We start from the raw sequence: 63867 nt of genomic DNA on the forward strand, positions 1-63867 counted from the left end.
CTGGGAATAAGTTACGTCACCTATATGTTTCTTTGCTATCAGCTGATTGGTCAAACTTCAGTCTGAGATCTTGAATCCAGAACATAACCTGCCCCGGAGCAGGTTAGCCGTGCAGCGTAAGATACCATGGCGACGAACACCGATTAAAGCCAAGCTACTTTCATAGTACCTAAAACCCAGGGTTGGCGGAAACTAAACTGAAACATAGCTGGCTAGCCACCTAAACCGGCTTCATGGTACAGGCCCCAGGAATTCATCTTGAAGGAGAGGAAATGTGAAAGAATAGTGTTACAAACTCTACCTATTAATTTAAATGTTTTAGATTTCATATTTTAGCCAAATCTCAAAGATTCAATCATTAGGAAGTTATCCCACACTTATCTTACCATTTTAGTTAATTAAACCAAAACCAAGTTCTCTATGTATGTTGAACCTGCAAGACCCTACTCCAAAACAATTATTTCAAAACAATTACTCCAAAAACATTCCACTCAAAAGCTTTAAAAGCAGCAAACAAGCTTAGGGTGACCTCAAACACCAAACACTGACAGCTGTTGCCCTTTAGGGTGTCAGATAGTTCATTAAGGTCAGTTTGGTTCAGGTGAAGCATGTGAATCAGGTCTCCACCCTCAGAAGACTTGCAGCTTTGATGGATAGCATGAGTTCCAAAAGCAATTAATATCAATTCCATGAGTTTTTGAGGATTTTTATATATTAAGCAGCAAAAAAAAAAAAAAAAAAAAAAAAAAAAAAATTATATATATATATATATATATATATATTTGAATGTATTGGCGTATTAGACAGGTTTCTGATGGATCATGTGACGCTGAAGACTGGAGTAATGATGTTAAAATTTAGCTTTGCATAACGGGAATAAATAAAAGTTTTAAATATGTTCATATAGAAACATTTTTACAATTATTCTACAATATTACTCTTTTTAATGTATTATTGATTATATAAAGGCAGCCTTTAACAGTTACATAAACAGAAATTAATGTTTTAATTTTAATAACTGAGGTCTATCATGCTTTAGAAACTTAAAACATAAATGCTCTTAAATACTACAGAATCATCTAATGTTGAATATAATTACAGATACTATGCACTTCATATAAAACATTAGCAGTCTATATGATTTCATCAGTTTTAAACTGTGTTTTGGATAGAAACATAATTGATTACAGCAAACTTCAACCATGATCAAACACGAGATGACACAATGTACAAGAGAAATAAATCAATAAAATAAGCTCATACAGTCAATTCAAGATATATTTATTATAGCATTGTATACAATACAGATTGTTTCAAAGCAGCATTACAGAGATAAACAGGAAAATATGATCAATCATGCAATCAATCAAATTCTGCTTACACGGTTTACACAGAGATGATAATGGTGTTGTTCTCATGTAAATGAACGGCCAAAACACATAAAAAGTTTCCTGATTTTAGAGAGAATGCATGTTTAGAGAAACTACATAAGTATTAAAAGTTCAGGTACATTTTATAATGAATGGCACAGGTGATTGTATCAATGAAAGCTGAGTGGTGTGTTGCTGGAGTCTGTTTTAGGAGATTTAAATAAACATTAATAGGATTGTTCACAAAAATTAAAAGAGTCAATCATTTACACATCATGTAATTACAAATCTGTTTGAATTTCATAGAACAAATTAATCTTAAGGTTATCTTGTTAAATGTTATTTTGTCATTGGTTTTTAGATGATGCTTCTTAATGATACATCACCCAGGTTAATTCACTTAATATTTGAATAATTTACCATACCAATAAAATGTATATCTACCAGGGGCCTGTTTCAGAAAGGAGGTTAAGTGAAAACTCTGAGAATGTTAACCCTGAAATGAGGGAAACTCTGGGTTTTCTGTTTCAGAATGGGAGGTATGTTAAACCTGAGAAAGCAGAGTAAGTCAAGCCCGTTTCTGAAAGAGAGGTAACTTATACTCAGAGTCAGTTACCATGGCTCCTGTCTGCCGTGAGTGTTTTTGCTTCGGTGCTGTAAGCTCCGTCTTAGTCTCGTATTTCCTTGTTTTGAACCAGAATTTACTACAATTTCTAGTTGTTTATACTACTCAGAGGTGGAAAGAGTACTGAAAATTTGTACTCAAGTACAAGTACCGTTACATTGCTGAAATAATACTCAATTACAAGTAAAAGTACTGGTGTCAAAAAAGTAATTAAGTAAAAGTACAAATTACTCTTCTCAAAAACTACTCGGAGTACTAGTTACTAATTACTTTTTAGCTGGCGATAGTTAATGCATTACCAATAAAACCAAATCATAGATTTATGTAGAAAATAGCTACTTTTAACACATTTTTACCTTATTGTCGAAGGACATTAATTAGTGGATACTGGAATTTCTAACTTCATTATGACACCTTGAAATATGTCAATATTCAGTAGGCCTAGCCTATAATTTTTAATACCATCGGGAAAACTACTACATACTAAATATTTTAATATCTACATTTTTGTCCATCCATTTTGTCAAGGCAATCATTATTTTCAAGCATTGAAAAGCACAACACTCATTGTAACAGTAATCTATTTGAATGGAAAAGTTTAATTCAAGTCTTCTGAAGAGACACGTCCACTTTATAAGGAGAGATTTTAATTCAGGCTTTTGTTTACATATTTAAACATTGATCAATAACCATTACAATAATCTAATATTTACTCACTCAGTGTATTTGTCTTTACAATAGGGTAACGTGAACTGTTGCAATAGCTCACACACAGCACGAGGAAGCTTGATTTCAATTCAAACTGAATTTAATTTGCAAAAAGACTAGATTTTTCATAACTTTTGACAGCGTTTAATTCAAGAGCATGGAGAGATTGGAGCTGGACGTCATTTGAGTCTGCAGTGAGAACCACTTGGAGAGATTCGCGATTACACATGATATGACACACAGTCCGAGAGCGCACACTCAATATCCGAGTCCAGTTCATTCGTACGTAGCCTACATTTGAGAGCTCGCGTCCAGTTTTCTGCGATTACATGAATGTGCCCTCGCGTTATAATATTGTTCGTGACATTTGCCATTAAAATATGCCATAGAAACTTGCAGGTATTAATAAAATTATGCGTAATAGGCCTACCTGCAATCCCGCGCTGAGGGGAGGCGGGTGTGTCAAACTCGCTGTCGTTGAGATGAGAGAATGAGAACACGCAGCTGGTATCGTATTGGTGTATAGGCCAAAATGAGTATTGACAGATATTTCAGTATTGATATGTATCAAAATATAGATATTTTGACAGTAGCCTACTACTATGTAGTTTGTTGTTCCAAACTTTCAGTCCAGCCATTAATCACTCTGAGCTCCTCGCCTCCTTCATGATCAGCTCTTCAAAACCTGCTGCGACTGCGGCGGCTTTCATTCAATCCAAATATCAGGGGTTTTATTGGTCCGTTTACGATCGAATATTTTTATTGGCTACCGAAATGCCATTCAAAGATTTGAATATCAATTCAAATTGTACTCAGTAACGAAATGTGATTTTACAAGTAGCGAAGTAGATTACTTAGCTTAATATGTACTTGAGTACAAGTAAAATTACAGATTTAAAAATATACTCAAAAAAGTACAAGTACCCAAAAAAACGACTTAATTACAGTAACGTGAGTAGTTGTAATTCGTTACTTCCACCTCTGATACTACTACTAAATACGGCTTGCCCAACATCGCTGGCTTCCGTTGCTACTAGCACAACACGGTAGTAATTCGCTAGCCTGCTAACGCGCCACCCGTGCGCTCAGCTATTTTTATTTATTTATTTGTCTCTCGCGCGCTCGCGCCTTTGAGTTCATAAAAGCTCAGGTGAGTAAGAATCACTCAACAAACACGGTGAGTAATGTCTTGTCCTGTTATTATCATGCGTCGCGTCTGAATGCGTTGTTGTTTTTGGAGCTCTATCGATTTGATTTATAATTCTTGATTTTTCTCGCTGCCTGCTGTGAGTGTGTTTGCTTCGGAGCTGTAAGCTCCGTCTTAGCCTCGTATTTCCTTGTTTTGAACCATCATTTACTACAATTTCTAGTTGTTTATATTACTACTAAATACAGCTTACCCAACCCTGACGCATAACACGCTAGTAATTCGCTAGCCTGTTAACGCGCCACCCTTGCGCTCAGCTATTTTTATTTATTTATTTTCTCTCGCGCCTTTGAGTTCATAAAAGCTCAGGTGAATAAGAAACACTCAACAAACACGGTGAATAATGTCTTGTCCTGTCATTATCATGCGTTGCGTCTGAATGCGTTGTTGTTTTTGGAGCTCTATCGATTTGATTTATAATTCTTGATTTTTCTCTTTAAACCCGCTTACAACGAACATTTTCTACTCTTCCTCACTGAGAAGCACTACTGCTCAAACCTCATTGTTACAACGCGGACTGTTGAGCAGACGCGTCTCAAGCCTATTAGTGATCCAACGCTGCATACTCTTAAAGGTTACGTCCGTGGATCACGGCTGAACGAGTCTTCTCCACACTCACTTATAAACAAACACTTTTTTTTCGCCTATCGTGCGTCTACTCTACACCCCTACCACTAAAAAACCTCATAGTTACAACGCGGACTGTTGAGCAGACGCGTCTCAAGCCTATTAGTGATCCAACGCTGCATACTCTTAAAGGTTACGTCCGTGGATCACGGCTGAACGCGTCTTCTCCACACTCATTTACAAACAAACTTATAATATAAATTAGTATTAATATTGATAGCATCACTGGTAGCTTCGTTGCTAACTCACTGTCCATCTGTTAAAATGGCGAATATATCAGATGTAAGTAGTCTACCGCTTGGTGCAGGTGAGGACACATTTGAGCTTCACGCACTGCAGTCTGAGCTGGAAGCTGTTGAGAAACAGATCCACAACCTTTTATTGAGACAGGCCGAGCTGAGAGACCGGTGTTTGGCTCTTGAAACATCACGCGCCGATGCACACAAATCAGTGTTTAACGTTACTAACCCGCTGACTCCGACCGCGTCTACTCCGTGCGTTCCTCAGCATCGGTCGCAATCAGCCATGGTCTCGTTCACTCCGGCTCCAACACGCCACCACGAAGCCTGGGTGGTTCCGCAGCGGAAGACGCGAGTCAGGTTTAGACCAAGACTTTCTCCGACCCTCCCGGTTTTCGAGTTATCGACACAAAACCGCTTCCCCCCTCTACGCGAAACAGAACGCGATGCTGTGATCATCGGCGATTCCATCGTTCGGCACGTACACGCTACGTTAGGTACAAGTAAGGTGCAAAGTCACTGCTTCCCTGGTGCTCGTGTTTCTGAAATCGCTGCTCGCGTTCCCGAGATCCTGAACGGTGACGAGCGCGTCGGAACTGTGGTCCTGCACGCGGGAGTGAACGACATCAGGCTGCGCCAGACGGAGATTCTGAAGAAAGACTTCAGGAATCTAATCGATACGGTACGCAGCACATCGCCTGAAACAACGATCATTGTGTCAGGACCGCTTCCCACGTACCGACTAGGGCATGAAAAATTCAGCAGATTATTTGCGCTAAATGAATGGTTAATGTCATGGTGCAATGAGCAGAAACTGCTCTTTGTAAATAATTGGAATCTGTTTTGGGAGCGTCCTAGGTTTTTCCGTTCTGATGGCTTACACCCAAGCAGATTCGGAGCGGATCTTCTGTCAGATAACATCTCCAAAATGTTAAATACCCTTTGACTAGTAACCAAAAGTCCAAATCATAGTCTCTGCTGCACCAATTCAACTGATATAAATACTAGTGTAGAACATTGCATAGAAACCGTGTCTATTCCTCGTTTAGTGAGATCAAATAATAAATCTAATGCAGGATCTAGGAAAAATCTAATTGTTATTAAAACAGAAAATGTTGCTATTAGTAAACAAAAACTATTTCTAAAGCTAGGTCTTCTAAACATTAGATCACTCACACCTAAGGCAGTTATTGTAAATGAAATAGTCACAGATAATAGCTTCGATGTACTTTGCCTTACTGAAACCTGGCTTAAACCAAATGATTATTTCGGTATTAATGAGTCTACTCCTCCTGGATACTGTTATAAGCATGAGCCCCGTCTGATTGGCCGTGGCGGAGGTGTTGCAACCATTTATAAAGATATTCTAAATGTTACTCAGAAAACGGGTTATAAGTTTATTTCATTTGAAGTACTTGTACTAAATGTTACGCTCTTAGATGTTAGAAAAACATCCCTATTATCTCTAGCCTTGGCTACCGTATATAGACCGCCAGGGCCTTACGCTGATTTCCTAAAAGAGTTTGCAGATTTTCTCTCAGACCTATTAGTCAATGTCGATAAAGCATTAATTGTTGGAGATTTTAACATACACGTAGATAATCCAAATGATGCGTTAGGAGCTGCGTTTACAGATTTATTAAATTCATTTGGGGTCAAGCAAAACGTCACCGGACCAACTCATCGTCTTAATCATACACTCGATTTAATTATATCACACGGAACCGATCCAACCGATATAGATATCATTCCACAAAGTGATGAAGTCACTGATCACTACATGGTAACTTGCATATTACGTACTGCTGTAATATGTCATGCGGCGTCGCGTTATCAACCAGGCAGAACAATCCTCCCATCCACCATAGATAATTTCTCAAATTGCTTATCTAATCTGTCTCAGCTGCTGCCTGAACCCAAACAAACAGATGAACTAGAAGAACTAACTAGCACTATGAGCACCATTCTCTCTAGAACATTGGATGTGGTTGCACCTATTAAATTAAAAAAGGTCAGAGAGAAAAATAAAGCACCATGGTATAACAATACTACGCATGTTTTAAAGAGAGAAACCCGTATTTTAGAGCGTAAATGGAAACAAACTAATTTAGAGGTCTTTAGAATCGCGTGGAAAGACAGTATGTCACGTTATAAAAAGGCCCTAAAAGCTGCCAGGGCTGAGCACCTCCGCAAACTAATAGAAAACAACCAAAACAATCCAAGGTTTCTATTTAACACCGTGGCTAGACTAACAAATAAACAGACGTCACCCGAACAAAATATCCCGTTACAGTTCAGTAGTAATGATTTCATGAACTACTTCACTGAGAAAATAGAAAGCATCAGAACCACAATTATAAACGTTCAATCTTCAATCGCGCCTTACAATTCAGCTTCAATTATCACCCCGAAAGAACAATTACAGTGCTTTACAACTATAGAACAAAAAGAGTTAAATAAACTTATCACTTCATCTAAAACAACAACATGTTTATTAGATCCTATACCAACTAAACTACTGAAAGAAGTGTTATCTGTAGTGCAAGAGCCTCTCCTCAATATTATTAACTCGTCTTTATCTTTAGGTCATGTTCCAAGAACATTTAAACTGGCAGTTATAAAACCTCTCATTAAGAAACCACAATTAGATCATAATAATCTAGCAAATTATAGACCCATTTCAAATCTTCCATTTATGTCTAAAATATTAGAAAAAGTGGTGTCCGCTCAACTGGGCTCTTTCTTGCAACAAAATGATATCTATGAAAAGTTTCAGTCTGGATTCAGACCGCATCATAGCACTGAAACTGCGCTCGTTAAAATCACAAATGATTTACTTTTAGCTTCTGACCAAGGCTGTATCTCAATACTAGTTTTACTTGATCTTAGTGCTGCGTTCGATACTATAGATCACACAATACTCTTAGATCGACTACAAAATTATACTGGTGTTCAAGGACAAGCACTAAGCTGGTTCAAATCATACCTATCTGACCGCTACCATTTTGTCTATTTAAATGGAGAAAAATCGATCATAACTCCAGTAAACTATGGAGTGCCGCAGGGATCTGTATTAGGCCCCCTGTTATTTTCAATATATATGATGCCACTTGGAAATATTATAAGGAAACATGGAATTAGTTTCCATTGTTATGCTGATGACACTCAAATATATATTTCATCACGGCCGGATGAAAACGCTACATTTTCCAAATTGACAGAGTGTGTTAAAGATATAAAAGATTGGATGACGCGTAATTTTCTTTTATTAAATCCAGACAAGACAGAGGTAATACTTATCGGTTCAAAAAACCGCCCACAAAACCTCGCACAATACAACTTTAACATCATAGGATGTCCTGTTACTTTATCCTCTACAGTAAAAGACCTGGGTGTTATACTCGATTGCAACCTGTCTTTTGAAAATCATATTTCTTATGTTACAAAAACAGCCTTTTTCCACCTTAGAAACATTGCTAAGCTACGTAATATGCTATCAGTTTCTGATGCAGAAAAGTTAGTTCATGCATTCATGACCTCGAGACTGGATTACTGTAATGCTTTATTAGCTGGTTGTCCTGCATCCTCAATAAACAAGCTACAGTTAGTCCAAAATGCCGCCGCTAGAGTTCTTACGAGATCAAGAAAATATGATCATATAACACCGATTTTATCATCACTGCATTGGTTACCTATAAAGTTCCGTATTAATTACAAGGTATTGCTACTGACTTATAAAGCCCTAAACGGCTTAGCTCCAGTCTATTTAACGGATCTTCTATCGCCCTATAATCCATCGCGCTCTTTGAGATCACTAAATTCAAGGCTTTTGGTCATACCTAGGATATCCAGAACCACCAAAGGAGGGAGAGCATTTTCACATTTGGCTCCAAAACTCTGGAATAGTCTTCCTGATACTGTTCGTTGCTCAGACTCGCTCTCCCAGTTTAAAACTAGATTAAAGTCGCATCTCTTCAGCCAGGCATTCATATAATCCTACAGTTCAAACTACAATCCGGCCTCTATCCAATGCCAGAGGAGAACTGGCCCCCGACTGAGCCTGGGTTCTCCCAAGGTTTTTTTTTCTCCATTAAGGCACCTGATGGAGTTTTAGGACACCATTAGGTCACTTGATGGAGTTTTTCGGTTCCTTGCCACTGTTGCCTTTGGCTTGCTCAGTTGGGGATATTTTGGGGATATTTAATTTAATTTTATCAATCAATAAATTCCTCTTGAAACAAACTTTGTTGTATTATTTTAATTTAATACTGTGAAGCTGCTTTGATGCAATCTGTATTGTGAAAAGCGCTATACAAATAAACTTGACTTGACTTGACTTGACTCTGTGAACCTAACCTGGGCTGCGTTCCAGTCCAAAATTGTCATGCCCTTCACTTGCTAACTTCCCTCCGTCTCGTTCACTCGGATGTACGTCATTGCGAGTGCCCACTACTGGCGGAAACTGCAATGGGCTGAATTGGAACGTCCTAAGCCCTTGATCACTTGGAATCAGCTGTGGAGTTTATTTATTATTTACATTTGTTTTCCCTTTAATAATTTGTTTAATGCAGCATCCAAATGTATATATGGTTTTTGGGTTGTTTTCAATAAAAAAAAAATTGAATTAATATATCATAGAGTTGTTTGTTGTGGTGGTGATTAGACGAGATCTGTGGTGACGTCACAATCGTACTGCATTGTGGGACATATAGGTGCCTGAAGTGTACATATGAAGTAGACTCGCTTCCTCGGTCCAAATCGAGGGAACGAGGGTCTGTCCATCTAAACTTCCCTCGTCCACTTCACGAAGTGGAACGCACTTCAAAATGGCGGCGGGGATTCCCCCTTCTTATACTGTCTATGGATTCCCCCGAGGGGAAGTGCTTAGGGAAGTTCGCGAGTGCGTGTCTAAAAGTGGACTGGAACGCAGCACTGGTCGGGAGCAGGTTTTCTTCGGTAAACCCAGAGTTTTTTTTTTCAGTCTCCTCCCCTTTTTTAAAGAGGAAGTGGTGTTTAAACACCTCATTCATTCTTTCAGTACATTTTTATTAATAAAATTCATCTTTTATTACTAAAAAAATATTGCTATTTTTACTGCTGGTTTTTTTTTTTCTAGTTTTTTTTTTTATAAGATGAAGACTATATAACTCCTTAACTGGAAACTGAAAATACAGTAGTAGATTAAAGTTACATAATGTAGTTCTAAACAAATTCTACAGAATTAAACACTGGCATTTACTGAAAATCACTGAACTGTGTTCATCTGTGCACCAGAAGTTGATGGACCGTCCTCCTGCTGTTCTTCCACACTCTGGGGGCGGGGGGAGAGATACGAATACCCGTTCATACTTAGATTTAAACTTTGATTCTATAGGCTACTCCACATAAAAATGTGAAAAAATCTGAATGTGTAGATTGTTTGATGTGTAGACACATAATATTAACATTACCTCTGTAGGCCTCTCTGTGGCAGCAGAAACTCTTTATCCCCATCGTCCTGTGAAGATGAGCATTTGGTTGAGTGCACTTTATAACACTATTTGTCATAATTTCTGGTGTATTGATAGGCTACTTACAACTGCCTGGGGTTCTGTTGGGACAAGGAGGCTCCAAAAGACAGATATTACCATCAGAATCTGTTGGGACCAACAAAAAACCCAACCCAAAGAAAAAAAAATGGAAATATCAAAAATAGCCTATATAAAAAAAAAAAAACACATATGTAAACCTCTTACATTTTCTGAAGGCCCTTGGATCTTCGGGAGTGACTGGCTCTGAACTCTGAAGTTAATGACATCTTCAACAGTGTAATTAGATTAATGTAATAATGACTATCTTTAGAAAGTATTGGTCTACTTATTACTAAATCCCATATCAACCTCAACCACTTGAACAATACAAGGAGAGACAAGAAACTGCACTTTTAATGCTTTCAAATAAACAATATACAGTTGCATGAATTATTCTTGAATTGACCAAAGTGTGTAGAGGGAGAAGGTTACATAAAAAATATAGCCTACCTTTTAAAAATATATGTTAAATATAGAGAATTGTTCTATAGTCTAATGCAATTACATCAGATTTTACTTTAAATTACAGAAGAATTAAGAGTAATCCCTTTAATTAAATTACAGTATTTAGATTACTTGGTAATTATTTACACCCAACACTGTATAACTAATTAAAATGTAAACTTATGTGTTGACTCAAGCAACTATTTTCTCCCTAGCTAACTCTCTGTCCTTTGCTGCTGGAGCTGATATTTATATATATATATAGGCTATATATATTCATACTCTCCATATGCTTGCAGAAGCTCATCCATTTCTGCTGGTGAGAAATATGAAGACCTCTTTTTGTCTGGCGCTGTTGCCATGGTGACTCATATCTGCGCTCCATTGTTAATGGCTTTTTATAGTTGTGGTGCACGCGCTTAACTCAGAGTCAGTCAACTCAGAGTTGGTTGAACCTCCTTTTTGAAACAAGCCCCTGATGTGTTTATTCAAACTCTGATTTAAAAAAAAAAAAAAATCTGATAAAACATTTAAAACGAACTTTTTTTGACTAATTACTGCCTTGTATTAAAAGGTTTAGAAACTGAATACTCAACTTGCATTAGGATAAAAGAGTTCAAACTCGACAAATACATATAATTGAAATTGTTGAATATCCCCTCACATAATTTATAAAAAAATATATATAGATGGTATAACCATGGTACATATATCATGATTTTTTTTTGGGAAAGACTGACACCTATAATTTGAGGGTTTGAAATTAACTGAATTTGCACTTAATTCCATTTTAAATGGAAAGCCTAGCATCTGGATTGACCGGGTTTGGTTTGGATTCAGGTACCCTGTAGGTCTTGAAGAGCCAGTCTTGACTCCAAGTACTTACAGAATTAAGTTAAAATGCACAAGTCAAAACTATATTTTAACAGTTATGTACAGTCCCAGCACAAAGGGCATCTTATAGACAATATTTCCTGATTCTAGGCTGTGCCATCACTCAGAGAATCTTCCCAGATCACTCCGTTAAGCATTACAAAGTTGCATTTCATAAGTGGAGCTTGTGAGATGAATGAAACTTGCTACCGGACTGAGAACATGACAGACCTTTATTTATCCAAACAGAACATACATTTAAAAATAAATAAAGCGAATAAAAAGGTTTACAGATTAGTTGAATGGAGTATGAAGGAAAGGCAGTGTTTTGACAAGGCAGTCACATGTTGATGCATAGACTAAATAAATGACCATTTAAAGATAAGACCCAAGCCCTTGCGCATGTGCGTATACATAAAGGATAAACCAGTGTAAAACTCCAGACCAGTGATTCCTGCAGGAGGAGAAAAACTGACTAGACAAGAGAATGACAGTCAAAACAAGCACCAGTTACATCTGCTAAATTGAGATCACTTGAATTACTCAAACTAAGAACAGCAACTTATGACAAATTGAGAACCACGTTTAAAAATCCAATTCAGTATTAGCTCCTGTACACTCAATACATTTAATCTACATTACAACTCTAAAAGCTTCAGTGGTTTCATTCTAAAGTGCAAAATTGACAAAATGTCTTGGCAATTGTAGAGTAAAACAATACAGTGTACGTCAGACATGTTTTCAAAAAAAAAAAAAAAAAAAAATTATATATATATATATATATATACACACACACACTCATAAAACAGTAGCTAGTGCACTTTAGTTGATAAGTAACTTGTTAAATATAGTGCTGGACAAGAGATAAATGCATACATTAACTTGTTCCAGTTTAGTTTTTTTAAATGGTGTCCTAGTTAGTTACTTTTCTAATTTGTTAAAATATTACTTGAAAATAATAAAAAGACACTTCATAATGTTGTCCACCCTCCCACTTGAATCCTACCAGAATTCATCACTTGGGAAATCAAATGCAGGGTAAGGTTCAGGGGTATGACACTCAGAAGAGAGGTCTAGAATGTCCATGATTGATGCCATCTGGGTTACAGGATCAGAAGCTGTGGTACCGGCCACCTGTGATGTTATGATCCTGCCATTGACTGGCTGTACACCCCTGAACGTGTCCACCATTAGGGGAGAGTTGGTCGCCTTGTTGATGTAAACCCTGGTGCTGAATAGGTCAATCTAGAATTAGAAAAATAATGCATGAGACCAGAAAAACCAAAACAAAGTTCCATTAATAAACTACCCAAAATCACCCCCATTTGCAACCAAATCCAAGATATTGAAACACCAAAAGTGAGTGAGAGACTTTTGGCTCCCCAAAGAACCTTTCTGTGAACAGTTCTTATGAACCCTTTCTTTACTCAAAAATAAAGGCTTTTGATTGGCATCTGTGGATCCATGAAGAACGCCCCTTTTGAGCTTTTATTTTTAAGAGTGTAGATTTAATGTTCTTAATACTAGAACTGATCAATAAGAGGTTATTTGGGGAACACAAATGGTTATTCTATGACATCACTGTGAAAAACGTAAGGGGTTAGTGAAGATAATTTTAATCTGAAGAACCTTTTTAACATCATAAATTACCTTGCCAAATAACCATGGACCTTAAAGGCTTTTCATGGACCCATGAACGCCAATAAAGAACCTTAATTTTTAGTCTCTAGACTTACCAAATCCTGGCTGACTTTGACCGGGTCTTTAAAGATGGTCCACACAACACCTTCTTTGCAGTTTGGTGTAGTCAAAGAACCCATATAACGGTAATATTTCGTCAAGTCCACTCCAGGAAGCAGATCATCCATAGAGATATCATCAGTGATGCATGCTTTATCATCTGAGAAGCAAGAAGGCCATTAGAAAATATTATTTTAGGGAGGAAGTCACATCTGACAACAGGACATAAATGCACAAAGAATTTCAGTCGTGGAACAAAAGCAACAAGTATGTTCTTGAAGCCTGAGACTTGCCTGCATTGGCGATGTTTTCCAGGTAAGATGTCAAGGTGTTCCAGCTCTCTGGTTTACCAGTGTCATCAGTGGCCTGTTCAAAACAAAAGAAAAAACCTCAATTAAAACATAGTCTCAAACCATTTATTGGTAAGAAACATACCTCAATGAAGAAACCAAGAGCAGCCAATGTAGTTGACCCGTTATGTTCAAACTTATTGACTATGTGCAGCTGAAACAGATGGGCAGGACAAATGATGAGTGATAAAGTACAAGTACAAAAAGTTGTACTAGTCTGTACAATCTTCATACCTCCATAGGGTACTGTTTGCCATCCACAGTGTGTTCAGATCCAGGCATGGCGCTGCCGTTACCCCAGTGTAGATGAAAATGCTTGCTGGCAAACAAGCCTGGCAGATCACCTCCTTCCACATGCATTCTCGTGCGATCAAGTGTAACTTTAACTGAAGAGTAAAGCCAAATTACCACATGCATGTTATCTGTATGTCACTTTGACTTGCAGCTTGTTTAATTGTCATCTATGCATTTGAACATGTACTCACTTGTCTTGCCAGTGTTTTTAATCTGAGTCAAGGTCATTTTATCATCATAGCCAGTGAACTTGAAAGGAGTCAGATTAGCATTAGTCTGGACACTGGTGGTTATGATATCTATTGGAGACTGTTGAGTGCCATTACAGTCTTTTTCTGCAATTATGGGCCATGTGACATCACCTGAGATGCAGAAAGCACATTAAAGCAAAACTCACTGACTTATTCTGTGCCATGAAAGGAGAAGTTATAGAACAATAACCTATTAAAAAGGATGCAAGAAAAACTTACTACATGAAGGCATGTGATAACACCAAGCTGAGAAGAGCCCAGATACAGCAAAATTAACACACTGAATGAGAGTTTTTTTGATAGTAGAAACTTGAAAAACATAATTGATGGCATGAGTTTGGAAACCAAATCACATGATCACATCTTACCCACAGACGTTGGTGCGCTGTATGATACAGACAACAAACAAGCTGCAAGGCAGGTCATAAACCAAGAATTCATCTTGAAGGAGAGGAAATGTGAAAGAATAGTGTTACAAACTCTACCTATTCATTTAAATGTTTTGGATTTCATATTTTAGCCAAATCTCAAAGATTCAATCATTAGGAAGTTATCCCACACTTATCTTACCATTTTAGTTAATTAAACCAAAACCAAGTTCTCTATGTATGTTGAACCTGCAAGACCCTACTCCAAAACAATTACTCCAAAACATTCCACTCAAAAGCTTTAAAAGCAGCAAACAAGCTTAGGGTGACCTCAAACACCAAACACTGACAGCTGTTGCCCTTTAGGGTGTCAGATAGTTCATTAAGGTCAGTTTGGTTCAGGTGAAGCATGTGAATCAGGTCTCCACCCTCAGAAGACTTGCAGCTTTGATGGATAGCATGAGTTCCAAAAGCAATTAATGTCAATTCCATGAGTTTTTGAGGATTTTTATATATTAAGCAGCAAAAAAATAAATAAATAAATAAATAAATAAATAATATATATATATATATATATATATTTGAATGTATTGGCGTATTAGACAGGTTTCTGATGGATCATGTGACGCTGAAGACTGGAGTAATGATGTTAAAATTTAGCTTTGCATAACGGGAATAAATAAAAGTTTTAAATATGTTCATATAGAAACATTTTTACAATTATTTTACAATATTACTCTTTTTAATGTATTATTGATTATATAAAGGCAGCCTTTAACAGTTACATAAACAGTAATTAATGTTTTAATTTTAATAACTGAGGTCTATCATGCTTTAGAAACTTAAAACATAAATCCTCTTAAATACTACAGAATCATCTAATGTTGAATATAATTACAGATACTATGCACTTCATATAAAACATTAGCAGTCTATATGATTTCATCAGTTTTAAACTGTGTTTTGGATAGAAACATAATTGATTACAGCAAACTTCAACCATGATCAAACACGAGATGACACAATGTACAAGAGATATAAATGAATAAAATAAGCTCATACATTCAAGTCAAGATATATTTATTATAGCACTGTATACAATACAGATTGTTTCAAAGCAGCATTACAGAGATAAACAGGAAAATATTATCAATCATGCAATCAATAAAATTCTGCTATAAAGCAGATCTTTAAAAAAGTGTCATTATTCAGCTGAAGTCAGTTCAGTGTTGATTCGGGTTTTGTTAAATAACTGTGTAATGTTCATTAATTATGATATTAGTTGTAAATGCTGTAAGGAGCACTACAGAAGACAATTGTGTCATTATTCACTTCATCACTTCATCAATTCAGTGATTCAGTTCCGTGTCAAATGTTGCACAATTAATCGATTATGAAAAAGTGGAATCCGCTATAAAGCAGCTCTGCAGAAAACAGTGGTGTTAGAACAAAGTTGACAGGAGAAGAACTGCGATGATAGATATAGTGGATGTGGTCGCAGATGAAGGTGCTGCTGCGACGGGCTGTGATGTCACTTTTCTGCCATTCAAGGGCTGAACTCCTCTGAAGTTGTTGGTTATCAACACCGGAACTGAATTGCCCACTGCTTTAGATTTGAGTTTTGTGCTGATGCTGTTGATCTGTTTGGAGGAATAAATTCAATTGATGAATATTGCCATCCAGTAATAGACGAATATGTTTTTTATGAATTACTCTACTATAGAGTTGCCTTGACTTACCACGTCCTGGTTGACTTTGATGGTATCTTTGAACACAGTCCAGTTCACATCTTCAGTGCAGTTGGGTGTGGTAAGAGAGCCTTGGTACCGGTAATATTTAGTCCTGTTCACCCCTTCAAGCAGACTGTCCATTGTGACTTGATTCATGATGTTTGAGGTTGAATTACCTAAATACACAAAAACGTCAAGAGGGTGTAAGGAAACTACTTGGCCATCTTCAGTTTGTTGTTAAATCATATTGATGATGAAGAGAGATTAACTAAATATAGCATGTTTTAATGGTGTGAAGTGCACAAAAGACCCCCCATACAGTTAATAAAAATGTTTAAAGATTCACTCAAAAATGAAAAACCTGTCATCAATGTCGTTCCAAAACATTCTTCGATATATATTATGACAAAATGTTCGTTTTTGTGTAAGCAATCAATAACAAACTATTTCTTTACCTGAATCAGGGATTAATGCCAACAAGCTTGTTAGGTTATCCCATTTATTTGTTAGGTTTTTTGCTCCCTGCTGGATAAATAAAAATATAATACAGTCATGAGCACACAACCAAGCCATACAGTAAATATACTTTAAGGTTTGCCCTTGACTCTGGAAATAATAAATGTGGTCTTACTCACCTCAATGAAGAAACTGAAAACAGCCAATCCTGTGCTGTCTTTAGCAGCAAGAGCAGCTGTCAAATTCCCGTTGTATTTTGAATGGACATTCAGAATTTGCAGCTGAGAAACAGAATCAGACATTTAAAGATAATTCATTTTTGGGATAATGCGGTGCATTTGCAGGGAAAATGAATTAATTCATACCTCCATTGGGTATTGTTTGCCATCCACAGTGTGTTCGGAGCCATTCGAGGAGTTGCCGTTACCCCAGTGGAGCTTGAGTTGTACGGAATTGTACAGACCTGGAAGATCACCTCCTTGCACTGTCATTTTACTACTGTTCAGTTTGACCACCACTGTAAAGACAATGAACATATAAGGCACTGTTTACACCTGGTATCAAGATGCGTTTTGGTCGATCGGATCACAAGTGGACCACTCTAAGTACAGGTATAAATGGGGTATAAAAGTTTTGAGCTTGTCCACTTTCTACCACTTCTAGAGTTAGTTGAAAATGCTTTTGACCAGATTGCTTTCATAGAGTCCACCTACTCTCCGCCTACTGACCTAATGCGCAAACATTATGGGAAGCGCTCTAGCCAGACGGGATTTAAACTTTGTCGGCTAAAGACCCATGTTGGTTTGAAGATGAAAAACGTACCAAGCACAATGTTCTCTCTCTATTCCTGATTTCTAACACACACTCACAGCGTTCGGCTGGTCTTGCGGCTGTCAGAGCAGAAATTAAATCTGCTGCTCACTTTATGTTTTTCAGTTGTCCTCGGGCACGTTCATATGTAAATTGCGTGAGTTTATTTAGTCCATTATCTAATGGACTTGAAAGATCTAAAAAAAAAAAAATATATATATATATATATATATATACATTTACCCGCTCATAGACCCTCCCCTGAAAGAAATCAAGGCAGAAGTGGTTGAAAGTGGACAAAAGAGACGGATTAAAACACCAGGTGTAAACAGGTATGTGTCTCCCTCGTCTACTTGTGATCCGATAGACCAAAACACATCTTAATACTAGGTGAAAACAGGGCATTAGATGCAAGGTTCATACAATACACTGACATTGTGCATCACTGATGCTTGATCTGCACACTACAACCTATTTTACAAATTTAAGTTCCCTCTATGTAGTTTGTAAGTCTCATGGTACAAACAAAACTTTTATCCTTCTGTTTTCTAACAGTTTATCACTTAGATCTCTGTGCTTGCACATACTTTTGTACTTTTCTGAGCAATTCTGAAACTTTTTAAAGTGATACTTCTCATATTATCGTCTTCTAAGGACTGATAACTTTTGTTAGTAGGTGTTCCTCATTTGGAAGCCACTTTGAATAAATCTACCAAATATATGATTTTAGCAACTACAGTACAATTTGTAAAGACAAACAAATCACGTTTTTTTCTGTAACAAATGCAGATAATATCAGCTGCATACCAGGGGGCGGTTGCATAAACTGCTTAGACTAGTCTTACAAGTTAGTCATCTTATTTTCCTTTTTTTTAAGACTGTTCATAACTTTTTAACATCAGTTACATAAAAACATTTGATACCGAAAAGAAAGACTAACCCTCCCTTGACTAACTGCTAGTGGGTCATGCTAGATCTTAAGACACTGTTTTACAACGTAATGGCTGAGTTTATGCAACTGGCCACAGGAATTCCCAGTGCTACTTACCAGAGTCGTCTGTGTTAGCGATTGACAGTAAGGTGGAGTTGTCATTAAAACCAGTGAAGTTAAATGAGGTCAGGTTAGCATTTCCCTGAACACTTGCAGTCACGATATTAACGGGAGATTGCCTGGATCCATTGCAGGATTGTGGAGCAATTTGAGGCCAGGTTGTAAAATCTATTACAAATCAGGGGTAAAAAAACAAACAAGTTTTAAATATAGAAATGTTTATAATAAGATTTATATAAAGTTTTATGCGGATATTAAGTTTTAGTGGCATATTTTATAATATAATAAATAAATCACACTTACTGCATGATGAGACGTGATAGCACCATTCTGTTTAGGATGAAATGACAGCATTAATAAATACAACAAATGAAACGGCAGAATTTTCTATCAAAAGGTTTCAAGAGCCTTTAGTGCCTACTTTAAGAGGATTCATTAAAATAATACATGATATTCATTGAGTAAATGAAGTTGAACTTGAGTTACTCACCCACTGAAGTGTCTTGGCCGTGGACGGAGGGACACAGGAGAGCAGCAAGGAAAGTTACCAGCAAGACAATCATCTAAATCAAACAAGAAATCATTGCAATGGAAATCAATGCTGCTAACAGAATTTAACCTTATTATAAGTGAACTGAATTTGATATGAGAAATGAAATCAATCGGAATAAGATAGTTAAAGTCTTACTGTACCTCTTCGACTTGATTCACCTGTCAGTATTCAGAAAACTAATGAATGGCTTCATTCTCACCTTATATACTCTTCCCAGCTCACCTTTAATACACTCGGATACATTCCGATCAAACGCATGTGATCACATAGCTAGGTGTCATGGATGTCAGTACTTGAATGATCACATTCTTACCTCTCAGCATCACTCCTCTGAGGTCACAATCTCTAACCCTCTTGTGAAAAGCACAGTTCATGATTGTGATTTCCTTTCCAACCTTTAAAATGAGTAAAAATGTTTATTAGCTGTCGACATCCAAAAGTTGGCAAAGTCACCTAAATAAATGGTTGTAAATAGCACTAGTTTAAGTTTATTTGGATTATATCAACAGGTAAACACTTCTGGGTGTTGAATAGCTTTTCATATAAGGTTTCATAAAAACAAGAGTTCATTAGTAATGGAGCAATAACTTCAAACGATAACAGATTTATTGGCACCCCTGGTAAATATAATCAAAGATGGCTGTAAAAATAAATTTGCACTGTTTATCCTTATGATCTTTCATTTAGAAATTTCACAAAAATCTAACCTTTCATTGAAGTAAAAAAATTTAAAGTAGGGGGTTAATCACATTGTGAAATACATGTTTTTCTCCAAAACATGGTGGCCCTAATTATTGGCACCTTTTTATTAAGTACTTTTTGCAACCTCCTTTTGCCAAGATAACAGCTCTGAGTTTTCTCCTATAATGCCTGATGAGTTTGGAGAACACCTGACGAGAGATCAGAGACCATTCCTCCATACAGAATCTCTCCAGATCCTTCAGATTCCCAGATCCATGTTGGCGCTTCTCCTCTTCAGTTCAGCCCACTCATGTTCTATAGGGTTCAGGTCAGGGGATTGGGGTGGTCATGGCAGAAGCTTCATTTTGTGCTCAGTGACACATTTTTGAGTTCATTTTGATGTTTGTTTTGGATCGTTGTCCTGATGGAAGATCCAACCATGGCCCATTATAAGATTTCTAGCAGAGGCAGTCAGGTTTTGATTTTTTAAATCTGTTGGTATTTGCTAGAATCCATGATACCATGTATCTGAACAAAAAAATCAGCCAAGGCTCATTAGAAAAGCGTTCCTGAGGCACAATTTTTGCAAAACAAAAAATACGTTGCGTTGTGCAAGTTTCGCAACAGTTTCAAAATAAAATGTCCAGTGAGTGGTGCTAAAAGCGTGTTTAGTTTTTTTCCGGAACACATGAACGTTAATATGGCAACGTTTTAGTAAGTTTGGAGTTTATATGTATCTCCGCAGTTCTAAATTGAAACTTATGGTGAGTGGCGTTAAAAACGTAATGCTCCATTTTAAAATAACGCACACCTCCACTAAACCCTAAACCTACCCGATAGTGTTAACAAAAGCAAATGTGACATAACAACACAATCTTAATCATGGCATTTTACCTTGTTTTTAAACTCTTGTCTTTGAGCTCTCTTATCGTGACTCGTCTTTCATGGGATTCATGGGATTGTTTTTTAACACAGGGTCATTGGAAAAACTTATCTGTATCATAATTGTGTATGAAAACGATTGAGTGCTTGCTGTTTTACTGCCTCTAGTGTTCATTTCTTTTGGAAACTGCAGTGATTTGTATATATTGTTCAAATGTTGCCACAGATACGGTTTTTTTTGTGTTGAAAAAAATTGGCCCACAACATTTAAGATCCAGCATTATATTTAACCGTTGACATGGTGTACTTTTTATCCCTGTTTGCACCAAAAACATCTGGTTTGCTGCCAAAAAGCTCCTTTTTTTGTTTTGTTTCATCTGACCATAGAACCCGGTCCCTTCTGAAGTTCTAGTCGTGTCTTACAGCTGAATATGCTGGAGTTTGTTTTTGGATGAGCGAGGAGGATTTTTCTTGAAACCCTCCCAAACAACATGTGGTGATGTAGGGTTTGTTTTATTTTTTTAGGCTTTCTGACCCCAAGACTCAACTAATCTCTGCAATTCTCCATCTGTGATCCTTGAAATTTGTGAAGATCAACAATATTTTGTTGTACATCAGGACTACATTCTTAGGTTCTACTCATTGTGATGGATGATTACGGGAATTTGGCCTTTGTGTTTCCTCATTTTTTTACTCCTGTGAAACAAGTCATAGCTAGACAATTTCATGTTCCTAGTCAACCTGGTGTGCTAAAAAAAAAAAGTAAATATTAATGGCAATATATTTCAGAGATATTTTACTCTTACTCTTAAAACGAACTTAGTTTTTTGGCCTGTCAATAATTGTGGCCAACGTGCTTTGGAGAAAAACATTTCATAATGTGGTTTTCCCTCCACTTTCAATTCTTATTCTTCAATGAAAGGTTTTGATTTTTACAGACATCTTTGATCATATTTACCAGGGGTGCCAATAATTCTGACCACTGTGGATAGAGAGAGAGAGAGAGAGAGAGAGAGAGAGAGAGAGGGGGGAGAGAGAGAGAGAGAGAGAGAGAGAGAGAGAGAGAGAGAGAGAGAGAGAGAGAGAGAGAGAGAGAGAGAGAGAGAAAGCTCAATAGCCTGTTTTGCCACAGTGAGTCATCCTCATTCATCATTCTTTATAGGTGACTGTAAAGAGCCTTTCACACAATGTTCAGATGAATGACATCAGTTGATTGGTTTCATAGCTGATTTATATCCTTTTTGTCTGTTGAATTTTTAATTAACCTCTTTAATTTTCATCTTTTGATGTTTCTTTCCTTTTTGTTTTGGCCCCTCTAAGAAGTCAATTTTCAATTCGAACTCATGATAAAACGTCATAATTTTACGTGGTGGCGATTTCACAAGAATTTGTATGCTGTGATTCCCACGGAAACAGAATTTTTAGAAAGATGCCAATGGTTAAAGCTCCTATACTTTAGGTACTTTATATTAAGCCAGCATATATCAATCTAAAGTCACTTTTGACTTTTGTATGAGCTGTACAAGATATCTGAGATACAAAAGTGGTATAGTATGTATTATGACATATGAAAGTATTCATATATAAAGGAGGTTTAATTTATCAAGAAAGGAACCACGTTGTCATTATTACTGTGAACACAATCCTTTAGCAGTAATTACAGTTGCTAATTCGACAACGCAACTAGAATGAACATTTCCTAAAGAAAATGTGAGTGGTGCTTGCAGTGGCAAACTCGCCACTCGGTTGCTAGGGTGTTGTACATAATTGCAAACGAGCCAACAACCATGTCTGTACGATGTTGTGGAGCTGAAATATGGCTTCTATATGTTGCAATAAAGTTGCTAGGTGGCTCTTAACGGTTTCTAGGGTGTGGTTACACAGTTACCATGGTGATATTTAGGGCATTGCTGGCAGTTGCTAGGGTGTTCTGGGTGGTTGCTAGGGTGTTCTGGGTGGTTGCTATGGTTTTGCTGGGTGGTTGCTAGGGTATTTTGGGTGGTTACTAGAGCGTTTCTAGATGGTTGCTCTAGTGTTCAGGGTGGTTGCTATGGTATTTTTGGTGGTTGCTATGGTGTTACTTGGTGGTTGGTAGTTGTCACAGATGGTTACAATGGAGTTTTTATAGATGATTAAAATCTTTAGTAACAAGTGCCTTTAGTACGGCACTCGGCCTGCGGCCTCGTGTCTATGGCCGAATCACAGCCGTGCTAGTATACAGCGATATCGCATGGCTACGAGTGTGATATTGCTCATTTAACATTTAGTTAGTGGTTTGGAGTGGTTGCTAGGGAACTCTTAGTGGTTGCTAAGGTGTGGCTATGAAGATTTTAGGCCATTACTTATGGCTGCTTGATAATATAAATCCTCTGAGTGAGAGAGAGAGGGAGAAACGCAGGGCTGTCAGGCCCTTTGGTGTCTGTGTGTGTGAAAAGTGACAGTTGGATTTGAATTTCTGAAAATTCCACAATGTTAAGTCAATGGGACTTTTTTGGCCACTTTTTCGTCCGCTGTGCGAATATCGTACACCGATCGCTATAGCACACGTCTCCTCAATGAGCCGCACGATTTGACACCTCACTCAAGGGTCTGTGACAAACGGTGCAGGAGGAGTTACGTGCCAAACTCCGGAATAATAATAATAATAAGAAAAAAATGTATTATAATAAGTATGAGCAATAACAATAGTAATGCCTTGCCTTTGGCAAGCACCACTAATTATGTTCCACCTCAGACAAATTAGATGCATGTCACCATCATTTCAATTCGATTCATGTCCAGAGTTATACGGCATGTTCCATGAAACTAACCTTCGGGAAACTTAATCATGAAGAGAAGAAAATGCAGGCTCACCCAAGTCATCATTTATCAGCCTCATACCCTTAAAATACATTATTCCCACTATTAAATACCCATTAGGAACTTTATTTCAACTTTTATAATATTTTCTTAATTTTTATTTTAAAAAAACGGTATACAGCTTTTGCATTTGCGGGTCTGTTCTGTGTGAACAGCCCCTTCCTCTCCTCACCACTGCTTCTGTTATCAGCAGGATCTCTACTGGAATTTTGTCTGGATCAATCAGACAATGGTTATGGAGTTAGTGTTATTAGCCTCTGCCAACAAGGCAGCTATCCGCACTTGGTGCATTAATAAAATATAAATGAATATGATCAACAGCATGAATGTAACATAACCCCATGACAAATCTTAATTTTCTACAGCTGGAACCTCATAGTGACAGCATAGGTGTCATATGCGGCCCTAAAAATATGCACAGAATCTTGTGAGATGAGATGGCTGACACATCACATTAGTGCTAGTTTCGAGGCTGACAGTCTTAAGATTTACTGTAAGAACAGGAAAAAAAGGGCTTCAGGCAAGTGATGTTGGCAGGATGCCACAAGCAGATATTAAAATGCCTGTACTCATGTGATATTGTGTGCAACATTAGTAAGCAGTTCCAGTGCACTACGCGCTCTATAGTCACTGGACTTCAGGTCGGGACTGCTGAAAGCAGAGCTCAAATCAGTCAAAAGCCCTTTTATGTGTTTTTTTCTCTCTCTCATTGTTCTCAATACCTAACTGCGTTCTCACATTTTTTATAATTTTTTGGAAGCTAAGATAAAATCCAGTTGGAATTGTCTGGTGAATTTATTTTCACAAAGTAATTTAAAATTTGACAGAGATAGCGTTATTGCATAAATGTGTATATCGTTTGGGTGAACTAGTTTTTAATGCTATCATAATGTTTTTAAATACTTTTTTATTCGCCAATTTTTTTTATTTTTTACTTTTGTCAAATTGTCAAATTTGTAAGCCCTAACGTTATTTTGAAAACGACTAATTTCCTCTGAGGATTCACACCAAAAGCAAACAAGCTTGTGCTATGATGTAGTTTCAGGATCTACCAGCAGGGTCTAAGAGGAAGCGCTAACCAGTCGATTCCTGACCCGCTGTTCTGGATGAAGTGGGGGAAATCTTTATGGGGTGTTTATCTTAATGAGCACTATAACCACTATCCCTTTTTTTTTTTTTTTTTACTTGATGCCTTTGTTAATGCCATACTTTTGTTTTATATCCTTTTAACTGTTTCCCAGCTTGTCTTGTTTTGTGGGGTTTCTGATTCTTGTTTTTCAAGGGACACTTCCTGTTGAGTTTCTTTCCAACATTCCTCGATCAACAAATAAACTAATACATATCTGTAAGTTTCAGCCAAAGCATAAAATAAGATCTGAAATTCCAAGAATGAGGAAACCTGTTATTTCATGATGACATGAGGGGCTTTTTGGACTGACAAAGAAGATTGGTTGGACTTGAATATGCCCAGAACATATACTTTCATAATAATAAAAATTTTATTGCGTTCATTTCTTTTTTTTTTTTTTTATGTCAGAGTTAGCATTTACAGCAATTGGATTGCTGCCAAATAAAAGACACTAAGTGGCACTTTTGGCACCTATAGCACTAGTGTCAGTGTTAGACGCTTTGGGAGTGAGAATGTGTTTAAACATATAGGACAAAAAAAAAAAAAAAAAATACACAACAACAACACAGAGTATACATTTACACCAAGTGGACATAGGCTTGTGATTCAATGGTCCATTAATATAGACAGCCACCTGATTTTTATTCCTGAATGAATCATATTTTGGTCGATGACTTAATGACTCATTAATCAAAACAATGACTTGCTGCCACCTTCTGGTTACTTTCATAATCCAATTATTGTTTCATTTTGTCACTTATTTCATATTTCTGAATGCAACTTCATATGCAGCTTCTGTGCCACTTCTGCAGTGCAAAGATGACTTTTGCTGATACTTTAATTGGTAACAGTATTTTATTCTAATTTGATTGACTAAATGTAAGAATTTTACATTACAGATGGCATACATATTTAAAAAGGTTAGAAAATACCCATGAAAATCAATTAGAGGGGCCCCTTATGGGGAAATTCATATAAATATACTATTTTTTATCTCTGGCTTTATTTTTCAAAGTGATATTTCAGGGTTTTGATATCTTCTCTCTCTTTTTTTGCCCTTTTTAATGTGTGATGTTGCAAACTGGCGTGTCAAACTAGTCCACCTTCTTCATCAAATCACTACGTCAAATTCACATTTCAATAATGTCAATCACTGAAATAACAGTGCCACTTTGAGGATCAAATAGCATGTATTATATACATGTGTAACATGGCAGAGGGATAATGACATATCATACATTTGTATAAAGTTTTCTCTGAAAAAAACAACAACCTCAAAATAGAATAATAACCAAAACAACAGATGTGCTGTGACAGAAAGGCTATACTGATATGAAATAATGTCATAGGCCTATATATCTTTTCATTTCTGTCATATCATTTCAACTCCATCCCTTGACCAAAACTTGGCATGTCTAAAATAAAAGTTACGACTGCTACATATTTATACTTAAATCACACCTAAAAAGATAGATGTAGATGTTTATTACGATCGTTCTATTATCTATTGAATCCCACAATGATATTTAAAATATATAAAATCATAATTTATTGGGTAGGGAGGTGGCCGTCCCGAACCCGAACCCCTAAATTTTAACCTGTGACAATGATATTGAAAGAATTTTTGCTATTTATTTCCATTGTTGTTTTTAAAAATAACTATTTATTTAATATTTTCTAATCATGAAACTTTATGTTAAAAAAAAGTGTCCCGCATTTTCATGCCACTACTGACACAGTGTACGTTTTAGTCCATTGGCCCAGACTGACCACATTTTTGATCAGGAAATATTCCTGTGTCCCTCTCTCTCTCTCATAGCTACATGGTGAGTAGATAGGCCCCATCATTTTGAGGTAAATGTGTTCAAAAGTCTGAAAATCTGTGTGTAACTTTAAGGAAAATCACTACCAAACACCTTTTTACTCCAATTAAGCAAACTTTTTTGGGTGTTATTTCATAAAATTTTGTTTTAATGTGTGTACAACTGTTCAAAACTTTGCTAGGTAACCATGTACTAATTAGCATCTTTGAGCTAGTATCTAAACTAAAGTATCTAAAATTGTCACTACCGCAAATGTCACGACCGAAACATGTGAAATTTTGGTTGTGACATCATTGTTTTTTGGGTGTTATCCAATAAAAAATATTTTTTGTTTGTGTAGAAATGTTCAGAACTGTGCTAGCTAACCACATGCTGATTAGCATCAATGTATATTCAAACTAATGAATCCTTAACTTTGAAATCAGTATGATAAACTTTATGCCTTTTACAAAGAAAGATTGGATTCAAAATACTGTTAAAATTGCAATGGTTATTGATTTACAGCACATGTGAAAACTTTAAAATAAAATAGTAAAGAATATATTTACATGGTGGTGGTAGATGTAAGCAAAATCTTAAAGGCATACGAATAACGTATGATTTGGCGTAATGATATGACGCAGCACCTGAAAATAGCTCGGTCCCCGGTAACTTCCAGCGTGACCGGGACTAAGTTTGTCTAACCTATTAGACCTATTTTCAGGCGCTGCGTCATATCATTACGCCTGCTGGACTCATGGTACGGCAGCAAAGTTTCTTGATTATTACGCAGGAATGAGAATATAGTTCCTAGCCATATCAGCCTAGAAAATCGCAACTTTACATTTTCCGTCTGTCTTTGTACACGATGTAACTACAGAAGAGTCAAGTTTTAAATAGGAAAAATATCGAAACTCTTTGGTCATTTTTTTGAGAGAGATGCTAATGGTCTTGTCCGATTCAATGATCTATGCTAAGCTATGCTAAAAGAGGTTACCGCCAGACCCGGAGATCGGCTGAATGGATTCGAAAACGGTAAGACTCAACTGTTTAACTCTGGGGGAGTTGTAAAATGAGCCAATTTCCAAAAAAAGTGGAGTATCCCTTTAACAGGTCAATATAAGCGTTCTTATTAAGTTAATTATTATTGTGTTTTCGGTAATGTGTACCTTGGATATTATACAATTTGCATACATACAAAATTTGTGGTAAAAGAAACGATGTTTCAAGATGTTTCTAACTCTGATTTTGAACCAATTCAGAAAGGAAAATGTATAAAATAAAAAAGAAGTAGAATCAATGAATTATGAATCAGTTACTGCCATTGTAAGAATAACATGTAATCATATAATCAATAGAAAAGTAACTGAATCAAATTTCAAGTATTTTAAAATGCAATATAATTTAATTACAAGTAGCCTACTTAATTTTTGGAATCTGATTACCTTATCTAGATTACATGTAATCAATTACCCAGCACTGCAAGCCATTCTTAAATCTGATTGTTTGATGAGAAAGAGATTAGCAATAAATAATCCTAAACAGTATGTGAGATTAAAATAAGTGTGTCCCAAAGCACAGTAGCCTAGGCTATGTTGAAAAGTGTATGCCAGAAGTGGTCTACTTCACCACAGTAGATTTTGTGGATCCGTGGACTGGACACTCTGAGGCCAGAGCCATGGAGAGAGAGAGTTGCGACACTCTTTGATGTCGCCGCTATGGCTGTCACGTGGTTCATGTAAGCCCCAATAGTTCCAAAACGTACGCTGGCTGTCATGTTCTTCTATGGGACAGACAGCAGCGATTGCATTATTGAACGGTAAATATAAAATAAAACACACACCCAAGTACTTTTTCAGCTGTTATTGCATTATTGCATTTTGTTAATGTCAGTTTTGCATTTGGAGATAAGTTTTAAGCTATATTTTTGGAGGGAAAAGCTTAGTGTTCATGTTCGCATGGGTAGTAGCACTGGCTTTAGCGGCTCTAACTTAACTTTTCCATATCATTAATCTGATGATGGACGTCTCATGATATTTATTTTAGCACAACTGGGCTGTATTAGGCTATTGATTCCCGTGATTTTGCTTATAAATTTAGATTCAGCCATTAGCCTACCTTTGTGATCACGCAAAGAGGTCTGCCGTGGCGGTCCGTTCAGAATTCGCTTAGAAGCTAGCTCACTTCTTCTGATGAAAGTGGCCATCCCCCGGGACCACAACGTGAAACATAATCATGTTAAGACTAAGAATATTATTTTAAGATTAAGCCATACACATTATCAAAACTATAACAGATTAAAAACGAATTTAAGCATGGCTGATACAAATGAAGGTTTTCAAATAAAATATTTTTTATTAAACAATAACAGACAACAAAAATGTGTGCTTGTGTGTGTGAACAAGAAAAACAAAAACCAGGGGCAGGTGATCCATGAAACAGACAGGACTGGTGATGGCCATAACAATCCTAAAGGTCCAGCATTGTTCTCACAAGCCGCTTCACTCAAGACAATAATAACATAATGAAAAGTTAGTATATCCCAAAAAATTAAATTAAATAAAAGTTGCTATAAAGGTGGTAGCGATTCATTACCGAACTCTTAGCTGACGAAGTCGCGCTAGCTAACTAACGTTAGCTAGCAGGCAGTGCTTGAAAATTGGTTGAAACAACCAACATAAAATATAAATAATTACGCTGTGCATGTACAAATGAAGACCAGTATAAGCATCGCAAAGGGCCTCTGATACAATATAGACAGTTGACAATTCAAAAGAGGTCGACATTTCGGCAACTTAACTCTGGAACAACTCGACGCGCAGCAATGTAAGTGAATGGTGTCCAACGCCCAAATGACAGTGTTTGGAACTATTCCGATCTTCATATCCCGGAAGTAGGCGGTTAAAAGCGCCGCCATTATTTACAACGGAGGTCTATGGGAGTGTCGCAACTCTCTCTCTCTATGACTCTGTCTGAGGCTAATAGTAGGCTTGTTCGACTTCATACAGCTCTGCGCAGACCGATCGGCGGCTGACTTGAAGCAGTGCATGCCGGTTAGAAATTTTGTCCGACTTGATACAGCGCCGACGCCACGTGACTGTGACATATGCCATCAAAGTACCGCGAGAGCATTTCGAGAGTAGCCGGAGAACTCAGCCAGCGCAGCTTCTCAGGAGCGACTGCACTGGGCTGCAGGAGGGCTGATGACGACACAGCTGTCCCACGATTGGCCGGATTCACCGCATGACAACGATCACGTGTGTTTCGTGTTTATTCGAACACCTTTAGTTACTCTAAAGCTCACAAATCAGTTTTTTATAACAGTAAACACTCTTTTCATGTCGTATGTTATATTGTGTCATGTTTATCAAATTAAAACTGATTAAAAAACGTATAGACTCCACTTCATTAATAGTAGCAATTATGTTGAACTTTATTCTTGTTCAAACAGACGCTGTATGAAGCAGTACATAAAGTAGGCATATTGAATGAAAATGTCTCTGAAACATCTGTGTATTATTTGGCCAATATTACATTTATTTCACTGCAGCTGTGGTAAAGTACGCGAACACCACGTGAGCGGTCACTACGGGAACCAGAAAGTGTCCGACTTCACGTCTCCGTTTGCAGCTCCTCCCCGCCTGCACGCGGCTACTCTCGCCGATCGGTTACATCCAGCCGCAGCCGATGTCGAACACACCTATTGCCAACAACATTGCGCTTTGGAGAAGGAACTACAAACACGAGTAAAAGCCAAGGTGTTTTTAAAAAAAACTACAAAACATGGCGGATATGCGCGACCGACGATGAGAGGTTTAGATAAAGGGTTCAGTGACTAATCAAAGTTTAACCTGATATTAATGTTATCCGTGTTATATTTCATCTGCAATAACAACGTGGACTTTTATAAAGATCCGTTTGGGCATTAACTTTTAAATACATCATTATGCATTAATATGAGGAGAGAACTTTGTCCGCATGAAAGACCCGCGACTGCAGATCAACGTGCTTTTGCATTTCTCTCTGATAAGATAGGAAATTAAACTCACTGGAGCAATGGAGAGGTAATCCGGTATATCTGTGTCTCTTGCCGGCCCCAGCAAACTCCAGCTCTCCATAGGCGTCTGTGGGGTGTTCGGAGGAGTGCTGTGTGCTGTCCCTGTGACTGACCATGGCTGTGCTGAAGTTATCGCCCAGGGCCGCTGAGGGATGTGTGTCTCGCGTGGACCCACACTGACACAGAGCACCATTGCTACAAAACAACAGACGGATCAGAACGAATCTAACAAGACATACTGAATACTCAACAAGTCAGACATCTTACCTGAAAGAGTCCTCCACACATGTTGTGCACACTCTCTTTTAAAGAAATCTGAAACCTCTAAAATCAACAACACATATGCTTACTTTAAATTAATGAGACTGTAGACAGTCACCAACTTACAAGATAAAATTGCTATATTAATGCAATTTGCAATGCAATTTGTAACACTTTATCTGTTCTGTTTTGCGCAAAGGGAGGTTAGAATGAGAATCAATCACAATGCTAAGGTAAAAACGGCTCACTTTACCCCAACTCCTCTTGTAATTCCATCATTACTTTAAGGTGCCTCGTGTGAACACACTGTGGCACACTGTGAACTGACCAAAGCAAAGTTATATATTGTAGAACATCTTTAAATTACTTACATATTTATTTATGTATTTACCATACCCATACGCCCATGCAGATGTTAATACTCAACAGACTTGGTAGATGAACTAGTAAATTACCAAAAACCAATGTTGTGCATTATTGACTGAGATTACTATTTATTAGGCTATAACTATTCATATTTAGATGTATTTACACTGTAATTAGAGTTGTATGAATACGTTTTTTAAAAGTGTTTTAAATAATTTAATATAGAAATATGAATGGTTTGAAATGTAATAAGCCCCATTAGGTGGCGGCAAGTCCTAATAAGAGAGTAAAAGAATCGTTCATTCAGTGATTCGTTCAAACCGGCTGATTCATTCATCCATGAACGAAACACCACTGCGCTGCTCGCTTAGGAACTATTTTCGTATAGGTGAAATAGAGCAAAAAGGTGACATTATGTTTAAATATTTTATTTAATATCATCTTATTGTTAATTGGACTGTTGTATTAAAATTAATAACTATTACATTTGAAATCAAGTTGGTAATGCGGGAAAATAGCACTTTTGCTTGTGTGATAATAGCTTAACTATAGGCTATGATATATAAAGATAAAAAACAAAATCTCATGCAGGGACCATTCATATCTTGAATTTTGCGGGCATTTTATTAATTTTTGGTGCTGTTTGCTATTTTACACCAACGCAGACTGGCTTGCTTCTTAAGCTTAATGGAGAGGCTGGCTCTATATATTTTAATAGTGGTTAATTGAACAGCTTGACAAAGCAGTGAATGCTACTCTGCTAGTTTTGCGTGGTGGCACTTAACTTAGCAATTTAATGCTGAATGTACACAAAAGGTTGATCCAGGGTGACTGTTAACCACTAAAAGCATCTGCTAAATGACAGCTTGCTCCTATTAAGATTACATTGATTTGAAATTTAATTGATTTTAATTTAATTACTGAATTAGAAAATAGAACAAACTAAAGTATTTTTATACAATTTTTTTCATTATATTTTTTACATTACATTTTTACAGCTTATAAAGGCCTGTCACTTTTTACACAAAGAACATCCATGGAACCTTTCAAATGCACAAAAGGTTCTTTAAATTATAAAAAAATTCCACACACACTGACTTTTTTTACTGCTGTGAATAACGTCTATTAAGTCATTCAACTGTGCTCTCAGAAATACAGTTATATTTAGCTACCAAGAGCCTTCAAGTCATCTCTCACCACAGGTGTAATCCACATTCTGAGAGTTGGGTTTGGAGTTCAAAATCGGATCCCTTATCGCACTTAATACCCGTCACTTATTAATCTTCACTTCTGCCTGCTATCGCCCTTGATTGCTGGCTTTCAACGTCATGATAATAATAATAAATATAGCTGCAAGCAGCAATTATCGGGGCCAAGCGCAAGCAGATGACAGCATATGCCAACATGGCTGAAGGTGTCAGACCAACTGCAACAATGAGCAATTAAATACATTTAAAGAGGATTTTAGGCGAAATGGCTGAAAAATCGTATAAAAAGTCATTCAAAATACGATTATCACTTTCGACCAATAGGTGGCGTAGTTACAAAACTGATGTGATGTGGTTAGAGTGAAGTGACAATGACACATACAAAGTTTGGTGTCAATATGTCAAGGCATTGCAGAGATAAAGCCTGAATAGTCCTTTTGGCATCATGCCTCAACTTTGCTGCTATGCTATACGAAAACGGTTTCGTCTATCGACACGAAATCCATAACTTTTAGTTGGCAAAGTCTGGAGATGATACGATTCGATTTTGGTGAAAATCGGACAAACGGTCTAGGAGGAGTTCGAAAAAGTAGGTTTTGACTGAAAATCAAGATGGCGGACAGGAAGTTCAGCCAAATAAGGAAAACTTGGTATCTATGTTCTCGGCTTGACCCAAGGAATCTATTAAGACCAGTGGCATTTCAAAAGCCAGATTTATTCAAAAGTTATTAGCCTTTTTGGAAAATTTGTCATAACAATTGATCACTAGGTGGCGCTGTCTCGAAATAGTTTGGGTACCTTCAGGGGATGGTGCTGATGGCATATTCTGAGTTTCATAATATTACACCAATGCATTTGTTAAGTATATAATTTTAATTCACAAAACTGTATTGAAGTCAATGGGAATTTCATGTTTTGTTCTGTTATAGCGCCACCAAGAGACTCAGTCCCACCATTTTTTTTATGTGTCCTCAGAGTGAGCCCATGCATATGTGTGTCAATTTTGGTCAAAATATCTCAATTCACTTCGGAGTTATAGACATTTATATGAAAAAACATGTAAAAAATGACTGACACATGACTTTGATTGGATTTTACTACCCCTTACTATCAATATTTTCGCATTTGGGCATTGGCATTTAGCTATCGACCTATGTTTCCAAACTTCTGACGGTGGTTTCGTCTCGATCGGACTAGCGGTTTCGAAGATATAGCCAAATGTTTTTTAAGCGCTAAATCACAACGCTACACAAACCGTAAGGCAAAACCTAGAATGTTTGGTATCGTTGGACTCGGCAACGATTCAGGAGTCTAAAGAGATGACTGTTGTGAAAATAAGTCGACCACACCCAAAGTTATAAGCATTTGGGGAAAAAAATTCCCAACTAGGTGGCGCTGTTTCGAAACTTCTCAGGCTCCTTCAGGACATCGTGCTGATGACCCATACTGAGTTTCGTAACAATCCGTTCATGCGTTCATAAAATACAGCATTTTAGCACATAATTCAAAATGGCCGACAGCCAAAATGACTGATCTGGGAAGATTGGATATCAGTCGACTCAGCATGACGCCCTGAATCTAACGAGACCACTTTTATGATTTTTGGACAAACCATTCAGAAGTTATAAGCAAAAACAGCCATTTTTCATATCTCCGGACCAGTAGGTGGCACTGCGCCGAAACGCAGCATGTAGCCTCAAGTCATGCTTGTGATGATATGTACCAAGTTTGGTCTGAATACGACAAAGCGTTGCGGAGATACAGGCTTGTGTCTATTTTCGCAAGCGCTACGTAAAATTTGTTTGCGCTGTATTCGAGAACGGTTTGATGAATCAACACGAATTCCATAACTTTTTGTCGGCATGGTATGAAGATGATCTGATTCAATTTTCGTGGAAATTGGAGCAACGGCCTAGGAGGAGTTCAAAAAAGTAGCTGTTTTGGAAAATTCAAGATGGTGGCCATATTTTATGACGGAAAATTACGTCATAGGGTGCAATCGAACAGTCATGAGCTCACGAATCAGAGGAAAAAGGAATTTTGTTGTTTGACTTTACGGTTAAAAAGTTATTAGCAAAATAAAAGTGAAAATTTGGACAGGTGGTGGCGCTAGAGGGAATGACTTAGAAACACCAAAATTGGTGTATTTAATGTTGGGACTGTCCTCTATCAGAATGTCAAACCAAAACAACTTTCCCGCAATCGGTTCTATGGGCTGCCATAGACTCCCAGTCGGAAGAAGGAAGAATAATAATAATAGGAACGGGAACAGATACAATAGGTGCCTAGCACCTTCGGTGCTTGGCCCCTAATAACAATTCATTACATTTATATAGCGCTTTTCTCAGCACTCAAAGCGCTTTACATAGAAGGGGGGAATCTCCTCACCACCAATGTGCAGCATCCACTTGGATGATGCGACGGCAGCCATATTGCGCCAGAACGCCCACCACACACCAGCTTACTGGTGGAGAGGAGACAGTGATGAAGCCAATCAGTATGAGGATGATTAGGAGGCCATGATGGACAGAGGCCACTGGGCAAATTTGGCCAGGATGCCGGGGTTACACCCCTACTCTTTCGAAAGACATCCTGGGATTTTTAATGACCACAGAGAGTCAGGACCTCGGTTTTACGTCTCATCCGAAGGACGGATGACTGATTGGATGGAGTAGCCTACATGCACAACTGGTTTTGTTTTTGAACCAATTAGCCTCTAAAATTATGAAAACCACCAAACTGACCTCAAACCAGTCCAAAAACAATGACAAAAGAAATAACAAAAAAATATAGCTTACTAGGCCTACCACTGATCTAAGATGAAATATGAAACTAAAACTGCCAGTAGCTTTTTTTTTTTAACTGCCACTAGGTGGTGGTATGTCACTGAGTCATTTATTTAATTGATTTTTTTTTTTTTTTTTTTTTTACAGCTGATTCATTCAGTAGCAAGGCAAGTGAAGGGGTCACCGAATCATTCACTGCGTCCGAAGTCGCGTACTGTCTGACTCTGAGCAGGTACTACATTTGAATTTGAACTTACTTCGCGACCGTTAAAAAAGTATGTTCTATAGTGTGAATATGGGTAGTATGAATGAAATTCAGACGTACTACATCCGCAATGTTGTTACTGTTGCCTGACCTACTGTACCAGCTTCAGTTGTGTCGCTTCACTTCCATTCATAAATCCTCTCCCGTGGCCTCATGGGATAGTAAAGTATCCATCGAACGCACACTTCAGAATCTCGAAGGAAGTAGTAAGTTATCCGGAAACATTTCGCATACTATTTTTCGAATACTATGTATTCGGACATACTACTCTTTTGGCGTACTGCATACTATATAGTAGGGAAGTATTCAATTTTGGATGCAGCGATTGACTAACTTGATTTGTTCATAAATGCTAAATTCATTAACGAAACGCCGCTGTTGCTCGGGTATGCGCAATGGTGGCTTTGTTGGGAGCAAAAAACAGACAAAAGTGTCTCAAGCACTCAAAAGCTTTCAGCAGGGAGAGGGAATGCTGGTTCTTGAGTGTTGCCCTGCGTCTCAATGTCCATACTATCCATCCTAAACAGTATGTGAGATTAGTGTGCCCCAAAGCATAGTATGTTGAAAAGTGAATGCCAGAAGTCCCTGGATGGTCTACTATTTCCTGTAGATTTTCAAAGTGTGGATCCGTGCATGCTATAAAGGCTAATGTTGCCCACAACCCATTGCGCTTTGGAGGAGGAACTACAAACACTGAGTAAAAAGTGATAAAAAACGTGACTAGTCTAGAAGTGACTAGAAGTTACTAATCAAAGCTTAACCTGATAAAAAAATATTTATTTCATGTTATCCGTGTTATATTTCATCCGCAATAACAATGTGGACTTTTATGATCCGTTTGACCATTAACTTTTAAATGCATCAATATGCATTAATATGAGGAGAGTTCTCTGCATGAAAGACTCACGACTGCAGATCAACGTGCTTCAGCATTTCTCTCCAATATGGTAGGAAATGAAATGTGGAGGACTTTAACTGTGACAAGATGACTGACAGACCACTTCAAGGTGACAGGATGCGACAGAGAGCCACCGTTAAAGACGCAATTATGACCTGATAGTATGTCCCAAAGTTTGTCTACTCGCTTGCTACTCACTCAAAAGTATGTACTTTTTCTTCACAAAAAGAGTGAATACTTTTAGGGCGTACAATAAGTAGGCACAGCAAATGTTTACAACGGAACTAAATGAACACTGAACTGACTTCAGCTGAACAATGACACTTTTTTTTTTTTTTGAGTTGCTTTATAGCCAAATTGAACTATGTTTGCATCACTGAATCATTACTTTACTGTTGTAAAGCTGCTTTGAAACAATCTGTAGCCTATTGTATAAAGCACTTTAAAAAATAAAGGTGACTTGACTATGCAGGACACGTGCTTTAGGCTATCAGATAATTAAGGTCAGTTTGGTTTTGGTGAATGAGGTGTAACAGGTCTCCACCTCCAGAAGACATACAGCTTTGATGAATAGCCTTCCAAAAGCAATTAATGTCAATTGATATTTTTCAGGCGCGGAGCCCGCTGGGGCCAGTTGCATAAATGTAGCCACTATGTTAAGACCGTGTCTTAAGAACTAGTTTGACCAACTAGCAGTTAGACAAGATATTATCTTACTCACAGCTCCCTGTTTTATACAGTTCATAACCAATGATCTCATTCACATGTGTCTTCCTCCTTTTCCTTTTTGGCTCATCTTAAAACTCTTACTATAATTGTTTCAATAACTTCTTGGTGTTGCTATCTTCTTCTCACTAAATGTTATCAGATTATTACTTCACTTGATAATACTTTAAAAAGTTTTCTAAAATTGATAAAGCATACATATTAAAAGGAATACATAGCCCACATGATGTAGGCATTATATCTGAGGTACAATGGAGAGGCTGATGCTTGTTAATGATAATAACTAAACACCGAACTCACATAGACTTAACAGTGTCTTATTTCCGCTCATATTGCCCAAATCATACCACCAAATATATACTGCATTTCTAATGAAAAAATATATAGGCCTGTCAATTTTCAATCTCAACAGAAGAAAAAAATAAATATGTGAACAAAATGCAAGTTTAGTTTCTAAAAAAAATGCTTAATGTTAAATGTGTTTCTGTAAATAGGCCTAAATGAAATCTGTTAATATAAAGTGAAAATGCAGAAAATTTGGACTAAACCTCTCATTTCATATGGATTAGTTTTGCGATCTCTTTATGAACTTTTTGAAGTTTCAAAGTGTCAGTTGTGTTGCTGTCAATGGAGGGACAGAAATCTCTTAGATTTCATCAAAAAGATCTTCATTTGTGTTCCGAAGATGAACAAAGGTCTTAGGCTACAGGTTTGGAACAACTTGAAGGTGAGTAAATTATGACAGAATTTTCATGTTTGGGTGAACTATCCCTTTAAATGGTAGTATATACGCGCACACACACAAGCATTTTGACTGGGAGACATTTTGTTATTAAACAGCAAACATTTATTGATTTAATTTTAATAACTGAGGTCTGTCATAGCTGTCATGCTTTAGACATTTAAAACATAAATCCTCTAAAATACTACAGAATCATCTAATGTTAAATATAATTACAGATACCATAGGTTTCATATAAAACATTAGCAGTGTTTTTGGATTTTATCCTATTCTAACTCTAGGCCTCATGTTATTGTGACAGATAGCAATACGTAAAGTATTGTGACAGATAGCAAATTGTGCGTTTAAAAATACAATGGGTAGAATTACGAACAGTCAAGTATCATCAAAATAAGATGATACAAGAGACAAAATTAAAATATTACAGAAAACATCAACTATGATCAAACATGATCAATAAAGCTGACACATAATGTACAAGAGAAATCTATTGAATCAAACAAGCTAATATTGGTGTGAACAAAAACACAAATGTATTTTTTACAGCCAACACAAACTTGACAAGAGAAGGACTGTGATGATAGATATAGTGGATGTGGTCGCAGATGAAGGTTTTACCTCCTGTGATGTCACAACTCTGCCATTCAAGGGCTGAACTCCTCTGAAGTTGTTGGTCGTCAGAACTGAAGGGCTTGCTTTGAAAAAGGTAGATGTGCTGAAGCGGTTGATCTGTTTGGAGGAATAAATTCAACTGAGTGACTTTTAGGTTTTAACTCAGAATATGAAAAATGTTGCCATCTAGTAATAGACGTATATGATTTTTATGAATTACTCTACTATAGAGTTGCCTTGACTTACAAAGTCCTGGCTGACTTTGATGGTATCTTTGAACACAGTCCAGATCACAGCTTCATTGCAGTTGGGTGTGGTTAGGGAGCCTTGATACCGGTAATATTTAGTCCTGTTCACCCCTTCAAGCAGACTGTCCATTGTGATTTGATTCATGATGTCTGTGGTTGTAGCACCTAGATACACAAAAACGTCAAGAGGGTGTAAGGAAACTACTTGGCCGTCTTCAGTTTTGTGCTAATTTGTTGTTAAATCATATCAGTTAAGAGAAATTAACAAAATATACCACGTTTTTAATGGTGTGAATTGCAAGACTCTTCATACTGATAAAAAGATTCTGTTACGTGCTTGATGTTAGAGGTATGATTGCATACCATTTAAGTGAGATATAATTGCTGCAGCATGTGAAATAAACAGAAATAACCGATAAAAAAGAATAACGTACAGAACTGAGAACAATTTATCAGAAAAAAATGCAGTGTGTGAACAAGTTACAAAACAATATAAATAAAATAGAATACAAACATAAAAAAAAAAACAAGTGTCACCAAATTGAAGAAGAGATTAAAAAAAAAAATTCCCGTAACTGATAACCCAAAAACCACAAAATTAACTAGAAATTGTAGAAACAAAACCAAAATCTTCAATGTATTTGACGCTTTACATTAACTACGCTAACTAAAACCAAAAATACAAAAAGTGTATTTTTTTAGATCACTCTTAACCTAACGAACAATGAAGATATAATTGTAGATGTTTGCAAATTGCTGTAAGAACACCAATCGACAGAATTAGAAAGGGGCACAAACCGGCAACGTATAGTGGTAAACAAGTAGTAAATTCAGAATTAGGTAATTGACAAAACAAACATGTTCAAGTGGCAAGACCACAAACACACCACGTTCATAACTTTGGCTAATCAAGAACAAATACTACACGAATTTAGGCTCTGATAATGTCTGATGTTGCACTTAACACAAGACTCAATTACTAACACTGAATCAGTGAAGACTGTCAAACTGAGATAATATTTGCAATATATCGTTAACCAAAGTATGAAGATCACATGGCAAACATCGCTTTCACAGAATTGAGTGAAGTCTGACGCTGATCTGGCTCACTACTCAAAAAGGAAAAATCTGTCAACATTGTTGTTCCAAAACCTTTATGACTTTCTTTTTTCTGTGGAAAACAAAAGAAGGTATTTCTCTATGATTTGTGCCTGAATGCCATTGTTGTTTTGGACCACACTGACACTCAAAGTATGGACAAAAACAGTTGAAACATTCTTCAAAATATCTTATATTGTGTTTCAATGGGGAACGACATGAAGGTGAGGAGTGACAAAATGTTCATTTCTGGGTAAACTTTCAACAACAAACTATTTCTTTACCTGAAAAAGAGATCTGTGTCAAAAAGGATGTTAGGATATCCCAACTTGTTGTTTTGTTTTGTTCATTGGTTGCCTGTTGGTTAAATAAAAATACATACACATGAGCACACAACTAAGCCATGAATATACTTTAAGGTTTGCGCTTGACTCTGGATATAATAAACGTGGTCTTGCTCACCTCAATAAAGAAACCAAGAACAGCCAATCCTGTGCTGTCATTAGCAGCAAGAGCAGCTGCCACACTCCCGTTGTATTTTGAATGGACATTCACAATGTGCAGCTGAGAGACAGAATCAGACGTATAAAGATAATGCATTTGGGATAATGCTATGTGGAATAATGCAATGCATTTGCAGGGAAAATGAATTAATTCATACCTCCATTAGGTATTGTTTGCCATCCACAGTGTGTTCGGAGCCAGGCGAAGAGCTGCCATTACCCCAGTGGAGATGGAATTGTTTAGTGTTGTATAGACCTGGAAGATCACCTCCTTGCACTGTCATTTTATCATCATCCAGGTTGACCACCACTGTGAAGACAATGGACATATTAGATACAAGGTCCAGGACATGGAATACAGTGACGTTGTGCATCACTGATGCTTTATCTGCGCTTTATTTTTCAATTAAGAACAGACGCGGCCATTTGTAATTGTAACTTTAATGCGTCTAAGGCTTCCGGTATCATTCGCTTCTGGCTATTTTTAGCTGTACAAATCGTTATGCTGCTTGATATTGCATACTGGTATTATATAGTGTATTATTATATATATTATTTCCTTATTAGGCTATATATATTTCCTTATAACGGCTAATAAATCGAAAGTCTTGCACATTCACAGAAAACACCTTACTTCTGCGCGTTGAACAATAAGGTGAATACCTCTTTTACAACTTTAAAGGGGTCCTTGATTATGATTTAACTTTTTTAACTTTAGTTAGTGTGTAATGTTGCTGTTTGAGCATAAAAAACATCTGCAAAGTTACGACGCTCAAAGTTCGAAGCTATAACCAATCGTACGACAACCATGTCATATTTCGGAAGCAGGGGCTTCATCAAAAACGACGCGTTCATCCAGGGGAGAGAGAGGAGCTGTAATAGGCTAATATAAAATATGTGAAAAATAATGTTTAGTTTTTTTTTTAACAATCAAGCATTCTGTAGCCTACACCCTAAAAACAAAATCAAGACTTCGTAAAAGGGCATACAATTACCACTTTAATTTGCCTCTATGTAGCCTAGTCAGTGAGTCTCATGGAATGAACAAAAAGAGGAATCAAATATCTTTTATCCTTCTGTTATCTATCAGTTTATCACCTAGTTCTCAGTTTTGTATACTTTTCTGGAGCTTTTTAATGTGAAACCTCTCATGTTACCGTCTCTTAAGGATTGATCGCTTTTGTTATTAGGGAGGCTATAGTAGCCTCCTATTCCTCATTCGGAAGCCAATTTGAATAAATCTGCTAGTCTAAATAAATGTAGCGACTAGGCTATATTTTGTAAAGACGAAAAAAATGTGTTTTATCCCAGTGCTCCTGGCTCCTTACCAGAGTCGCCTGAGTTAGTAATTGACAGGAAGGTGGAGTTGTCATCAAAACCAGTGAAGTTAAATGAGGTCAGGTTAGGATTTCGCTGAACATTTGTAGTCACGATATTAATGGGAGATTGGCTGGATCCATTGCAGGATTGTGGAGCAATTTGGGACCAGGTGTTAAAATCTATTACAAATTAGGGATAGAAAAAAAATCTACTTCAGAACAAGTTTTAAATATATACAATTTTATAATAAGATTAATATTAACTTTTATACAGTGGAATATTTTATGATATAATAAATCACACTTACTGCATGTTGGCTTGTGATAGCACCAATCTGTTTAGGTTTAAAGGAAAGCATTAATAAATATAACAAATGAAAGAGCAGAATTTCCATTTAAAAAAAAGTTTCAAGCGCCTTTAGTGCCTATTTTAATAGGAGTTGTCCTTTTTAGGAGTAAATTAACTTGAGTTACTCACCCACTGAAGAGCCCACGCTGTGGACGGAGGGACACAGGAGAGCAGCAAGGAAAGTTACCAGCAAGACAATCATCTAAATCAAACAAGAAATCATTACAATGACAATCAATGCTGCTAACAGAATTTAACCTTAAGTTAATTGAATTTGATATGAGAAACGAAATAAATCAAGAATAGGTAGTTATAGTCTTACATCTTCTACTTGATTCACCTGTCGGTATGCTGAAAATGAATGTCTTCTTCCCCTCCTTTAATACTCTTCTCAGCTCACCTGTAGTGGGTGTGTCACTTCCATGCGTTTCATCCACTCGGCTACATTCCGATCAAACGCGTGATCCCATTATCATTGATCTTTTAAACTTTTAAACAGCAGTCAATAGGCCACTTTATTTATCTAATCGCGTTCCTATCTTCCAGCATCACTTCGGTCACGTTCTCCAACTCTCTGACGGGAGAAAGCACGGTTTTGCAATCTCGGGAATGATCAGAATCAGATGAATGATGTCAGTTGATTTATATCCTACTTGTCAGTTTAAATGTTTTTTTACATAAACTCTTTAATGTTCATCTTTTGATGCTTCTCATCTTTAACACATAATTGGTCAATCGTTTTTGCCCATAAAAGCAGTCAATATCCAACTCGGTAGATCTTATGAGAAAACGTCATTTTTCGATGCGATTTCGAATTTGTGCAACTGTGATAAAAGATCCATTTAAAAATTCAAAATATCTGTATAAAATAATAAAACATTTGCGATTCTTATGTTTCTTGCAAAAATCTGAATAATATCATCAGAAAATATCATCAGAATAAACAGATACTTTTGAATGAATGTCAAAGGTGAAAGATGCTTCCAGAACCAGATGGTGGAAGTCATGATATATCTGGGCTTAATGGGACCATGCAACCCAGAAAAACCTTAAGAGGTAGGCCTAACAATAAAATACAGGTAAAAGTCAGGTAAGAGAGAAGGCAGTGCCAGTGCAGGAGATCTTATGTAAGAGACAAAGATATTATGTAAGATTTTTAGAACAAAATGAATGCAAATTTCAGCATACCGACAGTGGTGCGTAAGCAGATCGTATTCATATTCATATTAATTCTTTATTGTCCTCGTTAGAGGAAATATGTTTTCACAGACTAAACCAGGACCAACATTCAACACACATAACATGAACATACCACACAAAATTTTGTTCACATAAATAGACATATTGCACACAATATATATATATATTTTTTTTTTAATAAATTCCATTAGATAAGTTAGGCATTCTTTGAAATCAACGCTCTTATAGCTGAGATAAAACTTTTCCCTAGCCGTGATTTTTTTTATGGGGTAGCTGTCTGTAGCTGCGGCCTGAGGGAAGAAGGGTAAAATATGAGTTTTGGCTGGAGGGTGGCTGGGGTTTTGCACAATGGTGTTTGCTCTACGAATGGTAGCAGCGTCAATGAGAGCCGGCAAGTTGGGTGTGGGAAGACCAATTATTTTTGAAGAAGTGTTAGTGATTTTAAGGAGCTTGTTTCTATTAGTGAGAGAAACTGAAATAGCAGGTGGCACAATAAGAGGATGGGTTCAATGATACTACGGTACAAAAGAAGAAGAAGGTGTGGTTTTACTGAGAAAGTCCTGAGTTTACGTATGACAAATAGTCTCTGTTGGCAGCGCCTATGAATGTCTGTGAGTGGTGGAGAGTTTTTGCCGTGTGCCCAGGATAAGTTCCTTTGTTTTAGTAATGTTAAGGAGGAGATGACTGTCTGTAGCCTACACCAATGAGTGAAATGGGCTACAGATTGGTGATATGCTGTAACTGATTTGGTGCCGGTGAGGAGGGCGAGTATGGCTGTGTCATCCGAGTATTTGAAATACTTTGTGATGTCGGAGGGACTACGGCAGTCGTTAATATATAGTGTGTAGAGGAAGGGACTAAGGACGCAGCCTTGAGGGACTCCAGTGTTGACAGTAATGGTGGAGGATGTTACACCCACCCTTACTGCCTGTGGTCTGTCACTGAGAAAATTATAGATCCAGTGGATGAAAAGAGGAGGCACGTGAAGATGGTGGAGTTTGGTTATCATGATGTGGCGTTGAATCGTATTGAAGGCGGAACTGAAGTCTATAAAGAGAATCCTGGCATAATGGCCGGGATAATCTAGATGTTGGAGGAGGGTATGAAGGAGGCAAGCAACAGCATCCTGTGTTCCTCTTTTGGCCTTGTAGGCAAAATGGTAAGGATCCAGCTGTGGGCAGACAACCGGAAGGATAGTGTTTAGTACCAGTTTAATGGTAAGGATCCAGCTGTGGGCAGACAACCGGAAGGATAGTGTTTAGTACCAGTTTAGTACAACTCTCAGTGAAAGCCAATCTTTGTGATTAAATGCTTGTTGTTTCTTCTTGAGTTTGAGTTTTATTTGGCAGGTCATCCATGGTCTCGATTTAGGATATCTTTTAACAGTTTTGACTGAAATGCTGGTTGCCATGCAAAACTTGATGTAATCAGTTATTGTCTCCGTTTTTAAAGCCGGGTCGCCATCAAAAATACTCCAGTCTGTACATGCAAATGACCCCTGGAGTTGTGCAGTTGTGTCCTCTGTCCACTGGGTGATGCTGTAGGTAGCTGGCTTTTCTCTCTTCAGCATTTGTCTATATTGCGGAAACAAAAAGACGATGTTGTGATATAAGCATTGTTTACGTCCCCGTAGCACAAATCCAACACATTATCTTTTCTTGTGGGGGAATCAACATACTGCTTAAAGGATGGGAGGACACTGTGCAACTTGCAGCTATTAAAATCCCCCATAATAAACACCGGAGCCTCAGGATATTTATTCAACATAGCATGAACATTATGGGCTACTAACTCAGCTGCCGTGTTGGTGTTAACACCAGGCGGAATGTAAACACAGCTGATAACCAGCGTGGGAAATTCCCGAGGGAGATAGAAAACGTATGAAATGAGATCATATGAATTTATACGAATTCGTACAAAAACGTATAGCCGTCTTTCCACTGCACACGACATTCGCATACGATTGTCGCATTTCGCCCCCTAGTGTCAGTCGCACGGAACCTTGAAATTGGCCGTGAAGCAACCGTTACCCTCGGCTATTCACAATGGTAAAATGAATGATTTTAATGCATGTAATGCATGCATGAATATATCCACAGAAAACAAATGACCCTCAATACATCTAAAATAAAAACAGTAGATTTTAGAGCTAATCAATATAAATATTGATTTAATAATTATAAAATATTTTTTCTGCCATAATTATTAATAACCGACACATTTTACATAAATAGCGTTTACATAATGACGTTAAAGTGTTAAAATATTGATTAGAATACATCACATCCGGTCGACCGGTCGCATATGTTCTAGCCGCAGAAGTTCAGATATTTCAACGCATCCGAAGCTCGAATCGGATCCAAAATTTCCCATATGCATATGATCGGAACTCCACGCAGCTCCCGTACTACTGTCCAGTGGAAATGAATGACTTCCGGTCCGACGGCTGTCGTTTGTCGTGTGCAGTGCAGTGGAAAGGAGGCTTGAACAAGATCATACGAATTCATATGATGAATTCATAATCCAATTCGCCAAAACGTACCTGAGGAGCAGACAGAGAGAATAGACGTAACGATGACAATGGTCAAATACTGAAATATTCCGTATACTTTGGGCATCCAGGCTCCAGCATTCATCTAAAGTACAATGACCACTTTTTACTTTTGTATGAGCTGTATGAGATACCTGAGATACAAATGTGCTATAGTATAACGAGTGTTTTCACATACAAAAGGTTTAATTTCTCAAGCAATAAACCACATTGTCATTATTACTGTGATCACAATGCTTTTGCAGTAATTATAGCTGCTCATTTTAAGGATAAAACATTCCATAATGCAAATGTGTCCCACCTCAGACAAATCTGATGGGTGTCATAATTTCAATTTGATTCATGTCCAGACTTATGCTGGGATGGTCTATGAAACTGAACTCCTAAAAAAAGGAAGTATAATAAAGCCAGAAATGCAGGCTCACCCAAGTCACCAGCCTCTGCTTGTCATTCATTAAAACACCAGCCAGCCAGTTAAAAGCTGTGTATATATACAGATTTTTTTCTTTCTTTTTTTTTTTTCTTCAGTTAGCTAAGGTTAATTTATTTTTATTCGTTATCCAAATCTGAATCCAATTCTCTCTTTTTGCTTTTAGTCATGCAGATATACAGAACAGAAAATGGCAGGATGAAAAGGGGGACAGAAAAGATTCTTACCTTCATTGTCACAAGCTTAACACATGATTTTAGCTACATGCCGCTCTGAGTCACTGTATCTAACAGTTTGATCTGTTTCAGTCTCTTGACTTATCGACAACAGGTTCTAATGTGCATGACTGACTATTTGAAATCTTGCATACGATCTTTGTTAGCGATCTTGCATGGCACTGCCTTCTCTTTCCGGATTTTGTAAAGTTTTTCTGCTTAGCATGGTCCCATTAACCCCTGCTGATATACCCCTGTCATAACTCCCACCATTTAGTCCTGAAAGCATCTTTCACTAGTTAACTAGTTGCTTATTAGCATGCATATTTATAAGATATTGGCTGTTTATTAGTACTTATAAAGAACATATTAATGCCATATTAATTCAGCATGATCATTTTCGACATCCCTTAATCCTCCCCAATACATAAACGTAACAACTACTTTACTAACTATTAATAAGCAGTAATTAGGAGTTTATTGAGGCAGAAGTCATAGTTCATAGTTAGTAGTGAGAATTAGACCCTATAATCTAAAGTGTGACCGAAAGTATTTGTGTATTCTGATGAATTACATTTTTTTGTTGTTGCAAGAAACCGATATAAATTGGAAATATTTCATAATTTTATACAGATTTTTAAAAATGTAAAATGGACCTATATTTTCTCTGTCTGCTGCCTTTACGTCACAGCTCAAGATAGGCTCTAACAAAGGGTTTGGGACTGTTCACATTCTTGTGAAGCTATCAGCCAATCAGTCAAGTTATTTGCTCAAAACACCTACTGAGCAACTACAAGATGAAAATGTGTGATAAATGACCTCACATTCACATCGAGCTCGAAGGAGACAAAAGTGAGGCTTTCTTCTGAAACTTTTTCCAACTGTGTTCGACAATTGATGAGCGCTTTACACTCTATGTGATCTTATATCTTGTAAAAAAAATGTTTGGTCTGTTTTTTATATATTTTTTATCCTAAATGTATTTTCTCACTAAGTATTTTCTTTACACTAAGTGCAAATATCATTAAAGAGATGCACTAGGTATAATGTAAATATTTGTTAGATGCTATTTAAGCCATTCGACGGAATGGATGCCATTTCTGTCCCCAGGACATTATGTCAAATATGCATGAAAATTAACTCTAAAATATATTTACATCCAGGCTCCTGCATTCATCTAAAGTACAATGACCACTTTTGACTTTTGTATGAGCTGTATGAGATACAAAGGTGCTATCGTATAACAAGTGTATTCATATACAAAAGGTTTAATTTCTCAAGAAAGGAACCACATTGTCATTATTACTGTGATCACAATCCTTTTGCAGTAATTATAGCTGCTCATTTTGAGGATAGGCAAAACATTACATAATGCAAATGTGTCCCACCTCAGACAAATCCGATGAGTGTCATAATTTGACTCATGTCCAGACTGATGATGGGATGGTCTATGAAACTGAACTCCTAAAAAAGAAATTATAATAAAGCCAGAAATGCAGGCTGTCATGTGTCAGTGTTTGTTTGTATTTTCATAGTCACGTCTTCCTTTGTTCTGTTTTCCCGCCACTCATTTGTTTACTTGACAACCTACTTACCAGTTCATCTGTATCACCTGTGTCAGTTCATCATCATCATCTATGTCACCTGTGTTCTGCTCATCAGTGTTTGTATTTAGTTCCTTTCAGTTCAGTCAGTCTTCGTCCGTTCTCAGTCCTATTTAGTGTTTGTGTACATTCTGCCTGTCTGTACCTGTTGAAATTATTTTGTAAGCAAAAGTTTGTATAGGAGCTTTTGACTCTTCGTCTTCTTCTGCCTGCACCACACTGTGACACAGACTCACCAGCCAAGACCAAGTCACCAGCCTCTGCTCGTCATTGTCATTAAAACACCAGCCAGCCAGTCAAAAGCTGTGTATTCTGATTCGTTTTTTTTATTTTTTATTTTGATCAGTTAGCTAAAGTTAATTTATTTTTATTCGTTATCCAAATCTTAATCCATTTATCTCTTTTTGCCAGTTTTAGTCATGCAGATATACAGAACAGAAAATGGCAGGATGAAAAGGGGGACAGAAAATATTCATTGTCACAAGCTTAACACATGATTTTAGCTACATGCCGCTCTGAGTCACTGTATCTAACAGTTTGATCTGTTTCACTGTCTTGACTCTTGACTACAGGTTCTTATGAAATGCATGACTGACTATTTGAAATCTTGCATACGATCTTTGTTAGCGATCTTGCATGGCACTGCCTTCTCTTACCGGATTTTGTAAAGTTTTTCTGCTTAGCATGGTCCCATTAACCCCTGCTGATATACGTCGAAACTCCCATCCTTTAGTCCTGAAAGCATCTTTCACTAGTTAACTAGTTGCTTGTTAGCATGCATATTTCTAGGATATTGGCTGTTTATTAGTACTTATGAAGCACATATTAATTCCCTATTTGGCATGATCAAATTCTACATCCCTTAATCCTCCCCAATACATAAACTCAACAACTTCCTTACTAACTATTAATAAGCAGTAATAAGGAGTTTATTGAGGCAAAAGTCATAGTTCATAGTTAGTAGTGAGAATTAGACCCTAATCTAAAGTGTGACCGAAAGTATTTGTGTATTCTGATGAATTACATTTTTTTGTTGTTGCAAGAAACCGATATAAATTGTAAATATTTCATAATTTTATACAGATTTAAAAAAAAAAGTAAAATGGACCTATATTTTCTCTGTCTGCTGCCTTTACGTCACAGCTCAAGATAGGCTCTAATAAAGGGTTTGGGACTGTTTGCATTCTTGTGAAGCTATCAGCCAATCAGTCAAGTTATTTGCTCAAAACACCTACTGAGCAACTACAAGATGAAAATGTGTGATAAATGACTTCGAGCTTCACATCGAGCTCGAAGGAGACAAAAGTGAGGCTTTCTTCTGAAACTTTATCCACCTGTGTTAGACAATTAATGAGCGCTTTACACTCTATGTGATCTTATATCTTGTAATTTTTTTTTCTGTTTTTTTCTCATCCTAAATGTATTTTCTCACTCCCAAGGAGTAAAATACTGCCACTTGTGCAGGAGGCCTATGCACCACTATACAGATGCTGAAAGCACTGTTTGGCAGCGGCTATTTGGAGAAAGTGGGGGGGGGGGGGGGGAAGTATTTTCTTTACACTAAGTGCAAATATCATTAAAGAGATGCACTAGGTATAATGTAAATATTTGTTAGATTCTATTTAAGCCATTCCAAGAAATGGATTCCATTTCTGTCCCCAGGACATTGTGTCAAATATGCATGTATATTAACTCTAAAATATATTTCTATATTTACATATTCCTAATGTGCCCTTTAAAAAACTAAAAATAAATAAATACTGCGCCATTGACTTAAGTCCAGGTTTCAGTTGGTCAATGGCGCAGTCTATTTCAGTTTTCTCAAAATAGCAACTCGCCAACAATGCGCCTGAACAAGCCTCGTTTTCAGACCAGCAGCCCATGGGCGAACAGATGGGCGCAAATACATTTGCTATTTAAACAACGTGGCGCAGGATGGGAAAATGAAAACTGTGTCAGGCTGAAACTAGCAAAAACACTTGGGTCGCACCTGGTGCCGCATTGCGCCGGGTGCATGAAAGGGCCCATAGTATTGCTTCGGAAGTCTTCAATGTCCTTTTCAGAAGACGACTTACTTCCTAGGGGAAAAAGACCCTCAGTGGATATAAAAGTCTCCTGTCAAAACAGCTGTTTTTTGTGATGTAAAAAATTAAACAAAGATAAATCATATCAGAACATTTGCACCTTTAAATGTAAAAATAACAACCTATGCAATGACACTGAAAACCAAAATAAGGCATTACAGAAAAAAACTATTTAATTTCTTTGCATAAGTGTGCACACAAGTTTATAACTGGGTATGTGGCTGTGTTCAAAATTAACAACTCATCAAGCTCATCCCTGCTGAAATCAGGCTGGTTGGTCCAGGCTTGTTTATGCTGCTCCACTAGCTCTCCTGCTTCCCCCGCAAAGCACAAACCAGCTGGTCCCAGCATGCAAAGCAGAACTTATGCTGGTGACCAATGCTGGATTTTCAGGTGTGAAATAGTACACACCTGTTTTCACTTGTAGTGACTCTGATTAACTCCAAATAAATCTAAGCTGTTCTTGTAAGATTTTTCTTACATCTTCTTGGTTGCATGCAATAAGAGCTGGCCACAAAGATTCAAACATTTCCGAGGCATTAGATATATAATAGAACACTGTGAAGACCTTGACCTTTGACCTTTTCAAGAACAGGGCGTCCCTGCAAAACTGATCAGAAGACAGAGAGAAAACCGGTCTGGGAGGCTGTTAAGAGACATACAGGAACATTAAAAGAGTTGCAGCTCTTTCAATACTATTGCTCCCCTACATGAAACAACAATCTCCTGCATTCTCCATCTGTCTAGGGTGCACATGCACCACATGCAGGGTGGCAAATGCAAGAAAAAAAAAATCCAAGCCCAGCTAAATTTTGCAAAAAAAAAACATATCCAGTCTCTCAAAACAATGGCACATGTGCAAAAGCACACTATATACACACGGTGAAGTATGTTGCTGTAGCATCGTGCTTTGGGACTGCTTTTAACATTTTTTAACATTGATTGAAATTGCAGAAGATTTCCTTGCCCTCCATTTGGAAGATAACATGCTGCAAGAACTCCCAGGTAGAAGCACACTGCTTGTCAAACACAGTTCAAGTCAAATACATAGAATGCTTTGAAGCATACATCAACAGCTGTAAGCAGTGTGCTTTGTTCCAAAGCTTGTCTATTGATGATGACAAAAGATTGCTATATCTGCTGGGCGTTTCCCATGGCCATGACAAAGGGATGAGTTTTGTGGACTCTGCCCAGAAATTTCACCATGTTCGTTCCAAAGAAAATAAAAACAATAAGCGTGTGTGTAATGGGAAAATGTCCCGCCCCTCCATAACTTTGAGTTCTGCTCTAGTGTAAATATAAAAGATGGCGGCAATTTCAAACCAATTCGAGCCCGATTCAGACTCTCAACAAACAAGAGGATCATCCAGAACAGATTTTATGCACGGACTTTGCAGGACGTTTTAGAGTGGTATGTTTTTTTCTTTTAGATACAATGTTATACACCATTTAGGCCTAGTCCACACAGACACAGGTATTTTTATAACCAGAGTTTTTCCTCCTGCGTTAAAAAAAAAAATCCCGTCCACACATGTTCGGTTTAAAAGAAATCTCCGCCTACATGAAAACGCAAAAACACGCTATCACGCGCTGTCAAGAGCATGCCACACCAGCAGGCGGCGATATAACCCTAATCGTAAAGCCACGTTGGCCAATCAGAAGCCTGAATCAGAAGCAAAAACCCGGTTTTACTGTCTACACGACAATAGATATCCATATAATAAAGGCTAGATGTCTCGTCCGCGCTGCTGGCCAATGGAGGTCGACGTCCGCACACGGCGGCCATCTTGCCACAGGGAGCTCGCTCACTCGTAATATTGTGTTTTAATGGTGCATGTACTTTTAAATAACCATAACTTGCTGAATTTTCTACTGATTTTCAAACGGTTTGGTTTGTTATAAATGTCAGAGATGTAGTTATGACACTGCAGATTTTCTTAATTATTCATATGTATGCAATTTCAACATGTTCCAGCATTCAGAATTATAGCCACGTTAATAACGTTTGTAAGAAACCAAACCGTTTGTAAATCCGTCAAGATTTTAGCGAGATAAGAGGATTTGTGTTCGTGCTGATCACTCACCTTACTTCAGATACCACCATAGAGGATACCACAGAGCACGCCAGAAAGCTTCCCTGTGGCAAGATGGCCGTCAGCGCCGATGATGCCGGAAGAGACTCCGCCTTAAGACATCTAGCCTTATATGGATATCTATGTACACGACAACACTGCAACCGGCGTTTCTGAAAATCCTCAAAGCCCAGAGGAAACGAGACCACAGGGGAGCGAGACAAACGGGAGACCTGTGGGTGATCGCGCTACCAGCAGCACAGTGGAAAGAGTTATGGAAACGCTACAACGCTGAGTGCGGTGAGCGCGAGGAAGTCTTGAGTGATTACTGATTTATTGGACTGAGTTTGAATGCTGCAGCGCCGTGCGCGCGACTTTGTTTTGTTCTTTTGTTTATTTTGAATAAATACCCACAGTCACCCCAAGCCGACCCTGTCCTCTTCCACATATTGAAATCTGTTACAGTAATAAATCACAAAAGCATTGTTTATTTTGCTAAGGACTGGTGCACTGCCTTACAAAAGCGAGAGCTTACAAAAGCTACAGTAAACAACACTAGGCCTATATCAACACTTTTGGCTAGCAGGAAAGCGTAGCATAAAACATACAATTATAACTGTAACTGTTAATAGAAAACGCAACCACAAATAATAAGACATAGTTTACAAATTGTGATCCACAAACAATAGATTGTCCCGACAAAGTGTGAACTGCTAAATTTCAGGAGAAGCTTTTGTGCGTAGCCTGCATTGTACTTTCTTAGTTGCTGGAAGCTGTTCTCTGTAAAATGTGATAAATATTTAAACAGATAAACGTTGGGATTATAATGTTTAGGAATGTTTAATCAATTTTAACCACTCTAAGTTCGTGAGCCTTAGGAAGGTAAAACAAATAAGTTGTGGAAAAACACAGCGTCTCTTTGACATAGCAGCAGCTCATCCAGGCTTTGTCCTTTATTATTTAATTGAGTAACATTATGGGCCCTATCTTGCACCCAGCGCAATTGACTTTGTACACCGACGCATATATCATTCCTATTTTGCACCCGCGCAAAGTGGACTTTTCCCTCCTCAGACGCACGTCGGTAAGTTAGGAAATACACTTGCGCTCGCGGGGGCGGTTCAGCGCAAAGAGGAGGTGTGTCCGGCGCAAACGTTCCTTCATGCTATTTTTCAGGTTTAGAAAACAATTGCGCCACTAACCAGGAAAAAAATTGTTAAAGTCAGTGGCGCGTTGCGCATGTTATTCATATGCCATTTTAAGGGCGCATGCTTGGCCATAATCAATGTAGCGTGTGCACAACGCGCACTTTGATTCTCTCATCTACACAGAAGCAGCAGTTTTCATTTTTGCAAATCATACATTATTACGATATAGATAGATAGATAGATAGATGATAGATAGATAGATAGATAGATAGATAGATAGATAGATAGATAGATAGATAGACAGACAATTTATTATAAAAGCATACATCTAGCTTACACATTTACCCAAATTATCATACGCCTGTTTAACCGAAGTTAATTTGGGTGGGTTTCTCCATCCCCAATGTCCCTGACGAGAACGTCGGTCTCCTCGGCTGTGAACCGCTCCTGGCGCGCGCCTGGCAAATCCGCCGTTATAATAAGAATCCGCTTTAGAACAAGCGCGCCTGCTCTTAAAGGGAATGTGAGATGTCGCTCTGATTGGTTTATTTTATGTTACGCCCAAACCAAACCTATGAATAATGAAGCTACTTCAGACCAACCCCTTTTAGATTTGCGCCGGACGCAAGAGGCATTATCCCGCCGGGAAAATAGCAACAGCGCCGGAGACCCGCCCACAAAGTTACTTGCGCTTTGCGCTTGACACTTGCGTTTCAGATTGCGTTTCAGTTGTATTGGATTCTGTTACATAAAATAGCCTATCTCCAGTTTGGAGTGACTGAGCTTTGTAACCTTGCAGATCTTTTTTATGCTCAAACAGCAACATTACACACTAACTAAAGTTGAAAATGTGAAAAAGCATAATAGGACCCCTTTAAGTAATTCTCCACCTACAAATTTAAAACTCTCATCATTTACGCGCCCTCATTCCACCCCAGATGTACTGTATATGACTTTCTTTCTTCTGTGTGACACAAATGGAGATTAACCATATAACATATATAGTCCCAGTGGCAGCGCTAGGTTGTTTTAGGTCTAAACACATAGATGAATGCGTTAAACAAGCGTCTTTGACCGTTATTGCATCTCTTCTGCTTTTTCAGTTTCTAGCACCATGTTTTAAAATGCCGTGTCAAGTTAAAAATTCAACTTTTGTAAACACGTCTCGACACCCGCGCTATTTTCCATTTTGTTTGCATTTTAAAAGCATAAGCGCATTCCTTAATTTAGCTTACTGCAGTTTTAAAGCCCTCACTATCTGTTATAATATATACACGGACATAATACGTTGCTACGCCTATAGGCTATGTCTATGGGACTGCAAGTCGACAAGTTATAGTATATGCCTGTGTATGGACTAATTACATGCTTGATTAGTGATATTAAAGTGTACTTTATTTGTGTTATACAAGCACATTACAAATTCATTACGAGTGTCTTCGAAACATACAAGCCATATACCATAAGTGTATTATATTTGAGTAAAAAGTATAGCCTATGCTCAGTGATACCTTTGGCTTAAATTCCAAATACTACAAATTGCACACTTTGTCTTCAATAACAAATGCACATTAATAAACAAATTTTACTTAGCTATACTTTGTACAATTTACTATTGTATACTATAATGTCTTTTGAAAGTATACTTCAATGCATTGTTACAATGATCATTTTCATCACACAGTTAAAAATATACCTAAAATGTATATTTATAACACAATATACAACAAAATTACCCAACAGACTCAACCCAGCATTATGGGTTAAAAAACAACCCAGCATTTTTTAGAGTGCATATTCATCTTACCGTAACTCTCAGAAGTGTGGATGGCATCAGATGTTAACAGTACAGATGTAACAGTATTCGCGTATTTCGAACTTTGTTTTACCCCTAAACTAAGATCGAAAAAGAACTTCGCCGTGAGTAGCCTATCGGGGCTTTAACTGTGATAGTGTAGGCCTGAGTAGAATAGCGTACCTTAAAACGGATGTGGAATGGAACACACAAAAAACAGATTTCATGTAGGCCTAACTGTATCAAAAAACAAAAAACAAAAAAAAAAAAAAAAAACTCTGGTTAAACACTTGATCCTTGTTCCTATGTCATTTTATTTTATTTTATTTTATTTTATTTTATTTTTGCATGGGAAAAATATCTTCCATAGACAACGAGTCTCCAACACAAGCGCCATCAATCCGTAGTGTAACGATCGTTACTGTGTATTCATGTTTATCACATTATAGTGCAGTGTGCCCTTTAAGAGAGATGGTTACGTCACTCATGACGTGTACTATGCGTGGTGACGTTGTTGGAGGTGAGAAGGAAGATGAGTTGAGACCATTGTAGATGCTAGACGTGCTCTACCCTTTTTCCTGTATATTTTGTTTGTTGACTTAAGTTTTGTGACGCTAAGAAAGAGTGGCTCTCATGTATGAGAGGATTGCATTGCCTGTGCACTTATCATTAAATGTGCGTGATCACAGCCATTTTGCCTTCAAGCTCTTTCTTCCCTCGATTTCTCTCTCGAGTTATCCGGTCCAAGCGTTACAATTGGCGCCCGAACAACTTGAAGCTGGATCCGTCATCTACGTGGAACCTGGTACGACAGAGACTGGTGGGATTAGCTTGCTAATGCTGGACGACACGTGCGCAGACCGCGTGCTATGCTGTGTGAGCGGAAAATTTTCCACTTCAGTCTGATTGTTTTTGTTTAGTTTTTCTTCGAAACAACCGTGTGCTACGTTTTTTTTCTCTCTCTCTCTTCCTGACTGGTCCCAAACGCAGATTGACATTTTTGCTCGTAATTTTTGTGGAAATTTCAGCAGAAATATATATACATATATATATATTTTTTTTTTTCTCTTTTCTCTTTTTTTGCTTGGGGTGTGGGGACATTGACTATGTTTCATGCACAAACGGACAGTGCGGCCTATTCGCTTTCATCTGAACTGTATTTGTGAGCACGGAAGAAACGGACAATTTTTGAACTGTTTTCTTGTTTTGACTACGCCCGCCTTGCCGAACCACTCTTCAACCTCACAAAAGCCGACGTACCTCTCGTCTGGGACAGTGCTTGTCAGGATGCTATGGACACTCTAAAAGGAAAGTTAACTTCAGCGCCTGTGTTAAGTTTTCCCGATTTCAATCTTCCATTTTTCATCCATGCGGATGCCTGTGATGCGGGCCTGGGAGCTGCGTTGATGCAGAAAGATGAAAATGGTAGAGATGTTGCTGTGGCCTACGCGAGTCGAGCCTTACATAAAGCCGAGAAGCCTTATTCCACACCTGAAAAGGAGTGCCTTGCTGTGATTTGGGCCCTTGAGCACTTTAGACCTTACGTTGAGGGTCTCCACGTCACTATCTTCACTGACCACAGTGGACTTCAGTGGTTAATGTCACGTCCGAATCCCACTGGACGTCTCGCTCGTTGGTCTCTCCGCCTTCAGGATTTCGATTTCGACATTGTTCACAGGCCTGGTGATCGAAACAAAGTGCCTGATGCCTTGTCTCGAAATCCACTAGATGTTGAGGAGTCGCCGATGGATATACTCCCTGAGTACGCTGTGATTGGTGGTCTTGATCTTCGAACACTCTCTTCTGTGACTCTTACAGATCGTTCTCATATAAGACAGCTCCAACTGGATGATCCAGTCACAGGTGAACTTCTCCGTAAGATGGAGGCTGCGCTTGAAAAAGATGACACTGATGAATGCTCCGAGTATTCCATTCAGGATGGTCTGTTATACTTCAATGATCCAAAACATGCTTGCGGTATCCACCCTTTGAAAGAGTTGAAGTTGTACGCTCCTGAGTCGCTCAAAGGTACCTTGCTAAAGTATTATCATGATCATCCTACGGCAGGTCATCTGGGAATTACTAAGACTTTAGCCCGACTGAGAATGAGATTCTTCTGGCCCAAAATGGCATCAGAAGTAAAGAAATATGTGACATCCTGTACAGTTTGCCAACTGACAAAACCAAGCCAGAGAAAGCCTTGCGGTCTGATGGTTCCGATTCAGCCTCAGAAGCCTTGGGAGTATGTGGGTGTGGACTTCGTTGGCCCTTTACCTCGTACATCCAGAGGAAATGCTCACATCTTGGTGTTTGTTGACTACTTTTCAAAGTGGGTCGAGATAGTTGCTGTACGAGAAGCCACGGCTCAAGTAGCTGCCAGTAAACTACTGAGTGAAGTTTTCTCCCGTCACGGGGCCCCCACTTACTTGATTTCGGATAGAGGTTCCCCTTTTGTGAGTGAACTGTTTGGACGGATGCTTACTGCCTTGGGAACTGAACATCGACTGACTACTGCGTATCACCCGCAGACTAATGCAACAGAGAGGGTGAACCGTACTCTCAAAACAGCCATTAGAGCGTACGTGGATGAGAAACACACCTCCTGGGACAGATATATCCCACAAATTTGCTTTGCACTAAGGACTGCACCTCATGAAAGCACGGGTGAAACTCCGGCCATGATGTTATATGGGAGAGAGTTGGACACTTCACTAGATCTGGTCACTCAACCAGCCTGGATTGGGATGGAGGAGACTGAAATCCCGTACTCTGAACGCTTGAGGTTGTCGCTGAAAGAAGCGCATGATCATGCCAAGTTAGCTCTGGACGCCGGTCACGAAAAAAGAAAGCTGCACTATGATAAGAGGCGCAGATCAGCTTCTTATAACGTTGGTGACCTTGTCAGAGTGAGAACTCACCCTAAGTCAGATGCTTTAGCCAACTTTACCGCTAAACTAGCGCCCTTGTAATCTGGTCCATACCGTGTCACTAAAGTTTTGTCTGATGTGAACTATAGGCTTACAAAGTTGAACACTGGTGAGGATGCTGGAGTCTTTCATGTTGTAAATATGCAGCCTTTCCACACTCGAAACTTGTGTGACAGTAACATGATGGATGTGCCTCAGTTTGCATCTGAAATGCCCTTTGATGCATCTGATGAATGTCAGCAAACAACTCAGTTGAATTGGGACATATCTCAAGAGACATACACTGCTCTACACGATGAGAACTTTGATTGTGACGACTTCACTGACACTGTTCATGACATTGACATTTGTGAGTCTATAGGTAGTACATACCACCCTGACTTTGACTTTGCCCCAGAGAGTCCTTGTTACAGTCTCAGACCTAGGTTAGCCCCTAGAATTACTTCTGGTTGGTCAGACAGGGGATGGACTAATGAGTATCATACTGACAGGTTGGACTTTAAGTAATATTGTGTTTGATGGTTTGAATGCGATGTTTGAAATGTATCTTCTGAAATGTTTGGTACAATAAGGAAATATAAACACATACATTTGAAAGTGGTTCCTAAGTTCAGGTTATGTTCAAAAGAAAAAGGAAAATTATATTTTGCACATATGGTATATTGTCACAGGTTTTTTTGTTTTCTGTGAGAATGCTTTTGAGGGTATACTGTGTAATGTGTTGCTCATACTGACATGTATGCCAGTTATGTGCTTATGTTGTGTACGGCTGGGGACAGCCTTTTCTTGCCGGGGGGAATCTGTAACGATCGTTACTGTGTATTCATGTTTATCACATTATAGTGCAGTGTGCCCTTTAAGAGAGATGGTTACGTCACTCATGACGTGTACTATGCGTGGTGACGTTGTTGGAGGTGAGAAGGAAGATGAGTTGAGACCATTGTAGATATTAGACGTGCTCTACCCTTTTTCCTGTATATTTTATTTGTTGACTTAAGTTTTGTGACGCTAAGAAAGAGTGGCTCTCATGTATGAGAGGATTGCATTGCCTGTGCACTTATCATTAAATGTGCGTGATCACAGCCATTTCGCCTTCAAGCTCTTTCTTCCCTCGATTTCTCTCGAGTTATCCGGTCCAAGCGTTACAGTAGCTTATACCGTAACTGCTAGAGTTCCATAGCCATAACAGATCAAAAGGCTTTCAGCAAATAAAAGTTCAATAATAAAGTTATAAAAGTTATTAAAATTGCAACAGCGTGTTCATTTATATTTTCGTTGCAAAGTACAAATACAAATACCGTCAGTCTGCCCACTAGGCATTTACTATAACTTTGTAAATATCATTAATTTGTATGAATGATTGGACATTTATATTGGAATTTGTAGACGGTCCCTTTAGAAGACTAGGGGAATAAGCAAACCTAAAACTAAACTTTGCTGTGCTATGAGTCGGGAGCATTTTCGTTTTGTTATAAACTTATGATTGCTTTTTAAATTGCATTGTGGAGTTCAAATGTTAATTTCCAGAAAGATCCTTTGTCTTCTTGAAAGATCCTTTGGTTCCTCAACCAGTTCTTCCAGTTTCTCCAGCTTAGTTCCTTGACTCCGTGGGTCAAATTTAAATGAGTCCCTGTGGAGTCACTGTTAGACGTTTATTGTAGTCTTTGAGATGTAGCTCAAAAATTGTCTTTGCAATGTTAGCATCTGTAGAAGTCAAGTCAAGTCAAGTCAAGTCATCTTCATTTATTTAGCACTTTTAACAATGTAGATTGTTCCAAAATGGCTTTACAGTGATAATAGGAAATTAAAGTAACAGAGATTGTTTTGGTTTTATAGCAGCTCTAGAATAAAGTTATTGTCCAGCTAAATTTAGTTTTGATTGATTCACTTCCATCGCAACGATCATTAGTTTTTAACTTATGGGCCGCTTACACAACACTGTTTTAACAGAAAACTAGTTCTTTCTGCGCAAACTTCAAAAACGCGAACCAGTGAGAACGCCGATGGCGTGCACATGCACATTACGAGTTTAGTCTATAGGTATGAGCGTTTGAATATATGTGCGCAGGCGTGTAGTCCTTCCAATAGACATGAAGGATTATAATGCGTTAAGAGCTCACTCAAGTACTGCGGAGTTAAACCATTTAATGCTTTGTAAGTAATCAGCAATATTTAAAAATGTATACGATGTTTAATAGGGAGCCAATGCAGTGTTGACAGAATGGGGCTTATATGGTCATACTTCCTGGTTCTGGTAAGAATTCGAGCTGCTGCGTTTTGGACCAGCTGTAGTTTGTTTATTAAGCGTGCAGGGCAACCACCCATAATAGCATTACAATAATTTAGAGTTGAGGTCATGAACGCATGAACTAACTGTTCCGCATTTGTCAATGAGAGCATATGACGTAATTTAGATATATTTCTAAGATGGAAAAATGTGGTTTTAAATGAACTTTCAAATGAAAGATTGCTATCAAAGAGCACACCCAGGTTCCTAACCGACGACGAAGACTTGACAGAGCAGCCATCAAGTGTAAGACAGTATTCTAGGTTATTACGTGAGTACGTTTTTTGTCAAATAATTAGAATCTCTGTTTTTTCAGAATTAAGTAGTAGGAAATTACTAGTCATCCAAATTTTTTTATCAGCTATACATTCCGTTAACTTTGTGAATTGTTAAGTTTCGTCAGGGCATCAAGAAATATAGAGCTGAGTATCATCGGCATAACAGTGAAAACGCTAGTTACACATGTAGTTACATGGTTCTGTGAATTCTGGATGACCGCCAGTGGCAGTGTAAACACTATGGATTATCACAGCGCCAGCTAGATAGGTCGAGAGAATATACCAACAAAGTCACGTATGCTGAGCCCTGGAGAGTTATAGGCTACAGTAGCTCAGCACTCTACCTCGGTACGCCTTTCTCGCACATTCCGAGTGACTGAGAACTCTGGCGGTCATCCAGAATTCACAGAACCACAGTTACATGTGTAACTATCGTTCTGTTTCATTCTTACTGATCGCCAGAGGCAGTGTAAACACTATGGATGACACATACCAACATAGTCATGAGGAATGCCACCCACCTGATGAAATTAAGGCTGCTCCAGAGGAACCGCAGAACTAATGGCATGATGAGCAGCAACGTTGACCTTATAAAACCGGGCAAGCGTGCATGGAGAAGCCCAGGTAGCAGCAGTGCAGATATCCACCAGGGAAACTCCTCTGAGATGACCCTAGTGGAAAGGCAAGTTAGTCCCCAGGGCAGTGGTCTCCCTGCTGCCTTGTAAGCCAGCGTAATGGTCTCTACTATCCAGTTCGACAACCTCTGCTTCGACATTGGAGCACCTTTCTTCACACCACCTTAGCAGACAAATAACTGGTCTGACTGTCTAAATTGAACAGTAAAGTTCACATAACACTTCAAGGCACGAATAGGACACAAAAGTTGGGCACTTGAATCAGACCCTGAAAAGTCTGAAAAGAGGCCAGTTCAATGTGCTGATTTATAAACTGAGGAAGAAGGACCTTCGGAAGAAAAGAAGGATTGGGTCGTAGAACCACCCCGGAGTCATCCGGTAACCAGAGCAAGCACAGTTCGCTAACAGACAGCGCATGCAACTCACTGACTCGTTTCGCAGTAGCAATAGCTAACAAAAAAGAAGTCTTCAAGGACAACCATTTAATGTCAATGGGCTCAACCTGGGGTAAGCACAGGAATGCAAGCATGAGTGACAAATCCCACACAGGAAAATGAGGATTCCGAGCAGGGTTCAGACGATGCGCGCCCTTCAGAAAACTGCAGACAAGGCTGTGAGAGCCAAGAGAAGAGCCACCAACTGGAAAATGATATGCAGAAATCGCAGCTAAGTACACTTTCAACGTGGAAGCTGCTTTTCCTTCCTCCAGTAAACGTTGAAGAAAGCTTAAGATACTCGGAATGTCACATGTTGCAGGATCGAGCCCCTGTTCCTCACACCATGCAGAAAAAAGCTTCCAACGGGAAGCATAAATCTGTCGTGTGGAAGAAGCCCTAGCATTAGAGATGGTGTGAATAACAGCAGGTTCACAACGCTCCAGGGAAGGATTTAGACACTGGCCTCCAGCTGGGAGTCCTTCCTGGGGGGAAGCTTCCATGGATTTCCTGATACCGTTGAAATTCTGCAGCAGAGCGATGACATCTCAGATCATTATCTAGTCTCGTGTAAACTTAATTTAGCCAAGGCTGCAAAGCCGACTTCTCCTGTTCTGTTCGCGAAGAGTGACCAACGCCCCTCTCTTGAAGCGACTGGACTCGTCTCTTTTGACGGATCTGCTGAGGAACTGGATGACGCTGTTTATGTGGTGGACTCTGAGGGTGAGGATTGGTCGGGCTCCACGGACCCCGCCCCTCCCTCTCAGTCTGAACGGATCGACACCAGAGCGAATATTGATGACAAGCATCTCCGTGTCGTTACCCGCACTGTCGATGAGCTGGGTCTTGACTGGCTTTCTCCAGAAGAAGAAGCCGCCTCGACGAGTGGTTCCTGCCAGGGTGCCAACAGGCGCATTTTTCCCTGAGGTCCACGACGAGCTCACTAAATCCTGGTACGCGCCCTTTTCAGCGAGAACGCGCTCTTCTGCCTCTGCCATGCTGTCATCCGTTGACGGCGCCAAGGAGAAAGGCTATGTGAAGCTCCCGCCACTTGAGGAAGCGGTCGCCGCTCATTTGTGCCCAGGCAGTTGGAGAACAAAAGTAACGCACCCATCGAAACCATGCAGGACTACCTCCGCGATGGCCGGCCGCGCATACGCCGCCGCTGGGCAAGCCGCCTCTGCACTGCACACCATGGCAATCCTCCAGGTGTTCCAGACAATGCTCCTCCGCAGACAAGGCTCGCCGAGTCAGGACCTGATCCGGACACCTTCAAGGACCTTCGCAGTGCCCAACGCCCCTCTCTTGAAGCGACTGGACTCGTCTCTTTCGACGGATCTGCTGAGGAACTAGATGACGCTGTTTCTGTGGTGGACTCTGAGGGTGAGGATTGGTCGGGCTCCGCGGACCCCGCCCCTCCCTCTCAGTCTGAACAGATCGACACCAGAGCGAATATTGATGACGAGCATCTCCGTGTCGTTACCCGCACTGTCGATGAGCTGGGTCTTGACTGGCTTTATCCAGAAGAAGAAGCCGCCTCGACGAGTGGTTCCTGCCAGGGTGCCAACAGGCGCATTTTTCCCTGAGGTCCACGACGAGCTCACTAAATCCTGGTACGCGCCCTTTTCAGCGAGAACGCGCTCTTCTGCCTCTGCCATGCTGTCATCCGTTGACGGCACCAAGGAGAAAGGCTATGTGAAGCTCCCGCCACTTGAGGAAGCGGTCGCCGCTCATTTGTGCCCAGGCAGTTGGAGAACAAAAGTAACGCACCCATCGAAACTGTGCAGGACTACCTCCGCGATGGCCGGCCGCGCATACGCCGCCGCTGGGCAAGCCGCCTCTGCACTGCACACCATGGCAATCCTCCAGGTGTTCCAGACAAAGCTCCTCCGCAGACAAGGCTCGCCGAGTCAGGACCTGATCCGGACACCTTCAAGGACCTTCGCAGTGCTACGGACCTAGCACTACGAGCCACTAAGACCACTGCACAGGCTATTGGCCGCAACATGGCCAGCCTAGTAGTTTTGGAGCGCCACTTATGGTTAAACCTGACTGAGATCAGGGACGCGGACAGGACCGCCTTCCTCAACTCGCCAGTCTCCACGACAGGTCTCTTCGGCCCTTCCGTCAGCGACTTTGCAAAGAGCTTT

General features: G+C 38.5%; 3 protein-coding genes across 4 annotated transcripts; all 3 read right to left on the reverse strand.

Annotated features, from left to right (window-relative positions):
• Positions 1–12462: 12462 nt before the first annotated feature.
• LOC309485080 (carbonic anhydrase 4-like) lies at positions 12463–15058 on the reverse strand. Its single transcript, XM_082151675.1, has 9 exons — positions 14869–15058; positions 14667–14739; positions 14518–14544; positions 14239–14409; positions 13988–14139; positions 13839–13907; positions 13697–13769; positions 13400–13563; positions 12463–12908 (listed from the first exon to the last, which is right to left on the reverse strand). Exons 1-9 carry the CDS (start codon positions 14869–14871, stop codon positions 12666–12668), a joined length of 975 nt encoding a protein of 324 aa, XP_082007801.1. The 5' UTR covers positions 14872–15058; the 3' UTR covers positions 12463–12665.
• Positions 15059–15729: 671 nt separating this feature from the next.
• Positions 15730–19530, reverse strand: LOC309485081 (carbonic anhydrase 4-like). Of its 2 annotated transcripts, none has more exons than XM_082151677.1 (9): positions 19407–19530; positions 19204–19276; positions 19017–19043; positions 18711–18881; positions 17218–17369; positions 17032–17133; positions 16852–16918; positions 16406–16572; positions 15730–16306 (listed from the first exon to the last, which is right to left on the reverse strand). In XM_082151677.1, exons 2-9 carry the CDS (start codon positions 19274–19276, stop codon positions 16109–16111), a joined length of 957 nt encoding a protein of 318 aa, XP_082007803.1. In that variant the 5' UTR covers positions 19407–19530; the 3' UTR covers positions 15730–16108. The 2 variants fall into 2 exon arrangements, with proteins under 2 accessions (XP_082007803.1, XP_082007802.1); XM_082151676.1 differs by having other exon boundaries at positions 16852–16921; positions 19407–19527.
• Positions 19531–38010: 18480 nt separating this feature from the next.
• Positions 38011–42259, reverse strand: LOC309485083 (carbonic anhydrase 4-like; the record flags this gene model as incomplete). Its single annotated transcript, XM_082151679.1, has 8 exons — positions 38011–38657; positions 38787–38953; positions 40171–40243; positions 40349–40450; positions 40548–40699; positions 41718–41888; positions 42017–42043; positions 42187–42259. The coding sequence occupies 8 exons, from the start codon at positions 42257–42259 to the stop codon at positions 38469–38471; spliced, it is 954 nt and encodes a 317-aa protein (XP_082007805.1). The 3' UTR covers positions 38011–38468.
• Positions 42260–63867: the final 21608 nt, after the last annotated feature.

This window comes from Leuciscus leuciscus (genome assembly GCF_965113295.1).
Source record: "Leuciscus leuciscus genome assembly, chromosome: 21".
Classification (NCBI taxonomy): Eukaryota; Metazoa; Chordata; class Actinopteri; order Cypriniformes; family Leuciscidae; genus Leuciscus; species Leuciscus leuciscus.

Excerpts from the sequence above, each read along its gene's own strand:
- LOC309485080 (XM_082151675.1), bottom strand. Across the intron at positions 14,140-14,238 it reads TAAAAACACTGGCAAGACAA|TTAAAGTTACACTTGATCGC; the intron begins GTGAGTACATGT and ends TTTACTCTTCAG. Across the intron at positions 13,770-13,838 it reads CTCTTGGTTTCTTCATTGAG|GCCACTGATGACACTGGTAA; the intron begins GTATGTTTCTTA and ends TGTTTTGAACAG.
- LOC309485081 (XM_082151676.1), bottom strand. The coding sequence starts at position 19,276 with ATGATTGTCTTGCTGGTAACTTTCCTTGCTGCTCTCCTGTGTCCCTCC. Across the intron at positions 19,044-19,203 it reads CGGCCAAGACACTTCAGTGG|AATGGTGCTATCACGTCTCA; the intron begins GTGAGTAACTCA and ends CATCCTAAACAG. Across the intron at positions 17,370-18,710 it reads CGCTAACACAGACGACTCTG|TGGTGGTCAAACTGAACAGT; the intron begins GTAAGTAGCACT and ends TTGTCTTTACAG.